The 72,089-nt window shown below is 35.5% G+C and overlaps 1 protein-coding gene across 1 annotated transcript; it reads right to left on the reverse strand.

Moving 5' to 3' along the window:
- Window positions 1-27,968: 27,968 nt before the first annotated feature.
- Window positions 27,969-43,984, reverse strand: LOC129895974 (signal recognition particle subunit SRP54 2). Its single transcript, XM_055971811.1, has 9 exons — window positions 43,492-43,984; window positions 38,675-38,774; window positions 38,315-38,468; window positions 37,391-37,541; window positions 37,169-37,317; window positions 36,324-36,424; window positions 36,011-36,168; window positions 28,639-28,753; window positions 27,969-28,547 (listed from the first exon to the last, which is right to left on the reverse strand). Exons 1-9 carry the CDS (start codon window positions 43,720-43,722, stop codon window positions 28,207-28,209), a joined length of 1,500 nt encoding a protein of 499 aa, XP_055827786.1. The 5' UTR covers window positions 43,723-43,984; the 3' UTR covers window positions 27,969-28,206.
- Between the last annotated feature and the right edge of the window lie 28,105 nt (window positions 43,985-72,089).

The raw sequence follows: 72,089 nt of genomic DNA on the forward strand, positions 1-72,089 counted from the left end.
GATCTTCAGTTTTGTAGAACTGCATAACAATATTATTTTTTTCAACATTGTCTCTCAAAAAGTAATGCCCAACATCAATATGCTTACTCCTCTTATGTTGCACTAGATTCTTTGTCATATTCAATGCACTAGTATTGTCACACATAAAAGGAATTGTGTGAGTGACAACTCCAAAATCCTCCAGTTGCTATTTAATTGACAATAATTTTGCACAACATGATGCTGTTTCCACATATTCAGCTTCATCCGTTGAGAGAGCAACATAATTTTACTTCTTAGTGCCCCAAGATATACGATATGACCCCAAGAAGTGAGCCATTCCAGAGATACTCTTCTTATCAACTTGGTACCCAGCATAATCTGCATATCCAACTAAGTCAAAAGAATCACCTGATGGATAGAATAGAACCAGGTCTCCTGTTTTCTTCAAATATCTTTAAATTATTTTTTTGGAAGCTTTCAAGTGTGACTCCTTTGGACGAGCTTGAAATCATGCACAAATACCAATACTGAAGACAATATAAGGACTTCTAGCAATTAGATACATTAGTGATCCAATAATTCCTCTGTACATTGTTTCATTTATTGTAGAATCATACCTATCTGCATCTAACTTTGAATTTGTCCCCATGAGAGTATCAATGGGCTTTGCATCCATCATATGAAGCTTCTTAAGCAACTCCTAGATTTACTTCTCTTGATAGATAGATGTCCCATTTGGTGTCTACTTGATTTTCAACCCCAAGAAGAAACTCAATTCTTCCATCATACTGATTTCAAACTCACTTTCCATCAGTTCAGCAAACTCTTCACGCAAGGATTCAAAGGTTGCTCCAAAGATTGTGTCATCAATATATACCTGAATAATGAGCAACTCCTTGCCTCTTGACTTCAAAAAGAGAGTGTTATCAATCCTTTCTCATTTGAAATCATTCTCCAGAAGAAATTTTGACAATCATTCATACCAAGCCCTAGGAGCCTGTTTCAGTCCATATAGAGCTTTGTCCAATTTGAGGACATGATTTATATAATCAATATCCTCAGGGTTTGTTTTACATGCACTTCTTAATTTAGATAGCCGTTGCAAAATGCACTTTTTACATCCATTTAAAATAATTTGAAATATATAAAGGCAACAAATGTAATGAGAATTCTGATAGCTTCCATTCTTGCCATAGGGATAAAGGTTTTATCGTAGTCTATGCCTTCCTCTTGGTTATACCCCTGCACCACCAGTCTTAACTTGTTCCTTGTAATAATACCATACTTATCCAGTTTGTTCCTGAACACCCATCTAGTCCCAGTTATAGTTTTGTTTGATGGCCTAGGGACTAGGTGCCACACTTTACTCCGCTCGAACTAATGAAACTCTTTTTGCATAGAGTTCACCCAATCAGCATCCTTCAAGGCTTCCTTGATATTTTTAGGCTCAATACTTGAAATGAAAGATGAAAATGCCACTAGATTTCTAGTCTTAGATCTAGTTTGCATTCCATAATTCAAAAGAGAGATCAGATTATCAAGTGGATGAGAAGTCTTATGTTTGCACCCTGATCTTGATGTCGAGGGTTGAGAGGGTTATTCTACTTCTTCATCCTCATTCTCAAGGCTTCCATTTTCAGGTTGAGCCATGTCTATTAGTGGAGAATTGTCAAAAAGACCAGGTCCCTCTTCAGGTTAGCATCTTCATTTACTTGTTCTACTAGTTCTGGTTCAGAAATATATGGCACTTTAGTTTGAGTTGTTTCATTCCGACTATCTCTCTAAATTTGCAGTAACTCTTTTAGTTCATCATCATATCTATTCTTTAGATTCTTGATATCACCATTTTCATCAAAAAACAAACGAACACTTTCTTCAATGCAAAGAGTCCTCTTATTGTAGACTCTATAAGCTTTACTTGAGGAAAAGTATCCCACAAAAACTCCTTCATCACTTCTAGGATCAAACTTTTCAAGATCATCTTTTCTATTGTTTAACACAAAGCATTTGCATCAAAATTCTCTTAAATAGCTCAACTTAGACTTCATATTTTTAAGAAGTTCGATGGGAGTTTTGTTTAGAATGGACCTTATAAAACATCTATTTGTCACATAACATGCTATGTTAACAACTTTTGCCTAGAAATTCTTTGAAAGATTTGAATCAATGAGCATAGTTCTAGGAATATCAACCAGAGTTCTATTCTTTCTTTATACAACACCATTTTTTTGAGGTGTCCTTAGTGTTGAGAAATTATGATGTATCCCATTTTCAACACAAAAGCTATTAAGTTTGGCATTTTCAAATTATGTACCATGACCAGACCTGATCCCAATAATTTTGCAGCTCAGCTTTGTCTTAATCATTTTGGAAAATATCATTAGTACTTCATATATTTCATCTTTGGACCTCAAGAACATGGGCCAAGTATATCGAGAGTAGTCATCCATAATTATCAAAATATATTTCTTTCCACCTCTTCTTTGAATCTTTACAGGACCACACAAATCAATATAAATCAGCTCAAGAGGTCTTGTTGTACTCACTTGCTTCTTTTCCTTGGAAGAAAGATCTGGTTTCCTTTCCTTTGACACAAGCATCATACACATTGTCATTAGAGAACTTCACTTTAGGCAATCTGCGGACCAGGTCCTTGGATACAAGCTTGTTCAGTAGAGATGAACTTACATGACCTAATCTCTTATGCCATAAGTCTGCATTCGCACTTTGAGCACTAAGACAGGTGAGATCATCCCCTTGAACAGTATCTAAATCAGTAACATATATGTTCTTGCATCTTTTAGCAGTTAGAATTACTTCTTTTGAAGTCAGATTTATCACAATGCATATTTTTGACAAAAATCTAACTTCATTCCCTTTGTCACATATTTGAGAGACACTAAAAAGATTGTACTTCAATCCATTCACATAATATACATTCTCGATGGAGTGTCTAAGAGATCTTCCAATTCTTTCTACTCCCAGAATGTATCCCTTCTTACCATTTCTAAATGAGACACCTCCACCTGAAAGTGCCTTGAGTGAGAGAAAGTTTTTAATATTTTCAGTCATGTGCTTTGAGAATCCACTGTCCATGAACCCGCATTGACTACTACTTCCTCCACTTTCGTACAACACAAATCAGTTGTTAGATTTGAGAACCCATTTCAATCTAAGTCCCTAATAATCAGACAAAGGCATGATAAGAGAGTTTTTGGTCCAAAATGGCAATGCAACTTTTCTCATATGGCAGTTGGATTTAGAACTAGGACCAGGTCCCTTCTTCTGTCTAGTTTTTTGTTTAACATAGTTTGAGAAGTTTTCTTCAGATCTTTTCCAAGCTTGACAGTCCTTCTTCAGATGACCATTTCGCCCACAATGAAGGAACAAGAGATTATCAGATACTGTTACATACTTGCTATGAGGATTATAAAGAGGATTGATATTCGAACTTCTTAGACCTCTTCCACCATTGTAGCCCTCACTTATTAGATTTTCAAGTTTTTTTTAGGAAGTGGTCCACTTTAGCGACTTGTTCAACTCCTTTTTTGCCTGGGCCAAGTCCTTTTCTATTTGAACATTTCTTTTAAGTGCCATAACCGATTTCATTTCAACATCATTCAATTTTCCTTCAAGCTCAAGTTTTAAGTTGCTAGCTTCAACCTTACCATTTGCACCAACTTTTATTTAACTTTTTAATCTCAATATTAACTTCTACATTATCAGCCACTAGAACCATTATTTGTTCTTCCAGTTCAGATATTTGAGAAGTTAAAACCTCTTTTTCATCTTGAAGAACCTTACAATTCTCACAGTTTCTATTTAAATTCTTAAGTTCGTGTTTAAGTTTTGCATTATCAGCTGCTAGAACCATCATTTGTTCTTTCATTTCAGATATTTGAGAAACCAAAGCTACGTTTTCATTTTGAAATATGTTTTATCTGTTGTTGATCAGATCCTTTTCATTAGTTAACTTAGTAATTGAGTCAATCAGAACAGCTGCTAGACTTCTCAACCTTTTAACAAAATAAACATGCAAGTTCTGTTTAAAGTCAAAAAGGGTTACCTCTTCTTGAATTTCTTCTTTGTATAACTCATCATCAGATTTTTCCATGAACGCAAACATTGAATCAAACACTTTATCATCATCCTTTACCTCCGAGCATGGAAGCATCTTTAGGGTGTATAGACTCTTAGGATGGCTTAGGAGTTATCCCACACAGAAAGAGCTTTCTTGACTATGTAGTCTGTAACAACTTTTCTTCCCTTTTTATCAAGGACCTGGTCCCTTCTTTTGTCTCCTCCAACTTTGACATAGTCTTTGTATTCTATCTTGTGTATAGGGCAGTATCTGATGAAGTGTCATAGTTTTCCACACTTGTGACACATATTAGTGGCATTAGAAGGTCGATTGATGTTTCCTTTTTTCTCAAACCCTTTGTGTTTTCTCTCAATCTTTTGAAATCACTTTATCAAATAGGCCATATCTTCATCTTCTACAGAAAGTTCACTTGGAGTCACTTTTAGATCAAGTGACTTCTCTTTCTTGATTTTATTCTTTGAGGAATCTTGATTTTTATTCATCTCATAACCCTGAAGATATTCAATGAGAGAATCCATAGTCAGAACCTTCAGGTCCTTAGTTTCAGTGATAACATCTACCTTACTTGCCCAGGACTTGGGCAAAACCCTCATAATCTTCCTAATCTTCTTGCTAATCTTGATAGGTTCACCCATGGATCTAAGTTCGTTAGTAATAGCTGAAAATCTCGTATTCATGTCATAGATTGATTCACCCTTTTTCATGGTGAAATTTTCATATTGAGATGTGAGCATATCCATCTTTGATTCCTTCACCTGCTATGTTCCTTCATGAGCATTTCGTAGACAGCCCTATATTTCCTTAGCTGACTCACACACAAATATTTTACTATATTTTTCAGCTCCTATACTACACATGAGCAACTTCTTCACCTTGTAGATCTTCTCAATATTCTTCCTATCAGCTTTAGTGTATTGTTGTCTAGTCTTTGGAATGATCATTGTGATGTCTCCATCTTTCACTTCAGTAATAGAACAAATGGACCATCCAACACTATATCCCATAGTTCACTGTCTTCAACCATTAGGTAATCATGCATTCAAGTTTTCCACCAACTATAGAACTTTCCACTAAAACGAGGTGGCCTAGTTGATGATTATCCTTCCTCCAAATTCAGTGGAGCAACCATTCTTTCACAAGATTCTCTTTTGGTGTTGGCCAAAATAGAGGTCCCTTGCTCTGATACCAATTGATGGAATATACACGTCCACTAAATATCAGGGACCAAGTCCCTTATCAGATTAACAGTGCGGAAAAAGTAAAGAAGAGAAAGTAAAATCAAACACAAGATTTTACATGAAAAACTCCTTGCTCAAGGGAGAAAAACCACAACTTGTCTTATAAGATTTCATCTCAAACTTCACTAATCAAAGAGCCAAGATTTAGATTACAAACTCTTGCAATCTAGGAATTGCACTCATAATCCCTTTCCCTCACTACAACAACTCTATTACAATCAGATTTAAAGCAATATGTCATGACCCACTACTTGATCATGAAGACGGGGGAAAGATCTAGAGTCTTGGAGAGATTAATAGAAGGCTCTAGAATGTCCAAGAGAATTCTAGAAGAAGGTAGAGGAATCTAGAGTCTTGGAGAGGTTAATAGAAGGCTCTAGAATGTTCAAGAGAAATCTTGAAGAAGGTAGAAGAACCTAGAGTCTGAGAGGTTAGTGGAAGACTCTAGATTCTTGTAGAAGCTTGTAGAGAAGTCTTGAAAGACTTGGAATTCTCTAGAGTGTAAAGAGAGTTCTAGAGTAGAGACTTCTTTGTAAATATAGGAGAACTTGTATAGTAATTTTTATTTACACTTAAGCCCCTTAGGAGTAGTATAAATAGAAGGGGCCATTCATTTGTAAACCATCCAGAAATCAAGCAATCAAGCATTCTTCCAAAGCAATACAAAAGCCTTCTTCATAAAAGCTCTCTTGTCTTTCTTACTATCTAGCATTCCCTTAGCGATCTAGTCTTAAAGGCTTACTTGAACTTACAAGATCGTGAAAGAGTCGTGATTAAGTTGTTAAGTGCCGAACGGAAGTCTTAGTTGAAGTCTAAGTTCATGACAAAGTGGTATTAGAGCGAGGTTCTACTAAGGGATATGGCAAGTGAGGGAGACATCAACGCCACTACGACCACCAACGTCAAGCAAGATGTTGGAAGGAAGCACCGTAAAAGAAAGAAAAACTCTAAGAGAAATGAGGAGGTGCCGCTTGAGACTACACCAAGTGAGGCCCTAACATCCTACTCATCCTCATCCACTGAGGTGAGTGACAATGAACGAGGCAAGGAGCCTGTGGACGTCACGCCCGGCATGGAGTAGATTGCAAGGGTGGATGCTGCCCGGCAAGCTATGGAGATATTAGGCAATCGCTTGAACAAGGTCGATGGCAAGTTCAAGTCTCTAGAGGAGTTCACCCTTGAGGAGAACGACAACATCCGGAAGGAGTTGGAGGTGCGCAAGGCTGCCGAGTACGAGGTGAAGGAGGTGATCACTTCCTTGGAGTGTCGGCTCATGGACGCGCTAAGCATGGTGGAGACCATGAAGGCCGAGATAGCAGCACTCAAAGGAGACATAGATGCAAGGAGATGCATGACGTCCAGTGCGGACCGGGAGACCAAGATTGAGGCTCCTAAGCCACCAATGTTCAAAGGTGCCCGTGATGCATAAGAGGTGGAGAATTTCCTTTTGCACTTGGAGAATTACTTCAAGTGTAACAAAGTGAAGAATGACGAGACAAGGATCAACACAGCCGTGCTATACCTCTCGGAGATGGCCATGTTATGGTGGAAGCGTAAGGAGTCCGAGATCGGGAAGGGTCTATGCACCATCAACACCTGGAAGCAGTTCCGAGACGAGTTCAAGAAGGCTTTCTTCCCCGACAATGTCATCTACGAGGCCAAACGCAAGTTCCGGGAATTGAAGTAAATGGGTAGCATACGGGCCTATGTGAAGGAGTTCACTACTCTCACGCTTCAGATTCCCACGGATGACGACATGTTGTTCCACTTCATGGATGGGCTACAAAATTAGGCCAAGACGGAGTTGGAACGCCGACAAGTCAGGACTATTGATGAAGCCATCATACAAGCCGAAGCTTTGACAAACTTCAGGCATGATAAGCATGACCGAGGAAGAGGAGACGAGACGATAGATAGTCATGACCAAGGTGGGGGAGGTTGTGAAGAGAAACAACCTCATCCCAAAAACCATGAAAATCTTAAGTCCGATAGTAAGAAGGCTGGACGACGAGGCGATGCCGATAGAAAGGCACAAAATGCGAAGGGAAATGGATGCTACATATGCGGAGGGCCGCATGGCTATGCAAGGTGTCCTGAACTGAAGAACCTTGGTGCCATCCTACGGGAATGGAAGGAGAAAGATGCACAAGGGCAAGAGCAAGGTTCAGACACAACGCAATTGGGCCTGATTGGACTATGCGGAGCTATCGTAAAGCAATCAGGAAAGCCGAAGGAGTATGGCGCACAATATGTAGACATCATGATCAATGGATGACTCGCTCGTGCAATGGTTGACACAGGTGCAGAGGCCAACATAATGACCAAGTCAGCAGCTATGAAATTGGGGCTAAGTTACAGTCCAAGTGACGCCTGCCTCAGGACGGTTAATGCACCCCTTACACCTGTGTGCAGAGTCGCTCAAAGAGTAGACATCATATTGGGCAAGTGGCGAGGTAAGACCAACTTTACTGTCGCTCCCTTAGATATCTTTGATATCATCCTTGGGCAGGAGTTCTTCCAGCGATGCCATACGGTGATCGACCCCTATGTCCAACAACTCGTGGTTATGGAGCAAAAGGGATCATGTATGGTGCCCCTAGTCAAGGTGCCGAAGATGAAAGGACCAACCCAACTTTCGGCCATGCAGCTTGAGAAGGGCCTAGAGGTGGGAGTACTGACGTTCATAGACACCATTGCGAGTTTGAGTGAAGACAATGGTGCTAGAGAGGCATTGCCACCTTACATGAAGAAGGGCGTGATGCCGAAGAAGTTGCCAAGATAGTTGCCTCTAAAGTGCCAAAAAGAACGGAGGCCACTATTGACTGAACCAAGCAGGAATAGGGACAACAGTCCGCTGCCATTTTCCTCGTCCACTAGAAGGGACAATCTCTGGAAGAGGCCATATAAGAATGGCATGAAGACTTGTGGCAATTTCAAGACTAAGTCCGGAGGCTTTTGTAGCAACAGTGCGCCGAGGTCGTCGCCATATCAGGTGGGGGAGAGTGTCATGACCCGCCACTTGATCATGAAGACAGGGGAAAGATCTAGAGTCTTGGAGAGGTTAATAGAAGGCTCTAGAATGTCCAAGAGAATTCTAGAAGAAGGTAGAGGAACCTAGAGTCTTGAAGAGGTTAATAGAAGGCTCTAGAATGTTCAAGAGAAATCTTGAAGAAGGTAGAATAACCTAGAGTCTTAGAGAGGTTAGTGGAAGACTCTAGATTCTTGTAGAAGCTTGTAGAGAAGTCTTGAAAGACTTGGAATTCTCTAGAGTGTAAAGAGAGTTCTAGAGTAGGGACTTCTTTGTAAATATAGGAGAACTTGTATAGTAATTTTTATTTACACTTAAGCCCCTTAGGAGTAGTATAAATAGAAGGGGCCATTCATTTGTAAACCATCCAGAAATCAAGCAATCAAGCATTCTTCCAAAGCAATACAAAAGCCTTCTTCATAAAAGCTCTCTTGTCTTTCTTACTATCTAGCATTCCCTTAGCGATCTAGTCTTAAAGGCTTACTTGAGCTTACAAGATCGTGAAAGATTCGTGAGTAAGTTGTCAAGTGCCGCACGGAAGTCTTAGTTGAAGTCTAAGTCCGTGACAAATAGCTCTATTTCTTACTAAACCAACAAACCCTAGTTGACTTAGATTTCAAGATGTCTGCACAACTAACTCTTGTTATTTTGACACTGATTCAACAACTAATAACTGACTGAATCCTTTATAGAATAGAAATATATCTACAGAATTAAGACTAAGAAAATAAGACTCTAAAACAAAATAAAGGACTGATAACTCTATCTAGTCCTTCTGTTCTTCGAGACTTAATTTCAGAGAGCAAAAAGCTTTCAATGTATTTCTTCACTCAGATTCCAAAAGCCACTACGAATAGTTGTAGAGAATGTATATATAAATGATATACATAGTGCTGGAAGTATTTTATTGGTTAGACAATTGTCCTTCTGCAAAAGGATTTCTTGGACACCCCAAACCTACAGACTTGGCAAAGTCTGTTTTATACGATTGTATGCTGTCACTTTCAGTGCTTTTGAGTTCTCTCAAGGGATAAGGTTCCATACCTATTCCTTTGATTTTTTAAATCATTAAAACATACAATATTAATCATTTTTGTCCCTCGTAAAAGGGCATGTTATTAGCAGTGCACCATCTAATATAAACTTTTGGGGCATACTAAATGATATAAAATTATTATGAAATGATATCATGCTATTTTACACATGAAATTCATTTTACACATATGAGATTTGAATTTTTTTAATTATATTTAAATTATAAGAAGGTAAGAAATCTCATTTCCTCGTCTCAATTTTGGGATCAGTAGCTGCGAATTCGGCAGCTTAACCATGGCTGTTAACTTATTAAGTATCGTGATTTATAATACTTTTTACATAATATTTTTATAAATAAATTCAATTTCAAAAAAAACTTAAAATTTCTATGTTCAAATTTTAAAATATAAATCTCAAAATTTAAACGGTGTCCAAAAAATTGAGATAAAGGATTACTGATTTCGAATAACATGTATTCTGATGCTTAAAATAGAATAATTCCACACGATATAGCTATTGTGAGTCAGTCAATACTTCCACATTAACTATTGGAAAAATTACTTGATTGAGTGCTTTTTAAAAATTAATTACTGATTTTAGCGATATTTTTTTTATTAATATTTATAGCAATACATAACAATACTATGATAAATCTACACTTGTATTAAAAGTGAATTATGCATACAATATAAATGTATTATAAGTGTTTTAAAATATATATTACGTTTGTGTAGTAAGAAACTGACATAATGTATTATAAGTCTATTAAAGTATGTGATAAATGTATTATCCATCTATAAAAATTGTATTATATATGTTTCATAAATAGTTCTCTGCAATATGTATTAAAACTGTATTATAAATGTATTATAAATATTCAGTAATTTTTTTTTATTGCTATAGATGGTAAATATTTTCTTAATATTGTATATTTATGTAAGTTTCCCTTAACTATTTGGGGGTTCCATTCCGGATGGTCTAGGTTTGTTATCATTCGTTAAGGAAAAGGGCTAAGAATATTTTTTAACATGTTGGAAATGAGTTAAAAATACTTTTGTTTCACCTTTTGATTTAAAAATATTCTTCACTTTTGTTTTTGGTTTAAAGACACCCTTTCTTTTATCTTTTGGTCTAAGAATATTATCAACCTAAATTTAATTTAATTGAATTTTTTTACTAATTATTTAATTCTTTAATTTACTCTAAAAAATAATTTTTCATTTATTCAAATAATATTTGCTCATCCCAAAATATTTTATTTAAATTTAACATAAAATAAAATAAAGAATTTATTGGGTGAAAATGCAGGGTAAAATTCTTATTCTTGTTATTAAAATAACAAAATAAAATTATTATTATTTATTTTTATACAATAAATTTTTTATTTTATTTTATATTTTCTACATCATTATTTTGTATTTTAATTTTTGAAATGATTTTTTAATTTATTTGGGTTATTTTTAATTATATTCAAATCATCATGTTAATATTTAATTATTTTTATATCAATATATACAATTTTCTTTAATTTATTTTTTAACAAAAAACATATAATCATATTAAGACAAGGAAAGAAGGGAGGCGAGACAACTTTAACTTGTTGGTTTTAAATTTCTACTTTGACTTCCGGTCGACATCATCCGCTATAATGTACTTTTGTTTTTTCACAATAAGAATAAACATTTTAAGATATTTTTCTTCATTTTTACACAATAATTTTTTAATTTTAGTTTACGTTAGACTTAATTATTTAGTCTTAAATATTTTAAATATTTTGACATGAGCTAACATTAATAACTTATAAATAAAAAATGATCTTTTAGAACAAATAAAAGAATTAATTAATTAGTAAAAGAATTCAATTCAATTAAATTTGGGTTGAGAGTAATTTTAGACCAAAAGACGGAAGGAGGGATATCTTTGAATAAAAAACAAAGGTATAGGATATATTTAGACCAAAAGGTGAAAAAAAGATATTTTTGAGTTAATTCAATAGGTTAGGGATATTCTTAGCCCCTTTTCCATTCATTATAATCTTCATACCTATTAATAAACTTCTTATATTGTCCAGAAAAAAGCCTAAAATATACTCGAACTATTAAAAATGATACAAAACTGTCCTTTATTCACCATTAGCTTCCAAATACCCATGACATCCACCTTTAGATTCAATATTAACCATTTTTTAATGGACACTCATTTAAACAAATTAAATTGATTCCTGAAATACGTGGGGACATTCTATTGGTCATACTTTAAATAACCTCAACTAATTTACAAACCACCCGTTCCTAACTAGACCCGTCCCCATTAACTTAACCCCATCAGATCCATCTTCGTTCTTTTTTACTCTTTTCTTTTTTGCTCTGCAACCCATCTTCATAAGCATCAAGAATTTCATGAATAAGTTGTCAATTTGATAAAGAATCCTATTTTACCCAATAACTCATATATCAACTGAAACAATAGAAGTTAAATAGTCAGCATCCCCGCCAATGCTATTGCTCATGGCAGCGATACATATACCTTTTGAATCACCACCATCGAAGTTTTCAGACTCGAGTTGGGTTTGCTTACTTGTGGTGGGTATTTCTCTAATTAACGAAAAAGTCTCTAGAAAGACTTGTGGGTTGTTCTCTGATTGACATAAAACATGCTGAAAGAGCCAGGATGATATAAGCTAAGACGAGTGAAAATAGCAACCAATAAAAATAAAAGATGGTTAGAAATTAAAGGAGAAGATGGATGAACTGTGCTTTTTCTATAAAGTTTTTAGTGAAAAATGAGTAGGAGGTGTCTAACATCTAATGATCTTGAGGGTCATTTTCGGAAATCAATGTAAAATTACAATATTACCCCTATCATTAATTTCCCGAGTATTTATTTGTTCATATTGGGTGGTTTAATGTGTTAAAGTCTTAATAATTAGGGAATTGAGCAAATTCTTGAGTTTTATAAAGTTAAGAGGTAAAAAAATAGTTTTCGGGACCAATCAGAGATACGAGTCTCGAAATGGAATTCTATCAGTTCCATCAGCTCTGAAGCGTGAAAATTAGTCTAGGGGAGTCATCGAAATCAGATTTGGGATTGATATTTGAATTTGAGGTCTCAAGTTGGAAAGTTAGTTTTAAATAAGTTAAGTTTGACTTTGGTCAACAAATTGAGTTCGGAGACTCAAATTGGATTTGTGATGGTTCCAATGGTCTCGGAGGGTAATTCTAATGCTAAGAATGCCTTGTTGTAATTTTTAGGGGTTCCGATGGTATTTTGGATATTTCACAGTGCTGAAACTAGTTTAGTTGCGACTTATCGGGTTTCGAGTTAAGAAGACCTCAAATTTGAATTCTAATGATTCCATTGAGTCCGGATCGTCGAATTTAGTAGGAGTGCATATAAGGTTTATGTACAAAAGGATTTTGAACTAATCTTGAGGGTGTGATCAAAGAATGTGAGTTTGAGATTTTGCTGGTTTCTGGTGCAGACATTCTTGTTCATCGCGATCGCGACCTTAGGCCACGTGATTGTGATGAGTCAGTTAAATGGTCTTCGTGATCGCGAGGGGTGGTTTGCAATTGCGATGGGTTATTTCATCCCGTGTCTTTCACGATCGTTAAAGTTAGTTGCTTGCGATCGCGATGCACAATTCTTGTCTAAACAGTGTTCAACTTCGGGAGAAACCTCATTTTCACCATTTTTGAGTTATTGAGCTTTTTGGGGCAATTATGAGAAGAGGTTTTTGGGTATAATCGTTGGTAAGTGATTTCTAACCTAAAATCTTCCTTTTCCATTAATTGTTGAATGATTTTAACTTCTAAATTTTAGTTTCAAACTCAAAAACCTCTTGTTCTTCCCTAATCCGAATTTATGGAAATTGGTGATTTCTAACTCATTTTGTACTCTATTTTTATGAGTTCTTCAATCATGAGTTCCTTATTATTAGTAGAATGTGATTTTTCAATAAAATTCCAGATTCGACCCTTTTTCGAAAATGATCAATTTTGGACTATTTTAACTCTAGTTCCAAAACCTATCAATATAGGTGTCATTGGACTTTTTATGAAGCGTATGTTTCATTCTTTATAGTGTCCTATCCTTTCGGATATTGAATTCAAGAGTTGATCGTCAAGTGGAGGTGTTCGAGTGCGGCTTCAGCTTTCGAGGTAGTCAAATCCTATGTTGTAGGCTTTGGGATCGGGTCATAGCGTAGTTTGGAACTGAGATACGACTACTCGTTCAATTTCTCTATTTTAAATAGGATAAAATACATAAGTAGTAGTTATCTATAGTAGTTATAAGCAATAGTTATCTACAACAATAATTGTTTCTATCTCTATCTATTAGGAGTTATCTTTATGTTTAGTATAAATATGTGTATTTAGTAAAATTCTGTAAGGAGAGAAGTATTATTGTTATCTTTGTATGTGGAGATTTGTCCACTCCATACGGACATAATTATTGGTTAATGCAGTATTTAAGATTCTTGCACTTTATTTAACCAGTAAAGTTTCATTCTCATCTCTTTTCATCATAGTTTCTATCATTTTGGTATCAGAGCAGATCGATCCAAAATGGTCAATATCAAATCTTCTACTTCTCAAGAAAATGCTCCCAACGTTGAATCTCTTGCCCAATAATTATCTATCATAGCATCATACTATTGGTTTGTTGGCAGCAGAAGTTGCTACATTGAAAGCCCAGAATGATTGCGCCGAAGAAAAGGAAACCAGTCAGTAGATCCATAATGGAGGAAAATTTGCTTGGCAAGAAGAGGAAGAAGACATTAATAGCCAAGTGTGGCCAAAAAATCCTCCTCGGAAGCCACACACAAAGATGAAATTTCCCAGATTTGAAAAAGGTGATCCCAGAGGATGGATTTTGAAGGCTCAAAAATATTTCTGCTACTATCAACTCTAGAGGAACACAAAGTTGGCATCGCAGTAATGTATCTAGAAGGTGATGCTCTTAATCTCTTCTCTTGCACAAATCGCGAGCGAACTTAAATTTATTGGGAAGATCTTGTTAAAGCATTGTAGGAAAATTATGGTCCTGCGGAGTTTCAAAATCTCGACGAGTATATTTGTAGCATTCAACAAAAAGGTTCTATACATGAGTATCATCAAGAATTTGCAAAACATTCATCTAGGGTAACAAACTGGCCAGATCACTTTCTTTTAGGAGTGTTCCTAAATGGGCTAAAAGAGGAACTTAAATCTGATGTTAGAATTCACAAGCCTAAAACAATTTATAGATCCATGAGTTTGGCACTCGAATTTGAAAATAAATTAGACCCAATTTGTAACGATAGAGGGTTTAATTGGACCCCAACCAGCAGATCTACTATACAAAATCCATTACACTCTTCTATAAAAATCCAAAACAATATTAACTCTTCACTTCAAAATCCACGCAATAATGATTCTCTCAATCTAGCCAATTCCCAACCTCTTCAAATGCAAATATGGGATACCTAAAGGAGAAATCTTATGGCACAAGGACTTTGTTATCGTTGTCATGAGAAATTTGCACCCAATCATAAATGCAAATCTGCGAAACTGTCTCTCATGGAACTTAGAGGAGGAGATCAATTGGAAGATGTTGACGAGGTTAATGCAACAATCACTGGCGACCCTTAAGAAACTGGTGTTGCTAAAATTTCGTTCCATGTCATTTTTGGGACAGTCAATTGGTTCTACAATGAAGCTTCAAGATAAAATCAACCATAGAAAGGTTTTAATACTTGTGGATAATGGTTCCACACATAATTTTGTGGCTAATCCATTGTAGAGAAGCATAAGCTTCCAGTAGAGATAGTTCCAACATTCGGCGTGCCAATAGGGAATGGGGACATCATTTGATGCAATAAAGTTTGCTGGAATCTTAAAATTCAATTGCCAGGTTTTACTATTACTCAGAATTATTATCCTTTTGCACTTGGAGGGGCTGATTTGGTTTTTGGTATCAAATGCTTAGCTTCTCTCCATACTATTCAAGCTAATTGGAAGGATACGTTCATAATTTTCAATTGGAAAGGGAAATGTTACAAACTGAAAGGGATGAAATCGGCAAATTTGGCCATGGCTTCCCTCCAATCTTTCAATGTGGGTGAATTGGAATTCTTTGTGGAACCTGAAAAAGTTTTATCACATCGATGGGTCAAAGAAGTTGGTGCTTCTTCCTTGGAACTACTAGTTCAATGGGTTGACCGTCCGCTTGAAAAAGCTAGTTGGGAGAACTATGATATGACTGGTACGACTATTTTTTTAGTTTCTTTATTTTAAATAGGATAAAATTCATAAGAAGTAGTTGTCTATAGTAGTTATAAGCAACAGTTATCTACATCAACAACTGTTTCTATCTCTATATATTAGAAGTTATCTTTATGTTTAGTATAAATATATGTGTTTAGTAGAATTCTGTAAGGAGAAAAGTATTATTGTTATTTTTGTATCTGGAGATTTGTCCACTCCATACAGACATAGTTATTGGTTAATGTAGTATTTAAGATTCTTGCACTTTATTTAACCAGTAAAGTTTCATTCTCATCTAGTTTGATCGTAGTTTCTATCAAACTGATAATTGATTTTGTGATGCCCGTATGGGAACTTATATGTGGTGTGTAGCCCGTGTGGGAGCCTTATGTTATATTTTATCTGTGATTGAGATTGGGTAATTTATGTTTTAACTAAGTAGAGATGTGAAGAGGTTATTTAATTTGTAATGCGTGTCTGAGGGGTTGAGTTGATGGTTTTGAGCATGCCTGAGTATTGAGATATTTTTTGAGAAGAGGGTGAAAATCATGCTTAAGTTAAGTTTTGAGAACTTTGAACCTTGTTGTCACGCCCCGAGAGGGTACCCTAGGCATGACCGGCACTCAGAAACCATTTCTGGCTTCTGAGAGAACCACTTGGTCTCATTTCTTATTTATTCATCAGCGGAAGACTTAAGAATACTAATGTGGGCTTGTCATAATCAAAGGAAAAATAGATAATTCTTATAAGAAGTAGTTTCTAAGGAGAACTACTCCGATTACATCATCAGACTCTGTCTATGAAGCCTCTAATACTCTTAGAAGGTGCCAATGACATGTCCATGGCTATCTCAAAAGAAACATCACACTCAACAATAATAAAAGGATAAGGAGTTCCTTCGAATACAAGAAGGACTCACCAAATAGTCGAAAAGAAATGATCTTCAACGATGCGCCTGTTGAGGATCTCTAATACCTGTATCTGCATCATAAACGATGCAGGTCGAATGACGTCAGTACGTAGAATGTACGAGTATGTAAAATGGCAGGAAGGTAAGGACAGATATCAAGAAACTCCTCTCAATAAAACTCAGCTCAGAACTCAACATCATCTCAACATCAATATGTAATGCAAGTTTAAAATATAATAATAAAAATAATAGTAATAAGCAATGCTTACTCAGTTGGGAGTTTCTCTAACCGACAACCATCACTTATGAGCTAGCGATGATACAACGAAGCGATGTCGTTGCCACATCCATCCAATACCTTGCCAGGGTAAAGGACATCACCATCTTGGATCCACTCATCAAAGTCCTCTTTTTGGAACTTAAGAGGCATAGCCTCCATCCTACGCTGGCTACGTAGTTCTGGGGTTTGAGTTAATTAAACTCTTACCCAACTCGGTGCTCAATACTACTCCCAAAATATGTGCTCATATTAAACTCATCATCTAGTCTCATTGGACTTTAATTTAAATCATCAAACTCATCTCATTTCATGTTCATCAATCATTATACTTCCAAAAACATCATTTACATCTCATCAACATCTTGCTCAAAATATCATTTGATCAAATTCATTCAAACTCAATTCTTTTGCTCTTTCAAAACTCAATAAAATACATATATAGTATTAATTCATATAACTTTCTTTTTATCAATGAAAATAATAAAAAGCCAACATCTTTACTCAAAACATGTATAAAAATATTCATGAACATCAAATTAATTAGAATTCATGGGAACGTAGCCATGAATAATAATTCCAATAATATGAGAGATAACAATAATAATATTAATGCATAAATATATCAAACTCAATAGAAGAGGAATTAATTTATTTAGAATTCAAGATTTGGATAAAACTCAACTATAACTCAATTATAATGAATTTAAATATTGGGCGCATGGACGAACTCAATCCAATGCTATGAAAGCCTTACATACCTTAAATCCGAAGGTTTACTCCGAATTGGAACACTCTTGGACCTCTAGCCTTTTTTTCTCGCCGGAGCGTTTTGTGTACTACCCGGAGTATAAGAATAATCGGAGTAGTATTTTTATACTACTAAAACTAAAACTATATTTGAGAAGAAGTATATATAGAGAATAAATGTTTAAGAAAGCTTGATGAATAAAATGAGGAAATAAGGTGGGTATTTATAGGTGGGAAAGAGTGACCTAACAATAAATAAAATAATTATAAAGAAAAATCTGAAAATTTAATGGAATATATTGATGTCATGGATAATGTTAAATGGAGGACAATTTATGTCATGAATGATGTCAAATGTATCTAGATCTTTCCATGGTAGGTAAGATGAGTTCTTTTTAACAGAATACTCTTTTTCGAAGCTGCGTTTGAATAAGATAAATTCCTTATTAGGATTTGGTGTCTTCATAAGAATTGTAGATATGGAAATCTAGTTTCATATCATTCAAGAATCAACCAATTTGGAGCAACCTACAGTGAGATATGAATTTTCTTCTATAAACACTCAATTCCGTCACATTACTATATCTTGCAAAGATTAATTTATTTGACCTACTTATACTCCGAATATTAAGATATGTTCTTCATGAAAGTTGTAGGTAAGGATGTTATGGTTACCCAGAAATTTGAATCACCTAATTTGGACCAACCTATGAAAAGTTATGCCCAAAATACAGAGGCTGTATTATTTTCATCGAGAATTGAAATACCGACATACAACATTTTAGGGGTTGTTACACTTGTATTACATGTTGAGTTGAATATTACCTCCATGCCTTATATGTTGTAAATGCATTCATCCTCATTCCTATTATCATTGATCATTGGAAAGTTGAGAATTGTGGAAACCCTTTTTGAGAAAGAAAATATGACACCTTTCATATGTCCTTGACCACGAGTAGGTGAAAAGCGGATGAGACATTAGTATCATGAGTCATTGGCCATGAGTTGGGTGGAGAGGTAGTTGATACATTGATATTGTGATAAGGTATATGGTCTGCAAGACCCCCATGGGTTCTGCTTGATAGCACAACTCGACAGGTGTATACAACAGGTTGTGTGACAGCATTGATCCAAGCGTACTATCATATTATTGCATCATCATAATGTATTGCATTGAATTGATATTTGTGATATTTGTTCTATCTGTTTAATTATGACATTGAACTGTAAGTACGTGTTTACTTTATTCACGTCATTCTATATAAATTGGCGCCAGCGTAGCCGAAGTAGGACTTTTCTGCATACAGGTGAAATTTTTTCTTAGTTTATTTTGTAGTTTTTGATTATTTCCTTATACTCAATCAGTTAAACCTACTAAGTATATGTGGATTGCACTCACCCCTACTTCTGTATCCCTTTTGATATAAATACTAGCCAGGGTGTTGATTCTAGTAGGATACATCGTCATCTGATCAATGGTGAGATCTTGGAATTTAGATCACCTCTAGTCCATTTTTTCTTTATAGTTTTTTCTATATTCGGAGACTTAAACTGTGTATTCAGACTCAGATTTATATTTAGATGCTCTTAAGCTTATGATAGCAGGATTTTGAAAAAACAATTCATTGTTGCCCTTTTATTTCATTTATTTGTGGCCTGACTTTTCTTTGAGAGTCTCGTATGGTTTTATTTTTAGGCTTACACATCGGGATGAGATTTGAGATGTGTGTCATCATGACCTCGGTTTTTGATTGTGACATAACAAGTGTTGAAATTAATAAAGGTGACAACTTTGACTAGCCAAAGTCAAATCTTCTACTAATTAGGGATTAAGTCAAGTAGGGAGTAAAATGTATATATTTTAAAAAATTTAAAAGTTTAAGAAGATACAAAAATAACCTACCCCTTCCCCATTTCAAATTTATTTTCTATTTCTTCCTTATGAAAATTGAAACTCTTCATCCCTTTCTCCCCTTCGAAAAAATTGAACTTTTAAACTTCTTCTCTGTCTCTTTTTCTTCTCCATTTGTTTCTTCTTCTTAGTACTCACGTAGTCGTTCTCGTTGTTTTTCTCCTTTCATTGTTAGGGTTTTAACAGTCTTCAAAGGTAAAGTTTTTTTTTCTTTCTCTCATAGTTAGGGTTTCAATTTTTCTTGTGAAAATGATGATTTAGGTTAAAGAAGATGAAAAAGTATATAGATTTCACAAATTTTATTGTTGCATGACCTAGTAAATATATTCTTGGTTTGTTTTTAAATATATTGTTGTTCTTTGATTTTGTTGTTGTATTCTTCGTGAGAACATATGTTGTTCTTGAAGTTGTTTTACTCTTTGAGAGAAAAGAATATGTTCTTGTAATTTTTGTTGGTGGTTGGTTACTCAGATCTTGCTATGAATAAATGAAACAATTTTTAAAGTACTTACAACAACTCCTAAATTACTTACTACAACTGCTTAATTTTCTGAAAGAGTTTAGAAAATCATTTGCTGAAGTTTCTATAGCAGCAGTTCTGTAGAAACTTTAGCAATTGTTTTACTCAACTGTAGTAAATTAAAGATGAAGAAGAACATGAATTTCTTGAGTTATCCATTTAGTGATATGTTCTTGAATATGCTTTTCTTGATTGTTGTTGCACTAATTCTGAGAAAATAAATATTCTCTTGTAGCTGGTGTTGATGCTTGGTTGGTATTCTGATATTGAGCTTGAAAAATGTGCATATGTTATAACAACCTCAGAACTTGATGTGAATAGATGAAGTAGTTGTTGAAGTTGTTATAGCATGTCTGCTTAATTGCTAAATTAGTTGCAACATCTGCTGAAATATATAACAATTGCTTAAATCTATGACACAATTGTTTAAGTATTTTACAGCAATTTTAGAATTTTCTACAACAGTTGCTTAATCAACTTCAATAATTAATTCATTTTCCTCTTTATTTAAAACGATTGATTAAACTAATAAATTATTTCTATTTTGTCTCAGGTGTACAGATTAAATGGCTCAAGCTAAAAAAAAATATTGTAGAGCTGATGTTCCTACTAGAAGTTCAAAAAAAAAGGAAAGTAGTACACAAAAAGAGGTTGAAGAACAACAAAATAAAGACATTGATAAAACACAATTGACTAATCTTGCTGAGATTGCTATTACTGATGATAAGGTAGTGTTAAGCCCTAGGCAACTAGATTAGAATTTGGAGCAGCTTAGAGAAGAAGAATTTGGAAAAAAAAAAACTCTTCCAAAGATGTACATGATTCTGATGCTGCTGATAATTCTAAAAAAGGTGAAGATAATGGTGAGGAAATAGAAGATGAGGATGATGTACATGATTCTGATGTTGCTGATAATTCAAAAAAAACTGAAGATAATAGTGAGGCTTCAAAGGATGAGGTTGAGGATAGAGAGAATGAAATTAGATAAAAAAAAGCTTCATGATAAACCTATACCGGAGTCTCTACCAGCCAGTCCTTATGCTGACAATCCTTCAGCCGTTAGTCCTTCAGTTTCTAGTCCTTCAATCAAACCTATCAATTATTTATTTTATGGCTTTTAGACACCTATGGATACCCATCCATATATAATATGTGATTTTGTGATAAAATCAGAATTAAATAAACCATTTAAAGATTTTAGAGAAATACTCCAAAATTAAAAATTACAGTGTTTGGAAAATATCTAGATCTGGATGAAAGTGTGAATGCTAGATTTTAAATGACGTTGGTATTTCAACTTCTTCGGTGGTGGATTAAAAGTGAGAGAAAACATGAATTTTGAATAAATTATTGCGGCATGCCTGTTTTCTTTGGCATTGAAGAGTTCACCATTATAACTGGTTTGAATTGCCATCTACTTTCTCACTATGCCGCCATGTCAACCAAGGTAAACAAAAGATATAAAAAAATTATTGATGCGATTAAAAAAAAGCATTGCAAATGAAAGGAGTTCCTTGAGTTTTTGAAGTCTCAGAAAATTAAAAGAAGTGTGAAAAAGTCATTGTGTTTAGTTTTTTTTGTTCACTATATTCTTTATGGTAAAGATCCGAATACAAATGCTCGTGCTTCTTGATTTAAACTCTTAGCTGATCGAAAAGCATTTTATGCCTATGCATGGGGTCGAGAAAGTTATACTCTCACATTAGAGTATCTAATGAAGACTGCGAATTTATCTACTAAAACCACCAATCTTTATGGCTATCTGTAGGCTTTTATGGTAAATATTATTTAGTATTTTTTTATCATTAATATATCTATATTTTATTTATTATTTTTCTGATCATTTATGATATTATTTTATTTAGGCTTGGATATTTAAAGCCATTCTTTACCTTTGGAAGAAATTCAAAGAGTTTGATGAAGAAGTGTCATCTCCAAGGATCCTTAGATGGCTAACAACGAGCAATAATGATAAAATTGAGACTCATGAATTATTTAATCCTCTGAAAGACTCGATAAGCCTCATTTTATTAAAACAACTGCTGAAACACATGCAACAATTGCTGCAAATTGATTTCTGAAACATAATATAGTTGCAGTTTGTTGTAGCAGTTGCTGTATTTTTTTCAAGAGTTGCTGCATATTTTTCAGTAATGGCTACATAATTTATAGCAATTGCTGAAAAATATGCAGCAACTATTGCACACAATTGCGATTATAATATGTTTTTCAGAAGTCAGTTGTTGATTGTATTTTTTTGGTATAATTTTATTATTATTTTTATATTTTATTATATTTATTAAAATAATTGATTCTGATGTAGATTGTGTATTAATGGATATTTCCTACTGAAAGTGAGAAGCAGATGAACTTTTTGACTGAATTTGTACCTTTGAAAGTAGAGAAACAAGATCCAAAAATTAAAAAATTAGTAAAAGATTTGATCAGAGTGACAATCATTAAAAGAGAGTTTGTTGTGGTTGATGATGAATTCAATGCTTCAAAAGTTATTGATGATGTTCTAACAGATGTTGCCGGTGGAAGAGGAGGATCATCTCCAATATAAATACTTATTTTGGTGATCTTTGTGGTAGAAGTGAAAGAGGAGGATCTTCTCAAGTTGTTGGTATTGATTTTGGTGATCGTGGTGTTGGCGGAGGAGATATTCAAATTCCATTTACAATAGATAAATCTTTTACTATTGATGTAGATACCTCTAAAGTACCTTGCTCTTGAGATATTCAAAATCCATTCATAGTAGGTAAATCTTTTACTATTGATGCAGATACCTCTAAAGTGCCTTGTTGCTCTCCTTGCGAATGTTTAAATTGAAGTGAGAGGAATTGATGAATCTTTTTCCTGGAGCTGGAACAACTTTTATTCCTGACCCAATTCAATGCCAAAAAATGAATTTTCTATCATAAAAATATTCATATTTCTTGAAGAAAGGCTCCTCTAAGGGTACACTTTCACCCAGAGTAAGCTGAGAAAATGGTGGTGAACAGGGCTCCGCCAGGAGTTGGAAAAATGCTCCCTCCATCCGCTTATATTATATCAAGCAAGACCCTTTTGCAGTTTACTTGCTAGTGTCATCACTCACTGGACGAGCCTTTCTATTTGTACCAAAAACTGTAAAATTTTACAGAACGATCTTGCTTTTTCCCGTTGCGGCCTCCACATTTAATGCTTAAAAATCTAGACTCTTTAGATCAAGCCATCAATACCATGATGCCTAAGAGATGTATCATTCCATCATCAAAGATTTCATCGTTATATACTCCAGATCGAGTATAAAAAAGGAAAAGAGAAATTTCAAAAGCATTGAAAAGTATCAAGAAAAAAAGTGGAGAATATAAAGGAGCAATAATCTGTAGATGATGCACTAGAGACGGGGGTTGATGGTAATGTTGAGAAGAATTTGGTGTCGTAGTTACATCAAAAACAATATATTTTAATTGTGCTTTGTTATTAGTTTATCAAATGTTTGAATTAGTTGAAATTATTAAATATTAGTTTTTATATTGAATATTAGAATCTGTTTCATGTTACAATTGGTGTTTTTGTATTTTTCAATTGTTAAATTATATTGTGGTAGCTGTTTAATTATTGCAATTGCTCAAAATCTTCTTTCAATTATTGTAATATACATCAGCAAATTAGGTTCTTGCTGAAATTGTTCTAGCAATTGTTATGAAATACAATAGCAAGTTAGTTGTTAAACTTAATTTTGTTTAACAGTTGTTGCAAAATACCTCAACAAGTTATGTACTTGTCGAAATATTCTAACAATTGTTGTAAAATACATTAGCAAGTGTGACATATTCTAATACCTCAACAAGTTACGTACTTGCCAAAATTTCTAATGATATGTGGGGTGGTGTTAGTCCAATTTAAGACTAAAAATTATATTTAGTAGAGATTTTAATTGAATACATCGTAGGAGTCTTCTAACCATTGTTGTAAAATAGCAACAGAAAATTAGCTAATTGCTGAAAGTGTTATAGCAATTGCTATAAAATGTATTAGCAAATTATCTACTTGTTGGGACTCATCTAGCAACTGTTGAAATTGCTCATAGCAAGTTAGTGAGTTGCTATGAATTATCCAGTAGTTGTTGAATGTTTCTATAACAAGTTAGTTAGTTGCTACAATAAATTGAGTATTAGTTGGATGGATAAATCATATCTAATGATAGATGGGGTGTGTTAGTCCAATTTAAGACTAAAAATAGATTCAATAGCGATCTTATACATTGAGATAGTAATTGAACAAGTAATATATGATCAACTGAGGAATAACACATATAAGTTGAAATTACTATAGTAAATTAATTAATAGTTTGACTAATCAATCATATATAATGATAAATGGAGCGGTATTACTTCAATTCAAGACTAAAAATTATTAGACAAGTAACCTTATACATTGAAATAGTTATTAGACAAGTAATGTGTGATCGATTGAGCAATTGCACATGTAAGTCGATTTTGATTGAGTAAATTGATTAATAGTTGATTGGTTAATCTATTTGTTGATAATTAGAGTAGTGTTAGTTCAATTTTAGATTAAAAGTTAGATTTAGTAGCTAGTTGTTGAAAGTGATATAACAATTGCTGTAAAATGTATTAGCAAGTTATCTACTTTTAGGGACTCACTAGCAATTATTGAAACTGCTCATTGAAAGTTAGTGAGTTGTTGTGAATTATCTAGCAGTTGTTTAATGTTTCTATAACAAGTTAGTTAGTTGCTACAGTAAATTGAGTATTAATTGGATGGATAAATCATATCTAATGATAGATGTAGTGGTGATAGTCCAATTTAACCTTATACATTTAGATTAAAAATTAAATTTAGTAAAGATTTAGTGGCTAGTTGCTGAAAGTGTTATAGAAATTGTTGTAAACTGTATCAGCAAGTTATGTACTTTTTGAAACTCATCTAGCAACTGTTGAAACTGTTCATAGCAAGTAGTGAGTTGTTGAATTTTATTTAGCAATTTAGCGAGTTGTCTAGCAGTTGCTATAATTTTGTTTGACAATTTAGCGCATTGTTGTTGTGAGTTATCTAATGGTATTAATTTATTTTAAATTAGATTCAGGATCTGACTTTTCTAGCAATTGCTATGATTTTTATAGCAATTGTTGTAAACTGTTGTAATAAATTAGTTCAACTGTTGCAATTGCTATAAACTACTGCAATAATTTAATATGCAAAATTTTGATAACAAAAGCATTCAAAAACAAGAGTATCCAAACAACAACAACAACGATAAGTTCAAAATAAAAAATAAAATAAATTTCACAAACATTAAGTAAAAGTGAGTGTTTTCATGGAGCATTTCTCTCTGAACATGTAGTTTTTTGTGTCCAACTCTTTTGCATATGGAATATTTTTGTTCTTTTTGCTTGAAAATCATTCTCCAATATTTTTTCGTCTTTTCTTTTCCTTCCTTCCCATCTTTCCTAGCTCAACATATGGAAGAAGTATTTCCCTCTCTAAAATTTCCATAGGAATTTTCCAACATTCTTCAGGTGGAACAGTTTTAATTTTCTCTAAGTATGCAAAAAGTATGTCTCTACCTTATAATATGGAGATGAATATTCATAAATACATCTCCCATAGTCTTCATCATATTGAGAGCGGAGAGCTTCCATAACATGTGGACAAGGAATCTTGTCAAGATCAAAGACTCTACAAGAACAAGATTTGCTATGCAAATCGACCGTTGCAACTTCATCATGACCGGAGATAACATATCTGTAGTTGATAATTTGATGAATCAATAAATTATTTTCTAAATGAATATTTTTTGTAATGACATCTTCTATCGAAGGAACAAAAATAGTTGGTGCATTGAGGAACTCCATGCGTCGTTGATGAAATGTTTCTGCAAACTTCTTGCTTATTTCATCAAATAAAGCATAAATGGGAAATTCTCTTTCATCAACAAACAATGCGTTTATCAACTCAACAATGTTTGATTTCATAATGTTAAATCTGTAAAAATAAACAACTCAATCAGTTGTTGCAACAGATGCAACTGTTGCTGCAAACTACTGCACCTTGAATATGTCAAGCTCTACAAATATATTAAAACAATGATAATAAAGTATACCTGTTTCCTGAAAAAAATGCCCTACTCCATCTGTGAAATCCAACATGTTCAAGATGTGCGGCGGCCTCTAGAACCATATCTTTGATTTGATTGAAGGGATCATTGAACTCATCTTCGTTATATGCTTGTACTGCTTTATAAAAGTGGTGGATGATTCTCCCATTGTGACAGTCTTTTCGGATATTTTCTCTGAGGTGCCACATGCAACAACCATAATGAGCCGAAGGGTAAACAATTAAAATTATTTTTTTAAAGCTTGGATGTCGATCAGAAATTATGCACAATTCAGGAGTATTATCTACGAAGCTGCTCATTTGCTCAAAAGAGTATTGATAGGAGGCTTCACACTCAAAATCTACTACACAAAAAGCCACTGAAAAAATATGATTTTCGACATCTTGTACAACAACAGATAACAACACTCCATTGTACTTGCCTTTTAAAAATATTTCATCCACAACTATGATCTTTCTCATATGCCTAAAACCAAGAATCCAAGCTCCTATTGCAACAAAAAAATATTGAAACTTACCATTTTCATCAAGCTTTAATGTTGTCTTAGTTTTCGAATTTAGAGTGCGAAGCATATAACGATATGCATCAAGGACTGCATATTCATGCTCACATGTTCCCCTTATCAAATACTTTGCAATCTCACTTCTCTTTCAAACTTTCCAATAACTGACTTTGCAGCCCAATTCCACACGGATTGAAGTCTTCATATCTATTGTAGACGGACCTTTACCCTCGAAAAACTTATCTTTGAAATATGCACCAATGACTTTTATTGTGGCGTGTGGATTGTTGCTCGTACGATGTTGAGAACCCTGTGTAAAACTTTTCATACTTTTTGATGTAAAATCTTTCAGAACTTTTAAGCTTTACAGCTCTTAGCCACCACTTACACTCGGATGTACACATTTGACACAATACACCAAACGCGAATTTATCACCTTTTTAAATCTAAAATCTTTCTTCACGCAAGCAATTATCAGTGCAATAGCTAGATCTTGCTTATTCTTGAATATCATACTGTTGTAAAAACCTGTCTCATCATTCAACATGTGACCAACATGGGTGAATTTGTAAATTAATTTAGATTATTCAACATGTGACCAATAGATTATCGCTGCGTATTTTAGAAATTAATTAAATTTGTTTAATAAGTGGCCGTTTGAAAAGTTGTTTATATTGGACCCAAAGATGGATGTACAGAGAATAGTTTTGTACAATTTTCAATAATTCGATGGTATTTTAGGCCCTTTTATGTATATTGTATTTTAAAAACAGGGATCTTTGTTTTTTTTTTAAAATAAAAAGGGTCTTGTCATTTTTCCATATAGGTGTTTGTATAGACTTCTTATTTTATCAAGGGACATTTTCAAAATTATACAATAACATGCAACATTATACCCGGAGAAAAGCATTATGCATAATATATAAACTTTGTATAAAAGTGAATGAAAGGTATTTATACATAAATATGGGTTAAACCGAATAACACACACAAAGTATATAATGTACACACTTTTTCCCAATATACATAGAGCGTAATTTCCCCTTTTATTATGTAATGGGGTCTTTCCGCAAGAGAAGTTTGCGCTTGTTCATTCTTTAATTTAGTCATGAAGACGGTATGTAACAAGTCAATTTCTTATATATATATATATATGCTCAACTGAAAGAGGCACATTATGTGTAAACTGTTTTTAATTTTCTATGTTAACCATGAAGGTCACTAGACCAACTAATCTGATTCGCATCTTGCAAGGGAGATTTCGTTAAAGGTGAAAGGATCACAACCATTCCACATTTACCATTTGGTGGTACTCTTCAAAGATCGACAGTTCTAATGCTATACTCAACAATTTCTGCTTATGAAACATCCCGGTACAAAAGTACAAGAAGAAAATCATGAAGCTACAGGAATCATAGCAAATTCTTCTATTGACATGATCTACTTCCTAAAATTCCAAAATCTATGACCAATAATACAAAGGGAAAGAGGAAACTCTGGGGTTAAGATGCTCTTTACCAGTTGAAAAAAAAAAAGGAAGAAGAGATTTGCCAGCATAATTGCGCTTTCATGTTACTTGTCCCCACCACCAAACATACCACCCATACCACCCATCATGTCCTTAGCAGAACCCATTTGCTTCATCAAGTTCTGCAAACCACCCATGCCGCCTATTTGTTTCAACATCTGGGGAGGCAAGACTTTGCTCATGTGTTGTGCATTCATGTTTCGAGACAAGGCACTCATCTCTCCCTTCTTTGGAATCTTAAGACCCTTCATCTTACTCCATATCTTGGCCAGTCGTTTGTATTCTTCCATCATTCCCATCACCTCATGCACTTGGTGGCCAGACCCCCTAGCTATCCGCATAATTCGGGAGTCGGTCATAAGCTTTGGGTTGGAACTATCCAATTCTGCAATTGTATTAGAATTTCAAATCGAAACATCAAAAACTAAATTCTAAAACCAATTAATGCACGGAAACTATAGAATTAGATCACTTGCCTTCATTAGTCATTGAATCCATCATTGTCATGTATCGTTTGATTTTTGCCTGGCTTTCATTTTCACGACCTTTTGGCATCAACTCTGCACTGAATCCTGGAAGCATGGAGAAGACCTACACCATATAGAAACATCAACGTGTAATTTGATACCAAGTCAACTTCTAGCAGGGGAATGAAGCATGCAGCTATGAATGAGGGGGAGAGAGAAAGAGAGAGAGAGGAGAGAGAGAGAGAGAGAGAGAGCCAAAGACTGAAAAGGGCGGGGGTTGGTTGAGCAAAAGATTTAGGGTTGACAAATTCCTTCCAGTTGTATTAAAGAAACTAGCAAATTATCGTGAGCTTGCTCTAAGTTATTTTATCAAAATATTTATGGTTTATGCGCAAATTGTACCAAAGAGAGGAAGCTTCAAGTATCTTAGGTCCATAATCTGAGGAGTCAGGGAGATTGATGATGACGTCACACATCATATTGGTGCGGAGAGGGTGAAATGGAGAATCGCATCTCGGGAAATGGGTGATAAAAATGTGTCGCCAAGGCTTAAAGGTAAGTTCTACAGAGTTATGGTTAGACCAACATTTTTGCATGAGACAGAGTGTTGGTCAGTCAAAAACACCTACGCTCAGAAGATAAACGTAGCGAAGATGAGGACACTCATATGAATGTGCGGACATACTAGGAGAGATATGATTAGGAATGAAGTTATATGGGGTAAAGGATTGGTCTCTATGACAGACAAGATGAGGAAAAGAGGCTAATATGATTTGGACATATGAAGAGAAGATGCCCGAATGCGCTAGTAAGGAGGTGTAGGTGTGATAACGGGTTATTTTGCTGTCATATTTTCTTGCAACCCTGCCGCGATAACTTCTCTATTGAGCCGCGAGTCTATCGAAAACAATCTTCCTACCCACAAAGGTAAGGGTGGTCTCCGTACATCATACCCTCGCCATATTCACTTGTGGGAGAAGAATAAATTAACAAACAAACCTAAGAAATATATACTGCAAGAATTATTATTAAGATTAGACTAGTTAATTATTGATATTAGTTGTTAGTTAGTTATCATTCAAGTTGTTATTAGTTAGTTATTCTGTTAATTAGAAGCCAGCTCACTGCCAGTTGTAGGGTAGTTAGTTAGTGATTAGATATTTTGCTTTCTTAGTGTATAAATACTTGCACACATGCAATGGGAATGAATCAATCAATTTTCCCCAATTACTTTTATTGTTCTTCTCTCTCGTCCTTATGGATTCCTTAAGGATTGTAGCTATGGAGATTGGTTTCTTCATCTATGCAGTGTTCTTCACATGGTATCAGAGCACAGCTCAAATTAATTGGTATCTACTATTTTTTCTTTTCCGTTCATACGCACTGTGTTTTCCTTTTCCTTCACCAAAATTCAGAGATGGTTTTTCAAATTGAAGCTTCGATTACTTGTTTCGATCACTTCGGTTACTTCGATTACTGTTAAGAACAAGTTAGGTTTCATTAATGGAGAATGTAGGACACCACAATATCGGCAATGGGAAAGGTGTGATAATATATTGACATCATGGATTCTAAATTCACTTGCCAAAGAGATTGCAGATAGCGTGGAGTATGTGACTGATTCATTTGAACCGTGGAAGGAGTTGGAAGATCGATATGGACAAAAAAAATGGAGCCAAAATCTATCAGGTCCAAAGGGAGATAAATGAATTATCACAAGGCACATTGGACATCACAACCTATTACACTAGAATGAAGAAATTGTGGGAAGAATTAAGCACTCTACATGTCAAGACTCAATGTAGTTGTAACTGCAGCTGTGGAGCTAAATAGAGCATCTTCAAGGTAGAACAAGATAGGGGACTAGTTCAGTTCCTTATGGGATTGAATGAGGTATATACTGTAGTTCGAGGAAATATTCTCATGATGAATCCGTTGCCATCACTGGCACAAACCTTTTCATTGTTGGTGCAAGATGAAAAACAGCGAGAAATCAAACCTAACAATCAGTTGTTCATGGAGTCAACATCTCTTAATGCAAGTAACTCACGAAAAATGATCATGGAGTCAGTTTCGTTTAATGTGAATGGTTCAGGAGGAGCAAGCACCTCCAGACAGCCTCGACAACATTAATCTTCTTCTGCAGGGAACAGCAATTTTAGAACCAACTACTCTCAGACCACTACTTACAATGGGAACAGGGCTCGTGTGGTGTGTGACTACTATAAGAAACCAGGACACACCAAAGATAAATGCTACAAACTCCATGGATACCCACAGACAAACCATCAGAACTCTTACAACAATTATCAACATTCAAACAACAATAATCAGAATTTTCAGAATGAATATCGCAACAATAATCAAAATTTCAGATTCAACAAAGGCAAAGGCCTTATGGCTGATGCACATGGCTTCTCATCCAATGTGATGTCAACAGGGGCTCAAGACATGGGGGTATGAAAGATGATCATAGTCCCAAATTAACCAGAGAACAATATGAGCAATTTGTGAATCTGCTGCAGCACTTTCAAATTGAGAATCATGGAGATAAAGCCAACACAATGGATCATGTCAATGGTAATATGAACTTTGCAGGTATGATAGTTTGTACTTCCTCTATTGACTTTGGTAACCAGCCCTGCAGATGTTTCGAAAACAAGATTGAGCTAGACTCAGGAGCCTCTAATCATATGACTTTTAATATGAAATCCCTAACTGACATCATTTATCTTCCTTACCCCTTATTGATCACCCTACCAAATGGTTATAAGGTGAAAATCACTCAAATTGGTAATGTGATACTTGCATCAAACATTGTCTTATATCAAGTACTGTATGTGCCCTCTTTTAAGTACAACCTTGTGTCTATTCATTGTCTTTCTAAGTCCATTCCTAAAAGTGTTGTATCTTTCACTGAAACTTCATGCATTATGCAGGCCCCTTCAATGAAGAGGCCTCTGGAGATTGGTGAAGCTAGAGATGAACTCTACTTTCTTTGTTCCAAGTGTCTGAAGACCAACAACCATTTCAAGTGTGCTGCTTTTACTTGTGTTGCATCAAGTGTTCCTGCTTCTTTTTCAAGTTCCAATGTCTCTACTCATGAACCTAAGTCTTTTCCTGTTTTCTCATGTAACCATAGAGCACAATGTAACCAACATTCCACTATAGATAACACTGTTAGCAAGAATAAGTGCTCACATAAATCCATTGTACAAAATTCTGTTTCAAGAAAAATAGATGAACCTCATATTCCTTTTTCTCTTATGTCTCTTGCTTGTGACGTGAATGTATTGTGGCACAACAGACTTGGACATGTACCCTTTGTGAAGATGAGGGAAATTAGATCCATACCTGAAAACTTTCCCATTAAACAACCCTTTTTATGCAGCATATGTCCAATGGCAAGGCAAGAAAGATTGTCATTTCCCCACAGCACCAACACCTCCACCAAAATATTTCAGCTACTGCATATTGATCTTTGGGGCCCCTACCATACATCAACACATGATAATTACAGATATATCATCACCCTTGTTGATGACTATAGCAGGAGTACATGGACTCAGCTATTAACCTGCAAAAGTAACACCTTAACAGCCATCAAAACCTTCATATCCATGGTTGAAAACCAGTTTGATACCAATGTTAAATCCATAAGAACAGATAATGGACTTGAGTTCATTAACACAGAAATATCATCTTTCTTAAAAGCAAAAGGAATCATCCATGAAAAAACCTGCCCCTACACACCACAACAAAATGGTGTGGTGGAAAGAAAACACAAATACTTGTTAGAAACTGCTAGAGCTCTTCTTTTCCAATCCAAACTACCTCTAATGTACTGGGGTGAGTGTGCGTTATGTGCCACATATATCATCAATAGACTCCCTACCTCTCATATCAAGGGAAAATGTCCACATGAATTGTTATACAACTCCAAGCCATCCTACTCTCACATGAGATCCTTTGGACGCTTATGCTAACCAACCATTCCAAAATGTCAAAGAGACAAATTCCAAGCTAGAACCACACCACATATCTTCATAGGATATCCTTTTGGATCAAAGGGATACAAGGTCCTCAGTCCGGCCACAAGGAAAGTACACATTTCTAGAGATGTAGTATTCAAAGAAAATATTTTCCCTTTTGTTGTTGTTCCTAATGTGTCATCCTTCCCATCTGTCCTACATTCTGTTCCTTTTATAGATACTGTTGATACTGAATTTGGACCACATACTATACCACATATTGAGAATGATGTAATTGATGCAAGTAACACCCCAGTTGACAACTCACCTGGCCACACTATTGACTTACAACCTACCACTCAACCAGTTAATGTCCAAACATCTCCTTCTGTCCCTCATAGAAGTGAGTCTATTGCAGCACCAAGCAGATCTTCTAGATCACACAAGTTACCTACATACTTACATGACTACATTTTACCCAAGGCCATAGTCAAACCATCCACCCAATTAAGAACTGAAAACATTTCCCTCAATGCAGCCTTTTCAAAACACCAACATATACCACCTGAACTTCTAGAACAAGAGAGTCAAGCACTTGTCAGAAACATCAGTAGTGACATTGAACCATCTTCATATGGGAAAGCTGCTATGAACCCTGCTTGGCAACTAGCGATGACACAAGAATTTGAAGCATTACATGCAAACCATACTTGGGACCTGGTGGAACTGCCTAGTGGGAAGAAGGCCATAGGATGCAAATGGGTATATAAGGTGAAACACAAGGCTGATGGAACCATTGAATGATTCAAAGCCAGACTGGTAGTAAAGGGATACACTCAACAAGCTGGGATTGATTACACAGAAACCTTCTCACCAGTGATTAAGATGACTACTTTGAGAGCTTTATTGGCCACAGCAGTGAAGAAAGGATGAAACATTTATCAGCTTGATGTGAATAATGCATTCCTCCATGGTGAGTTACATGAGGAGGTTTACATGGAAGTGCCTCCAGGCTTAGTGGTGAATAAACCAGGGATGGTGTGCAAGCTAAATAAATCTCTGTATGGGTTGAAACAAGCCAGCAGACAATGGTATGCCAAACTAGCTGAAGCCCTATACTCTAAAGGTTACAGTCACTCATTGAATGACTACTCTCTCTTCCACAAGAAAACTACAACTTCCACCATTTTTGTAGCAGTATATGTAGATGATGTTATCCTGACTGGCACAAGTGTATCTGAGATAGAACTCAAAACCTTCCTCCATGACAAATTCAAAATTAAAGATTTGGGAAGGTTGCATTACTTTCTTGGGATGGAAGAGTTGTACAAAGAAGATGGACTGATCATTTCACAGAGAAAATTTGTTCTTGAACTACTGAAGGCCTACAATATCTCAAACTTGAGCAGCTACACTTCTCCCCTAGATCCTGAAGTCAAGCTTCATGCCAAAGAAGGCACTCCACTGCCAGATCCAGTATTCTATAGAAAACTTATTGGGAAACTAAACTTTCTAACTAATACTAGGATGGATATATCCTATAGTGTGCAGTATCTTAGTCAGTTCATGCAAGACCCCAGAGAACCACACTTGAAGGCAGCATTCCATCTCTTAAGATATCTTAAGACAGATCCCACCTTAGGCATATTCATGTCACATGACCAATCTTACAATGTTAGAGCTTACTGCGACACTGATTGGGCTGCTTTCCCTGACTCTAGAAAGTCAGTAAGTGGGTATATTGTACTACTAGGCAATAGTCCACTCAGTTGGAAGTCAAAGAAACAACAAGAAACCATATCCCCATCTTCAGCTGAGGCAGAGTACAGGGCCTTGCGAAAAGATGCAGGTGAACTAGTTTGGCTCAGTAGATTACTTGAAGAGCTCACAGTGCCCTTATCAACTCCTATTGATGTATATTTTGATAGTTAATCAGCTCTCCACATTGCTAGAAATCCTGTATTTCATGAGAGAACTAAGCATATTGAAGTTGACTGTCATTTTGTAAGGAATTTACTACAAGCTTGCCTCATTTCACTACACCACATAGGCACTGACAATCAACTGGCAGACATTTTGACAAAGACTCTGGCTGGGATCAAGAACTCTGCTTCACTACACAAGTTGTCAGTGTTCTCCACACCTACAACTTGAGGGGGGGGGGGGGGGGTATTAAGATTAGACTAGTTAATTATTGATATTAGTTGTTAGTTAGTTATCATTCAAGTTGTTATTGGTTAGTTATTCTGTTAGTTAGAAGTCAGCTCACTGCTAGCTGTAGGGTAGTTACTTAGTGATTAGATATTCTGCTTTCTTAGTGTATAAATACTTGCAAACATACAATGGAAATGAATCAATCAATTTTCCCCAATTACTTTTATTCTTCTTCTCTTTCGTCCTTATGGATTGTAGCTATGGAGATTGGTTTCTTCATCTATGCAGTGTTCTTCACAATTATGAACATAATATATATAATGGCAAGTTCTACAAAGTGGTCGTTAGACCAGCTATGTTATATGGGGCAGAGTGTTGGCCAGTTAAGGTCTCCCACGTGCAAAAGATGAAGGTTGCCGAGATGAGAATGTTGAGATGGATGTGTGGGCATACCAGGAGTGACAGGATTAGAAATGAGGCTATTCGAGAAAAGGTAGGAGTGGCCTCGGTGGAAGACAAGATGCGGGAAACGCGACTGAGATGGTTTGGACATGTGAAGAGGAGAGTCCCAGAGGCACCAGTGCGGAGATGTGAGAGGCTGGCCATGGATGGTTTCAGAAGAGGTAGGGGTAGGCCGAAGAAATATTGGGGAGAGGTGATCAGACAGGACATGGCGCATTTACGACTTACCGAGGACATGACCCTAGATAGGAGGGTGTGGAGGACACACATTAGGGTAGAAGGCTAGTTCATAGTGGTTTTATTCTCCCTTATTCATAGGCGTATTAACGCACTATGATTTCTGGTACTCTGCTGTATGTTATTTATGGTATTTATGTTATTATCCAATAATAATATCTACTGTTTTTTGTGTTTTGATTATACTATTGTTTGGACCGTTTTCGTTATCTACTTATTTACTCTAATATTCTTGTCTAACCTTGTTCTATACTTTTATTGAGCCGAGGGTCTTTCGGAAACAGCTGTCCTACATTGGTAGGAGTCAGGTCTGCGTACACTCTACCCTCCCCAGACCCCACGATGTGGGATTTCACTGGGTTGTTGTTGTTGTTGTTGTAATATATATAATGGCACAAGCGCCGCAGTAGACTAGATTTAAATTGCTTCTTTCCAAATGAATTGGATACTGATGAAACTTTTCCAACTCAAATGTTAAGGAAGTTGACATCAAAAAGGCAAAAACTGCCGAAAAATAGAGTTTTCAGAAAACAGAAAATTTAAAGCAAGTAGCAAACCTGGCCAATGGGACCCATTTTAAGTATGTTTTGAAATTGCTCATACATTATCCTCAAGGTAAAATGTCCTTCCGATAGCTTCTGAAGAAGCTCAGGCTGTTGATCCATCGGAACAACTTCATGTATCTTGTCCATGAACCCAGACCAGTCACCCATGCCTAGTGGAGAGTGACACAATAGGACAATAGACATCAGTAACATCTAGTACCCCAAATAAGCAGAGATTGTTTGGGGAGGGGGGGTGGGGACAAATTGCAGTAGAGAGATAAAAATGTATCCAAGCAGAGGGAGGAAAGACAAAAGAGATGCAAACCTAAAAGACGGCTGACAAATGGTTTAACATCGAAAACTTCAAATTCGTCCATGTGTTCACCAGTTCCGATAAAAATGACGGGACTTTTTGTTGCAGCAACTCTGCACAGAAGAGTATCATATAAATATAACTTGTTCACTCACAAAATTAGGTTATAAATTTCATTGCATAAAACTATTTGGATAAACTATATCCAATTTAAAAATCCAAAATATGAAAAAGAAGTGCTTGGTAGCAAATGATGGACATATCAAGACAAGGAAGTAGAATTTGTGGGTTAATCAAGGATTAAGAAAAAATGTATATATCCTAGACAGAAAACCGTAGAAGTTGTGGCTTTAGTGCTGTCGGAACCAATTCGAAACCTTGAAATTTCAACCCTTAACCTGCATCTAATTTTTGTCCATACAAATTGCATTACTTGTATGGATCCACTTATCAAACTTGTCAGATAAAGAATAATAATCTTCTTCTTTTTTTATGCGTAAAAGGATAATAATATTCAACAGGAACATGTTCTATAGCTCAGATGAGGGATTATGTACCTGAACGAGGTTATAGAAAGAAATGTTACCTAACAAAAGAACTAGTTAAATTAAATGACTGCAACTGACATGTCAAATATTTTGATCCTTGAAGTTGCCCAAACGTGCTCGAAGGCATATTTAATTTAGCTGCACAAGAGTGCTCATTATCAATAGAAGGGATACTTTATAAATGCTACATCAGCAGGTTGCTAGAGGGAGGTGGCAGGTATCCAGTGGAATTAGTGGAGGTGTGCGCATCCTGGCCCGGATACCACGGTTATAAAGAAAAAGTGGTACAACAGCAACAAGGAAACTTACGCACTGAGGGCACCACCTCCTTTTGCATGGCCATCCATCTTAGTAACAATTACAGCTCCAACTGCAACACTTTGCTTAAATGCTTGAGCTTGATCAAAGGCAGCTTGACCAATACTACTATCCATAACAAATATCACAAGATCTGGTTTCTAGAAAACCAAATAGGAAGATTAGCATTTCTTATTCAAGCTAACCATACACCTGGAGCATAGTAAAACATACCGTTGCTTCAGCAACTTGTCGCATCTCTTCAAAAAGAGCAGCTTCTTGTTTGTGGCGCCCACTGGTATCAACAATTATTAGATCACAATTTTCCTTCTTAAATGTTTCAACACCATCAACTGCTATTTTCACAGGGTCTGACTCAGTGTAGCTGTTGCAAAAACATTCATTAAATCAAAATACAACATTATCTATAGTTTTGCTTAGAACAGAAATGCAGTTCAACATAACCTAAATGATTAATTACTAATAGAAGACTACTCAATCCATTCAGAAACAGATGAGGATATTCTTTTTCTTTTTTCACTAGAGTTGAAGCAATTCGGAAAAACGAGTTCTAAAAAATGTCCATTTCCATTTCAAGAGAGAGAGAGAGAGAGAGAGAGAGAGAGAGAGAGAGAAATCACTGGTTTCTCACTGGTGACAGCTCTTGAGCAAACTAGCTTAAAGATCCCCCACCCTCGCCCACCCATACACAGACACAAAAAAAAAGGTAGCTTAGGGACTTCTGTCCAAAATTGAAAATAAAAATTGAATCAGAATAAATATGCAACCCTAAGCCAAATTAGAAGGAACTATTTCATTTTTTTTACACATTGCATACTGATTGTCGGTCAGCTGACAGCTATTGACTTTAATATCTTTTTGAAAAGTTTTCTTTTTAATATAAGTAATCTCTTTGACAAGTCTTGGCAAAGAAAAAATGCAGCTCACACTTTGTCCTCCAATTCTTTATATAAATTAACTTGAAAATATGTGATCCCTATACCTATGACATTGTTTATCAATTGAAATAACTAGCCAGTATATAGAATGTCTTCAGAAACTACGACGGGGAACATTCATGATCAGCAGATTGTAGCCTCTCAAGCTTCTAAGAATGCAAAGAGACGGTAACACTAATAGATTGAGAAGAGGAGATACCTCCCATAAAAGGGTATCTTGGCTTTTGTGGCATTCTGCTTCAATTGATCGAAAGCACCAGCTCTAAATGTATCAGCACACACTAAAGCTGGTTTCCAACCTTTTTTCTGGTGGTAATACGCATACTTTGTACATGTTGTCGTTTTTCCAGACCCTACAATAAATTATGAATAAATAAGGGTATCCATTTTAAACAGAGAAAAAGAAGAAAGAGCAAAATGGAAGGGGATTCAACATATGTATTCAGTCAAATTCTTATAGCCACTTTGAAAGTGCCATAGTTAAGTGATAGTCACCAACTTGCTAAGGTATCATATGATATAAATATAGAGTACAAAGTTGTATCACTAATCAACGCACCTTGCAGACCAACAAACATGACAACACTGGGCTTCCCTTTTTTCGGTGTAAAAGAAGGCTTCCCAGGATCCAATATTTTGCAGAGCTCATTAAACACCGCCTATAAATGAGAAGAAATTTTTCTTAGGTCAATAAAAGAATATGACAGGGTTGTAAAAAGCAAGTGAGTGGGTATTTGCTGGCAGTTATTTTTTTCCCATTCTTTATTCTTCAAGTCCAAGCTATTGAGACCATTTTTTCTTCAGCTTTTTTTCCCTTTTTTCTCTTATTTCTTGTTCAGCTTTATTCTTTCTTTCTTCACTAGAATAAACATGGGATTTCTTTACCTAGTCTTGAAGATTGTCAGATGATGAACTTCATGCATCATTAGAGCACTTTAAACTTTTATAAATCTACTGTAAATTTTGTTTGAAGTAATGTACTGGGGTTGCATTTGAAAGAGTATCATATATGCTAAACAAGCAGGGGTGGATGGAACTTTAAAGTACAAAATTCATTGGTTATCAATAATTTGCGGAGCATAAATTTATGTTTGAGCATGCACTGAAATTGCAATAAATAGTATATATGAACCTATAACTTTAAGAATAGAATATGTTCAAGGCTGAAAATTTTAAAGTTTGAATCCATAAACCTTAAAATTTGTATTCCTCGTAAGCTTAAATTTTACAATTAGTACATTCTACAAGTCATATCTCCATTGCTAATATTAAAAACAACTTCGTTATTAATCTGCTGAGCTTCTGGTTTATATATCTTTTTCGCATCTCAATGAGAAAGCATTGATTATGAAATATGACTGAAGTTGATCAATTATTCTCAATCTATTTCTAAAACAACTAATAATATAAGTTGGATTCAATGTTAGTACAGATTATTTTGCTTTTAAAGCAAATATTGCTCTTTATCTTTTCTTCCACTCTTCATTTTATATGACAAATTTGCTATCAATCATCTGGAGTCAATCCTACAATTTTTTTTTTCTTAAAGTATTTGCATTTGGTATGTCTCTTTTATATTTTTTTACTGTATAATTTTCTTTAACAACATTATTCTACTGTGAATCTTGGTGTTTTAGTTATATTTTGAATATATAAAGTTTGTTTGTATTCCATATCTTATCACAAACCTCTTATCTCATTGATAGATTGATAATTATAATGAAATTAGTTTTTTCCCAAAATACTCAGAACATGTGAATTGCGAACAACTTTGCCAAGGAAGCTGGAGAGAAAGAAGTTGCAAACAATAAGGAAGGTAGAATAATGTTGTTCATGTTCTTAAATGGGTGATCCTTTTATTAACGTATTTCATTTAGAGATGCACAATAGAAACCACACTATAAATAAATCTAACGAGCAAGACCGTCTCAATATAATGTAAAACAAAATTTTATTAAGAAGTTTTAAGTATATATAAAGAGAATAGCCAAATGGCCCCTTAACCTATATTCGGATTTCCAACTACACACTTTAACTTCACGGGGGTCCTATCACCCCCCCCCCCCTAAACTATTTAAAACTGAAAATATTACACCCTTAAAAAGTCACAACCACAGCTATGCTGACCGGTGAAACTCACGCGTTTGACACATGGAAATCTTATTAATTATTTATTTATTTATTATTCTTTCCTCTTTTGGGTTTATTATTTCAAAACTCGAAGGTTAAAGTATTGAGCTTCAAACTTTGCAAAACCAAAAATAGAAAATAATAAACCATTGACAGATCTTGGATCTTTGAAAATTTCTATGGAGCTTTACAAATCTTATGTCAATAGTTTATTCTTTCCTCTTTTTGGTTTTGCATCAAATTTTCAAAGAAGGAGAATGAAGAACATGGCTGTATTTTCAGATTTTCAGAGAAATCATCAATTATTAAAATCCATTGAGAAATATTATTTGGAGCTGAAATTAAGTTTCTCTTCTAAATTGGTTGCCTAAAACTTGAAATAAGATCTGTAAAACTCCATTGATGGAGCTTGAGCTTCAAACTTGAGAGAAATTAATTTACAACAGTTACAAGTGATTAGAAAAAATTTCGTGGATTTGTTGGATACTGAATATAGGATCGAAATTTTTTCTAGTATTGAGAGTTTATTGAAGAATAAGTTGGGTGTCACTATATTAAGTTTATTCGAGCTCAAATTTTCTTTTTGATTTGAAAGATTTGGGTTCATAGTGTTCTTGATTGTGGAATTGCTCTTTACAATTTGTGGTGTATAGATTAACATAGTGATAGCACTGATTTCAAGATGGTGAATGATAGTGAAATTTGGTGGTTGCCATGGATATTCAATTAGGTTGCTATGAAGGAGAAGACAAACCAAAAAATGAGATAGAAACAAATAAGAAAAATAAATAAAAATACATATACTTGTGAAAAAAAAATTTAAAATAAATTTTTTATATTTGTTATTGGTCTTCACTCCCTCTGAGAGAATGAAATACAGTCACTTTGCCACATAAGCATATAAGGAGGTAATAATTTTAGTTTTAAATAGTTTAGGGGGGTGATACGACCCCTGTGAAGTTAAAGTGTGTAGTTAGAAATCCAAATATAGGTTAGAAGGGCATTTGGCTATTTTCTTTCTATATAAATACACATAAAATATAACAATTTAGAGTTGTTTTTTTTCATTTTTACATACTTATTTTTTTTTTGAACTTGGTAACTTTATATTATATCACAACAGTATATGGGTAGTACTAAACCTTATATACAGATAAACTCCAAACTCCACTGTTTTAAATCTATATTGAGTCTAAAACATCAATTATAGAGACAGTTTCATTTGAGTATAATTGATTATACCAAAAATATAACAACAAAATGCAGTTAAGTTTAACTTTCTAAGCTATTCTCTATGCTCTCAAAACACCTCGAATTCTTTTCTTTCCAGGTTGCCCACCATATTGTTCCAGGTTGCCCATTATATTGAAGCAGGGATAATTCTCCATCTAGTTCTGTGTTTAGCTAGCACAGCTACCTCCTCCCAACTTTTTAGAGCTTTAGTAATTCTCCTAGGATATGCCTTTGAGAATCAAGAATATCCTCCATAACTGTTGAGTAAATTTGCAGCTTAGCAAAACATGGTTAACAGTTTCTAATGCTTCTCCACATAGAAAACACCTAGAACATAAGATTATCCCCTTAAACATACTTATTGTTAGGTACTTTCACCGTCAACTCAGCTTACAGAAAACTGAATACATCAAATCATAGGGAGGAAAAATGGCCATGGAAGATGATGTGGAAGACCAAGATTCCATACAAAGTAAACTGCTTCATATGGTTGCTGGCTAAGGAATCAGTACTGACACATGACAATCTGAGAAAAAAAGGAATTTTCAACTATGTTCAAGATGTTTCTTATGTGGGGAACAAGTGGAGACAATTAGCCATCTTTTCTTGCATTGCAAATGGACATAACAACTTTGGAGGATGTTCATCAGCTTGAGAAAAATAAATTGGGTAAAGTCAGGGAACATCAGAGGAGTCCTTAACAATTGGAATAGTGATGGTAATGCAGCAACAAAGGAGGAGAGATGGAAGATTGTCCCAGTATACATATGCATATGGTGGACAGTATGGAAAGAGAGAAACCAGAGGGCCTTTGAAGACAAGTAGAATGGAGTTCAGAATTTCAAGATGAATTGTCTAGCATTATATTATTTTTGGTGTAAACAGAAAATTTTAGTCCAAGCAAAAGATATTTTGGATGTTTTAGATTATTTGTAAGAAATAGAGGTGTTAGGGGGCAGTGTGATTAGGTTGTAAGACTTTTTGAGGGGAACTACATACTTTGGATGTAGTATACCTGTGAATATAGAGAATATTGTTACTATCCTTAAAAAAAACATACTTATTGTTATTAGTGTAGTATTCTCAAATGATACAAAACCTCACATAATAATATTATTATTTATATAACTGAGCATTAATTCTAATTAATAAGATGTTAGCCGTGTGTTTGCAATACATTACCTTGGATGTTATAAGAATTTTCTTTGACTATGAAGATTTGAGTTGTTTAATTCAAAGTTTTAAAATATTTCTGATAAAGTTAGATAACTTTTCTTTCTTTTTTCCTTTGGGCTCTCAACAATTTGGGTTCTAAAACGAACATTTTATTAGCTTCACCTTAGAGCCACCTTTACCAACGAGCCTATCAAGGAGTCATTTAATGGCAACAAGCAGAAATATAAAAAGTCAGATTATTGATAGTAGGTAGTCGAATCAACTTCATCAACCTTTGCATGCAACTAAGAAAATCTTGAACCCGAAACTCTTGTATGATAACCTTGAGAAGGACTTACTAGATTCAGAAGTGTGAAACAGATTCTATGAATGTGCTGCTAAGTTGGTGAGCAACTTAACTTACACGGATTTTTCAGAATTTTGCAACGGCCATTGGACAAAGAAAGATGAGGTCACTAGGTGAATGAGTATCTATCTTAATAATTTTAACTTTTATGTTAATTCTTGATACATATTAACTTTTGAATATTTGTTCTACTTCCAAGTTGAATGGTGAAAGCAATATGGTTCTTTCATTCCATACTTACAACATTATTGTCATCAAAGTTTTAAGTCTAACTTGTAGATCATTCGAGTGTTAGAGGAATTGGGAGCATGTTTGAACATGTAAGAACAAATATTTAGTATATATACTTATTAAGCAAGGTTCCATTTTTTGGCTAGAACAATGAATCCAAAATAAGCAAAGAGTTTTAAATTACTAGAAACATGGTCTAAGCAAAAAAATTCAACAATGGTTTGCAAAACTTCAACTTAAAAGTAAACGAACCAACCAACCTGTTGGATGATCCTACGCTTGTTATGTCCAGCAGCAAGATCATCAAGATTGACAATTTTCTTGATATTTGTGGTCATATCACGGACAAGCTTAAACTGAACATCAGCTTGAAGAAGGGCACGGGTGATTTCATTGAGACATTCGTTGAGAACTTTCTCATCAATGATTGTAGCATTGCTCATCTGCTGGAGAGCACGTGATATGCTCCCTCCTAATTGTGCTAACACCATCTTGAATTAACAACTTCAAGATCGATTATGAATCAACAATTGGAACAGGGGATCGCTAATTAGGGCAAAGATAACAATTTTATGAGATAATTTTAGGGTTTCGAATGAAGAATTCTCAAGTGATGAAGGGGGATATATGATGCGGAGGATAATCTTGGTGCAGTAGGAGAGGATGGAGAGGTTTGGGACTGGACCACAAAACCCGGCCCCTTTCAACTTGTTTCTGCTCCGTTTAGGCTGTTTAGGCTGCTGCTACACAAACAGCTAATATTTTACTATTGGCAAAATATATCAAAATACCCTTTTAACTTGATCTTAATGAATATTTATGTCCTCCAATTTTAATCGTGCGTAGGAATGAGCTTCGATTATTCAGTTCGATTTTAGTTTTTATATTTCGATTTTCAATTTGTATAATTGTTGTACCGAATACAAAACTGAACCGATTCAGTTCAATTTTTTATAATTTGATTCAATTCGGTTCAGTTAATTATTGCACAACTCCTCCATGAAAATTGAAAAATGAAAAGAGCCAACTCACACCAATTTTTTCACCACATACCAATGAGGAGATCTGAAGCAGACGAGCGGACCGTCGCTGGAGCGGGCGAGCTGGAGCAGAAGAGCAGACTCATCTCACGTCAGGTCGAGTTCGACCGTCGCTGGTCACTGGTCGGTAGTCACTGGTTGAAATCGATGAAGGCTAAGGAGAACTGCAGAACTGGAGAAGTGTCGATGAAGGCTAAGGAGACTGAAAATTAAAAATGAACTGAAAATTGAAAAAGGAAAATAGAAAATAATTATAAAAAGTATTTAACAATTAAATATCTAATGCATATTAATAATTTCATATAGTATGTATTAATTTCGGTGAACCGAAATACAACAAAATGTGTTACCAAAAATCGAATCGAAAAAATAAATTTATACAAAATATGGATCGAAAATCGAACCAAAAATCAAAAAATCAAAATCGAAAAACCAAAAAAATTTGGTTTGGTCTGGTATTTTGATTTTCGGTATATATGCCCACCCCTAATCATGCATAATTCGTATATAAGTGAACATGAAGACACACACTCCTACATCACATCCTACATGACAATTTATAGTCTTACATACGTAAGAAGCGTCCTACGTGTATTATGACACATAAGATTTATGTGTCTACTTATGCATATCTAAAGTTGGAGGAAAAATATGTCAATTGAGGCCAAGTTAAAGGATATTTTTATGCATTATGCCTAGGCATGTTAAAGGGTACTTTTATGTATTATGCCTTTATTATTAGGCCCTTTAGATACAATTTCATTAGTTATGATTTGTAGCTATAATTTGAGTTTGAAATAATATGTATCAATTATATTTTTTAAGTGAATATGACTAAAAATACAAAAACAAATATTTGAAATTCAGTAAATTGCACAACACAATCTTTTTAAATATGATAATTGAGCTAACATCACTTCCTAAAATATCCAAATCTTTCGGTTTGAAACGAGATTCTCAAATATTAGTGTTGTAACGTTTATTCTGAAGATTCAAAATATAAAGACGAATTTTCATATACAAAAACAGAAAATCAAATAGAATTGCCTAGTTGTTCTTCATCCACAGTCATACAGGTTTGTTAGGATTTCATGAAACACGTTTTTTCTCTTCGAATTATGCTAATACATTCTTAAATTGATTGAGATCATGGTTGAATTTTGTATTTACCGACGATGTTCATCATAATTATTAATTTTCAACCTTACCGAGGACATGACCTTAGATAGGAGGGTGTGCAGGACACATATCAGGGTAGAAGGCTAGTACATAGTGACATTATTCCCCCTTATCCGTAGGCGTATTAACGCACTATGATTTCTTGTACTCTGATTTAGGTTATTTATGTTATGTATGCTATGTTATCTTATGTTATTTATGGTATTTATGCTATTATTTGACGATATCTACTGTTTTTTGATGCTTTGATTATACTATTGTTTGGAACTCTTCCGTTATCTACTTTTCTACTTTTCTACTTTTAATATTCTTGTCTGACCTTTTTTCCTATGCTTCTATTGAGCCGAGGGTCTTTCGGAAACAGCCGTCCTACATTGGTAGGAGTCAGGTCTGCGTACACTTTATCCTCCCCAGACCCCACGATGTGGGATTTCACTGGGTTGTTGTTGTTGTTGTTGTTGTTAACCTTTGCATCGACATTGGTTGTCATATTTTTTATCATGACTTATTAACTTTCGTTCGACATTCATACAAATTTATTTTAGTGATGCAATCCTTTTTCGTTATATTTTTTGTTTCAATCAGAACTTTGAGAGAGAATTGATTCACTGTATTTTTTGAATTTTGCAAGATTATATAACAATGACAAGCAATACTATTCTAATTAGATATTCAGGGAGATGGAATGAAAAAGATTGTTACGTTGAATACACGATAAAAGCAATTATGTTAAAGGAGTATGCATCATACAGGGAATTGGTTGAGGTAATTACAAACAACTTGGTATCGATTTGAGATAATTTATCAAACTAAAACACCAGATTGAAGGTAGTGATGCACATCTGAAATACACAAAGAGATGGGTGACAAAGTGTATGTCTAATTAAATAAGGAAACGAAGGAGTTTGATAAGTATCCATTATGTATAAATGTATTCGATAAGGATAACGAATATACTGTATCCGGTGGAACAATGCTTCAAGGAGAAATGATTGAAATTTGTGGTATTTATACAATAGATACATTTGATACATAAGCACCGGTGATTGCAGTTGTCGGTGAGCCAACCTATGTATTCAAAGTGGTCAAGAGCGAGATTATTTCTGATACTAATAAAAAGGAAATAATGATTAACCAAATATACAAAGATAAAACAACATTAAAGATTGTGATGGCACAATAAGCAATTGTCCATAGATTTTAATTTCAAATAGAGAGGTCCATTTCTAGTAGATAATTATATTTGTATGTATCACGATTCAAATAATCGTGGCTAACATCTACACTAATCTTCGGTAGGCGAAATAAATCTGACCAAGTTAAACGTGTTATATTTCAATCACTAGCCATATTAAAATAGAAATAAATAAAAGATATGAAAGTTCTAAATTATTATATCCCAGAATTCTATAGTCATCATACTAGAACTCTAGCTATCAACTATCGAAGAATAGTAAAATAAATAAAATGTATCAGTGTCTAGAAAGAAATACATCTATCATCAAAAGTTGTATGGCAACTTGAACGAAAGTAGCTCACACTCAGATTTGAAAGTAAATAAGGTAAATGTGGAGTCGCATAGACGTCTCTGCATCACAGTCTGTACTAAAAAAATGCTAGAGTAGTATTAGTACAAAGACTATTTATTAATAAATATCATAGACTGACTAATATTAGTGACAAATATATACTCACAAGCCATAAAACAAGAAGAGAGATTCACTTCAAATAGTCAACAAAAATCTCACAATCAACGATTCATCCTCAGTCATGTCCATATGGACTTATTTCTAAATATCAATGTTGTTTGTCACTGAACAAATAAATCATCAAACAAATACAATCATTACCAAAAACTCTACCAAATATAAGCAAAACACATAGAGATCATGAAAATCCTATCCACACTAACGTGCAACTGTATAGCCTCTGCATCTGATCAATCACATATGACACTCGCTCAATAAATCACTAATCTATACATACATGTTAAAGAGTCTTTAACCTTGTCAATCTAGTTATGACCTGCAAGGGACCCTAGGTGTCCATCGACATGATATCCGATCCATATCTCATATCGGCATAGTATCTAATTCAACGCAATATACATAACCACTCGTTCATAAGCTCACATCAAACTCGAGTCACTCATTATCATAATAGTGAATGTATCTCTCAGGACAACACAACAAACACAAAATAAATCACAAGTACATATTATAAACATAGGTCACAATAAACAATTTAATAGTTCACATGCTTATTCATAAAAACATCATTAACTGAACAATAACAAAGCACATACTATGTTTGACGATAAATCAACATGTTTTATACACCTAAATCACATACATGGGACTAATCAATGCCTGCTTCTAAGTAAACCATAATCATCTCAATCGAAAAACTTGAATACCTCGAGCTAATTCATAAGAGCCTTTCTTTTTCTCACAGCCTCAGAATATTCAAAGTCTAAGACAACAAATATAAGAGTATTTAATCATCTTCTGTTCAAACAAAAGTTTTGGGTATTTTAAAGCTACTTAATTGTAATGGCCCAATTCTAGTGATATTATCTGCTTTGGGCCTAGGCCAGCACAACTTTAAAATGCGCCAATAGTTGGTCAGACCTGGTTACTTATATATCCAACATTTCTTCAGTGTTTTTATCGATGTGAGACTTCTTATCTTAAGTTGGGGTGTATGGACTCAACATCCTTGCTGAGATTTGCCCCATTGCATGGAATTTTCCTAGACTTAGCATCGAGGTTTGTGCCACCTTATTGATATTTGTCTAAACTTAGTTGAACTCTGACCCACATCGACTAGGCTGATACATGAATGGCTTTGATACCATTTATAATGTCTCATCATGCTAGTGATATTATTCGTTTTGGGTCTAGGCCTGCACAACTTTAAAACTTATCACTAGTGGGTAAAGTTTTCTTACTTATATACCCAATATCTCTCCTATGTTTTTGGTGATGTGAGATTCTTATCTTAAGCTGGGTGTCACATAATTCTACCCTTTATCAAGGTCTAATAAGTTATTCAAATGTTATTCCATCATACAAAAGGTTTCCATGATCACATCAATCTCATTCATGGAGTTTTAACTCCATTAACTCCCTTTAAGTAGTTCATATGCTTAAATGACCCACTTTAATAGGGTTTCTATACTCTCTAATCATCATAAATAATAAATAAAACATCAATTTTCATCATAAGAAGCATAATTAATCAACCTAGAGTAAAAGAATATGCTAATTACTTCAACTCAAATGCTTTTCCACAAATTTTATGAATTTCAGGATTCTAATCATAATTCACCATTAATCTCTCTCTCCTCAATTCTAAGATAATATCGAATTACTAGATGGAGAGATTGATGAAGAAGATTTATCTCAAGGGAGAAAGTAGCCATAGTCTTTGAAAATTTGCATATGGAATTTTGTAGTTCGATTATTCTACATTATGAGGGAAGAATTTAAAATAATTGACTTAAAGAACATTCTGCCTCGCGTTATCTACTACAACAGACCAGCGGCCCATACTTTGCTACGACAAATCTTTGTACTTGGTCCGTCTTTGATATGGCCAACTTACTACGATATTCACTGCGTTGAACACCCTCTTAAATAAATAGCTAGTGTAAAATAAAGCATACCCTCATTTTATAATGCACGTTTTCATCACAAGACATCAATACATAAAAACATATGCGACAAACATCACAACCACTTGTTTTGACCTCTTTATATAGTCTTAGAGTGTTCTACGAAGACCTAGATCACTAGTTAACCTTCTAATGAAACATAAAACAACATAACTCATCATAATTATCAAGAGACAACCGCTTTAAAACTTCTCTATTTCGTATTTTTTCTAACTTAATGTACTAGAGAAACTCAAATAAGGGTACTATGGCCCTAACCATTTATTATATTTTGAAATATTTGAAATATTCTTTGTGAGAGTGAGAGAACTTGATTTTCTCATGCCCTATTTGATTTTACATATGTTTAGTGCAAAAGGGCATTTCTTTGATAGTGAGAATAATTGATAATTAGAACTGGTAATTGACCTTTGTGGTTGGGCCCTTCTCCGGACCCTACGCATAGCGGAAGTTTTAGTGCATCGGGATGCCCTTTTTTAGGACTGTTAACTGAATGACTATAGTAGTTGCATCTTATCATGTTGGGACCTATATATGCAATAAAGATTTAGTCTATAAGTTGCGATGTTTGCATGAAAAGTCTTGAAATTAATAGAGTGTGTTTGAATGAGCAAATTCTTGATTATGATTAAATTGTCTATGAAAGACGGATTTGTAAGCAACAAGTTTTAAGTACAATCTAATGAATATCCATATGTTTATTGAATATTTGCCGTTATGAGCTAATAGATTTGATTACATTGATTTTAGACCAAGTACAATAAGGAAATACCCAAAATATGGATTGAAACATAAATTAAAGTATTTTGAACTAAAATACACCCAAAGAGACTACACAAATAGAGTCCGGAGTGCAAGGGGGACTTTCATATGTTGGTCCCCGTGCTGCACATATTCCAAAATTGATATTCAGAGATCAATAATTCTTGCAATGAGCTTATGACATAAGAAGAAGGAAGTAGGAGTTCGAGATAGACCTTGCATCATGACCCACTTGTTTGATGGACTAATGTTGACCAAGTCAAAATATAATTCAATCAAAATTAGCATTTCAACCCTACTATTTAAATATGTCAGTAAGACGGTGTTTAAGGGTTTCACATTATTCTAAAGGATTACAAATTCTTCTTAGGGTTAGGAATTACTCATAACATATACTATTCATTATTTTTAGCTTTTTAGGGTTTAATTATTGCTTTCTTAGATATTGTGAAACGAACAAGATTCTCTTGCTAGAGATAGATTGATCAAAGATTTTATTTACTTTCTTTGACATTCATGGTCTCTAGTAGTTTAAATTATATTAGTTATTATTTGTAACTAGTTATGAGTGGCTAAATTCATAACTAGGATTATGAAACTTAGTGTAAGGATGATAATAGATCATTTACATTAAATCTTCTTTTGAAGGATTGATGATTGTGTATTAAGATTCTATTGTAAAGACTGTTTTTTTATGGCAAACATTAAGAACTCGCTTATATTGTGACTTGCTTGAAAAAAAAGATTAAAATTAGGAAAAAGAATCATTAACAGGATTTGGAGTTACCGACATCCATATAATAGCTTGGGATAAAGATAGGATAGCTAAGCTGAGGTATTTGATGAATGAACAAATTAAGTTTGACATCAAGTGCCGGCAAAGACTTATGATGTTATTCTTTTAATTGGGACGAGAGGGTTTAGGAGACATATAGATTCGCCAGTTTTGTACAATGAATGCACTTGAATTAGATGATAGTGAATTATCTATTTGAGTTTCGATATGTGAGAACTGTAATTCTAGTTCGTCTCATATTGTAATTCTAGTTCGTCTCTTATTCTTGATTAAAATCTAAGTAGTTTAAAGTAGTTAATAATTCTTCATTTAAATTCCTATCTCCAATAGTAGTTACTAATTTGAATTTCAATAGCAAATTATAAAGATTTGTATCCACGCTTTCTGTGGAAACTCCAACCTTGTCTGGGTACTATATTTTGACATCAACTACTTTAACCCCATTTAAGGATATAGTTTGGGCAACATCACCAACACTCCACTAGATTATAACACTTAAAGCCTCATAATAATATTAGCCAGAGTCTGAACCTCTGCCTCTAAACACGTGAGGCAACCCATTGCTCTTAAATTTCTTACTTAGGGCATCAACCACCAATTGGACTTTCCCAAATGATATAACATGGTCAAATAATAATCCTTGAGTAACTCCATCTATCTTTGCTATCTAAAATTGAGATAACTCTGAGTGAACACATTGTTGAAGGCTATGGTGAATAGTGAATACCTTATAAAAGACACCATAAAGATAACGTCTCTTAAATTTTAGAACAAACACCACATCTGCTAGATCCAAATCACGTATGATATATTTCTTCTCATACATATTCAATAGCCTATAAGCATACATAATGACATGCTTATCCTACATTAAAATAACACACAAACTAGAATGTGAATCATAGTAATAAACAACAAAATCTTTACATTCGACGAGAAAATTTAGGATGGGTGTCGTGGTCAATAGAGTCTTGAGATTTTGAAATAACTTTTATTATTAATTGGACAACCAAAATGGAACCTCTTTATGAGTCAAATGATTAACTTAGAAGCACTGAAAACAAACTCTTTTATAAACCAACAATAACTAGCCAATCCTATGAAACTGTGGATGTTTGTTAGAAAAGTGGGCCTAACCCAATTCTTAACTACTTCTACCTTCTATGGGTCAACCATAACCATTTTTTCTCAAAACTACATGTCCCAAAAAGGACATACATGGCAACCAAATTTCTCACTTAGAAAATTTTAAATACAATTTCTTTTCCTTAGCAAACCCAAGACAATCGCATTTGTGGCGGAAATGGGTAGTAAACCAAAAGCCCTAATTAATTTGAACCCGAGTCAAAGCCAGGTTAACTAAATATAATTTAGCCAACTAGGCTTCACGACCTATGGTGAGTACTCGTAAAGAGGACCACAGATCGTATTCCTCTTTCTTGATATGAGAGATGGACAAAATAAAGGTCTTCTTACCTGGGTTGCACAGAGAGAAAAATGATTCGTGAAGTTCATCACGGACCGTAATGCCTACCGTATTGATGGACTTAGATAATAAGTAAGGGATCTTACCTTGGATTCACCGAAGGAAAAATGGTCCGTGAAGTCCTTCACGGGTTGTAATCCCTACCATAATCCAAAAGGTCCTGGAGACTGTGCTCATTACGCCACTCCACCATAGGAAGTGATGCTTTATATGGTCCATATAGGTCCCGTAGTGGGCAGCTTATGCCATTTGTTTTATGTTTTTCTCCTCCTTTGAGACCCTGCACTCACTAAACACACTTTGACACTATAAAATATCAAATAACAGAATTAAATCTATCTAATGCTAATAAAATCCTTGGGTTACCTCCCAAGCAATGCTTGATTTAATGTCGCAGTATGACGCAGGTCCCTTGACTACTTAGACTTCATCAAGTTGGACTTTTTCAACCACTTTTACTTTGTTCGGAGATCCCCAAGTGCCGCTTCACTCGCTGTCCATTCACTTTGAATCTATGACCATGTTGAGCTTTAAGTTTCACTACTCCATGAGCAAATATTGTGTGATGGTGAAAGGTCTAGACCACTTTGACCTCAGCTTGCCTGAAAATAACTTCAGCCTTGAATTAAACAACAATACTTTATCCCCACTGTTGAATTGGCGCTGCTCAATATGCCTATCATGGTATAGTTTCATCCTCTCTTTGTAAAAAGCAACACTCTCATACGCATACAAACGAAACTCATCCATTTCATTAATTTGATTCAGCCTCATATGCGCAGCTTCACTCTAATTTAAGTTCAACTTTTTTAAGGCCCACACCACTATATGTTCCAGCTCCATAGGCAAATGACAAGCCTTTCCAAATACTAACTGGTAAGGAAACATACCAATGGGTGTTTTGAAAGCTGTCTGATATGCCCATAGAGCATCATCAAGCTTCATTGCCTAATTAGTTCTGTTGGCATTTACATACTTTGCTAGAATTTCCTTGATTTCTCGGTTCGACACCTCAACCTGCCCACTAGATTGGGGATGCTATGGAGTAGCTACCGTTTGTTGTTACACACTTTATTTCGCCAGTAGAGTTTGAAAGATATTATTGCAGAAATGGGAGCCCCCATCACTGATGATAGACCTAGGAGTCCCAAATCTAGAAAAGATGTTTCTTCATAGAAAACCAACAACACTTCTGATCTCATTATCTGGTAAGGCATCAACTTCCACCCATTTGGAGACATAATCAACTGCTAAAAGAATGTACTTCAACCCATATGAACTCATGAATGGCCCAATGAAATCGATACCCCATACATCAAAGAACTCCACTTCCCGGATTGGTGCCATATGTAGCTCTTGATGCCTAGATATGTGTCCCTGCCTTTGATACTGGTCACAGCTTTTCACCAAGTCATGTGCATCTTTATAAATAGTAGGCTAGTAGTATCCATATTACAGTATCTTTTGCACTGTTCGACTCCCATTGTGGTATCCACCTACCTGTGATGAGTGATAAGCCTCCAAAATGCTCAACATCTCTGCTTCTGGGATACATCTCCTGATGACATTATCAGCACACATCCTGAATAGGTATGGCTCATTCCAGAAGTACTTGTGAATATCATGCAAAAACTTCTTTTGCTGGTGGAAAGTAAGATCTTCAGGCATAAGATCACTACCAAGATAGTTAGCATAATCAGCAAACCAAGGAATGAGATAAAGAGTGGCAACTAAAACCTGTTCATCTGGGCAAGAATCATCAATGTCGAGCTCAACCTTACCTCTATTTTTATTTTCCAGCCTCGACAAGTGGTCAGCTACCTGATTTTCACTCCCTTTATGGTCCTTCACCTCAAAATCAAATTCCTGGAGCAACAGGACCCATCCGATCAACCTTGTCTTAACATCCTTCTTGGTCATCAAATACCGTAAGGCTGCATAGTTATTGTGTACAATCACTTTGATACCCAAAAGGTATGCTCTGAATTTTCAAATGCATACATTACTGCCAACAATTCTTATTCAGTGATAGTGCAATTCTTTTGGGTTGTATTTAACGCTTTGCTAGCATAGTATATGGGATAAAAAAGCTTGTTGTGCTTCTATAATAGAACAACCCCTAAAGTGACACCGCTAGCATCACACATGATCTCAAATAGGGTAGACCAATTAGGAGCAACAATCATTGGGGATAAGATCAACTTCTCCTTCAAGCACTCAAATGCTTTGATGCATGCCTCATCAAAACTTTATCTCCTTCTCCAATAACTTTCACAAAGGGTGTACAATTTTAGAGAAATCCTTGATAAAATGCCTATAAAAACCCGCATGGCCTAGGAATCTATGGACACCTTTTACAGAGATAGGAGGAGGCAATTTTTTAATCACCTCTATCTTCGCCTTATTGACCTCCAACCCTTTTTCTGAAATATTATGACCTAGCACAATACCCTCTTTGACCATGAAGTGGTATTTTTCCCAATTTAAAACTAGGTTAGCCTTTTCACATCTCTGCAAAGCCCTGCTAAGATTTAATAAATAGTCATTGAAAGTATCACCTACCATTGAAGAATTATCTATAAATACCTCAATAGGGTCCTCCACCATATTAGAGAATATAGATATCATGCAGCGCTGGAATGTGGAAGGAGTATTAAATTGTCTAAATGACATGCGCTTAAACACAAAGGTGCCATAAGGACATGTGAAGATGGTCTTTTCTTGGTCCTCTAGTGCTATGGAGATCTGTTTGTAGCCAGACTACCAATCAAGAAAATAGTACCAACCTCTGCCTACCAATCTATCTAACATTTGATCCATGAAGGGCATTGGAAAATGATCCTTCAATATTCATTTGTTAAGCTTTCCATAGTCCATGCAAACTCGTCATTCAATGACTGTCCTAAGTGAGACTAGCTCATTCTTATCATTTGCGATAACTGTCATACCTCCCTTCTTAGGGACACATTAAACAGGACTCACCTAGTTGCTGTCGGATATGGGATAGACCATACCTGCATCTAACCACTTAATGATTTTTTTCTTTACCACCTCTTGCATAGGTGGGTTTAATCTCCTATGGTGTTTAATATTGGGAATAAAATCCTTCTTTAATTGAATTTTATGAGTGCAAATGTCAGGAGGAATATCTATGAAATCAGGAATAGTCCACCCAATAGCCTTCTTATACCTCGGTAATACCTCCACCAGTGTTGTTACCTATTCTTCACTCAAATCTGCAGCACTAATGACTGGCAAAGTGTTATGCTCACCAAGAAATACGTACTTCAAATATCTTGGTAATTTTTTAAGCTCAAGTACAAGTGTCTCCTCTATGGATGGTTTAGCAGGTGGAGTCGACCCATTCTTTAAGTCAAGGTCAAGCTTCTTGGGAGCATATAAGTGTGAACCTACACCCTGCAAAGCATTTACAAATTCATCATACCCCTCAATACTATCACCATCGAAATTCATAATTACAGCTACTAAAGACTCAACAACAAGACTTTTCTCAATGGGTACATCAACAATACTTTCTACCTCAATATCGAGCACAAACATCACGGTCATATCCATTGGTTGCTTCATGAAGGCATATACATTGAACTTGACCTCTTTATCATTGAGTCTGAATGTGAGTTCTCTATGTTCCACATCTACCAATGCTCTGCCAGTCTCCAAAAATGGTCTCCCTAGGATGATAGGAACCTCAAAATCAACCTGGCAATCTAATATGACAAAATTAGCAAGAAAAATAAACCTGCCCACTTGCACCAACATATCACACAAAATTCCAACTGGGTATTTCACAAATCTATCCTCCATCAACAGTCGCATAGAAGTTGGTTTGGGGGCTCTCAAGCCTAGCTGTCTGTAGAAGGCTAGCGGTATTAAATTTATGCTAGCGCCCAAGTCACATAGAGCCCTTGCAAAATTAAAATCACCAATGGTACAAGATATGGTGAATGTGCGTGAATCTTTCTTCTTTTCCACCAATGACCTTGTAACAATGGCACTACAGTGATGTAAGTTGTCGGCTGGCTCAAAAGAAATCATCTTCTTCTTTGTAACCAAATTCTTCATAAATTTAGCATAACCTAGCATTTTCTCTAGTGCTTCTACCAATGGGATATTGACTGATATTTACTTAAGCATCAAAATAAATTTTAGAAACTTGCCATACTTGGCCTTTTTGTTCAATCTATGTGGGAAATGAGGTGGTGGATTACGAACATGTGGCAAAATGTGAGGTCTCTCTGCTTTTGTTTATTGCGTACCACTGTTCTCTTCGGTATTTTTCTGCTCTAATACTATCTCATCATCGTCATCATCTTTATTGAATAAAACTGTCTTATGTTCTTGATGCCTGGCCTGCCCATCAGTTTCAAAAGCTGCATCCTTAGTCTGCTCAGTGTCTGCAATAATAGATTTAGAAAGTACCTTACCACTCCTCATTGCCACGTCCATGCATTGCCTATATTTCCTAGGATTTTGCACCATGACACTAGGCAATATACCAGTCTTCCTCTAATTAAATATTGCTGACAATTGGCCTATCTGATGCTTCAATTGCTTTGATAGAGGTAGAGTGTGAATCCACCAACTGGCTGATATTAGACATGTTGCCTTGCATATTTATTACTCCAGACTCAATTACCTCAACTTTTTGTAGGACCTTTTCCATCATCTCTTCCAGCTTAAAGCCACCATTATTGTTACCGGCTCGCTCTCGATTCATAAGCGGCACATATACCCCATTTTTGTCATTCTTGAAGTTGTCTTTGTTCTACCACCCTCCTTGATCATAATTTTTGGCTCAGTTATAGTAGTTTTCTCTTCAAAAGTTTCGACCTTGGTTCCTAGAGTTATATGTCTAGAAACCCCTCTGGCTATTTAGAAACTTGTCTTCCTCCTCATAATCAAAGTCTGGCTTATCTTATCGACTTCCAGTATCCATAGCTTTCACTTTCTCTAGTCTTCCACCTAACAAACGTTTGGTCAATAAATCCATTTGCATTCTCATGTGAGTCATGTATTGATCACACTCATCCTTTGTTCGCTTTTGCTCTATTGACATCTCAAAAATGAATCCCAAATAATCTATATCTCTAGTATACTAGGCCCTATTATTCTTTGCAAGCTGATCTAGAATTGTTGTGGCTTCTTGAAATGTCTTAGCAGTAAAGGAACCCCCACAAGCAGCATCTATCACTGACTTGGTCACAAAGTTGCAAGACGTGTAAAATATCTCTTTTTTGTGCTCGTCCATCAAATTGTGATTCTTCCTGAATCTTTCCTAAGTCTCATGCACTGCTTCATTAGGTCGCTTTTTATGAGCATTAATATCATCCTTGATCTGCAGCTTCTTTGATAGTAGGAAGAACCTTTCCAAAAATGCCTCTCTCAACTCTCTCCAAGTTGTGATAGAGTCTTGTGGAAGTTTATTCAGCCATTTTATTGCTTCCCCAGATAGAGACAATGGAAATAAGCGCAGACGCATATCTGATTGGCAAACCCCAAGGATTTTGATGACTTGCAAGTGGGGATAAAGTTCGTCAAGTGTTGGCTGGCATCATCGCTAGCTGTTCTACTAAATATTCCCTTCAAATTCAATATTTGTAGCATAGTACTAGTGATAGTGAACTTCACACCATGAGTAAGTGGTGGGAGGACTATAGCTCCAGTATTTCCTGCACTATCCATATCAACATCATCATCAACCAGAGCAAAGTTCATAGGTCTCTGATATCTTCCCCACAAAGCTCTATTGACTTCATCCCTATTGTCAACACTATCCCTGACTAGATTTTCAGCCAGATCTCAATCTTAGCGCCTTACGCTCTTGCGCATTCATCTTTCAAATTGACCTTTGTAGTTTAGGATCATATGGAAGTAGTGGTTCACCCTTACTTAGGGTGGTTGGCATGCACTATCTATTTCCTTCAAAAGCACAAATAAGGAACGACAAGTAAAATTAGCAAATAGAACTACAAATTAAAGTAGCAAATAATAGAATATTTAAAAAACCATATTCCCTAGCAATGGTGTCATTTTGATAATGCTCAATTACACTTCTCAAAAGAGATATAGATGATCGTAAGCAATATATTTTACCTAACTAAGAGTCGGGGTCGAACCTATAGGGAGTAGGTTGAAACAAGTTCTACTAGCTATTACTATTCAGTCCTAGTTGCTACTTTCCAAAAATAAAGATGCATAAAGTAAAATGGGGGGTTTGGTTGTGTTTCAGAAATAAAATAGTAATGCGGTGATAAGTAAACAAGATTGAAGTTGTAAACTATATGAAGACTAGACTAGGATTGTGCTCTCGTAACTTGTAAGTTAATAGGCTAATCGTATTCATGATATCGTTCATTGTATTGCATGGAACATCTAGCTAGTTAGCTAACATCTAATTCACCTCCCGGTACTTCTTAGACATATCTTATCCATCTCCTCCTAGTCTCAGAATATATATTTTACTAACCTTGCCCTAGATAACAGAGTGTTATCTCCTCCCGATCTCAAATAACTTAGACGAAGTTTATCCCTTCTTTCAAAGCCAGACTCTTTGAATTTCTATTGTGAAATTCTTTTCCTAATCACTACCTTCCTCCTGGACAAGCAATGAATATGGGAAAGTTCTTATTGCGTGCACTCACTAAGAAAGACTTTTAAATGAAGAAATCACAATACATGTAAAAAAAATCACAAGTATCAATCCTACGTTTGCCTATTCTAGTTAAGTCATCATGGTTCCATAACCCTAGTTGTGGGTTTAGCTACTCATACTTGTAAGTAAAAAAACAAAAATTTGTGAAAAATTCATGAATTAATACCTACGCAGTTGAAAAAGTCAATCTTGAATCAGTCACACAAATCACAAATCAAGGATGAAAATTGGAATGATATATCAAAAATCAATCTCCAAAAGTAACTAAGTGTAGCCTTACTATGTTAACAAAGTACTCAAAAACTAGTAAAAATGGTGAACCCTAAAAATAAAAATGCCCAATTACACCTCTCAAAAGAGATATAAATGATCGTTAGTATTATATTTGTTACACCCCACACTTTTGAGTTTGGAATATCCCTTAAGTTTCTTAGAAGTTATCATGTGAGCCACATAAGCTACGACACTATCAAACAACTCTAAGAAAGGGGGAATGTGACACCCTATGATAAGGAAGGTTGGAGATAGGGTCAAGAAAAGTCGGAAGAAGTTGGAGGCCAAGTAATGAGTTGTAGGACTCAAATTACCTACGTAAGCTATTAATTTAGAAGTCTTACATACTTAAGCTACTTAAGTACATACCAAGCTTACGTAGCCCTTATTATATAGGTTCTTGAGATAAGACAAGATTACGAACCCACGAGGAGGAGGAGAAAATGACATGTGGCAGCAAAGAGGGAGTGACATGTGGCAAGTAGCTGAAGCAGGCAGCTGACCCATCTGCCTTCTTGGAGGGAGGGTGGACCCCACTGCCATGTAGCAGCCCCTAATTGGCAGCATGTATACAGTGGCCCAATAGGGGCTGGATACATGTCACCCTTAGGGGATGACATATATCACCTCCTAAGGGCACCTATATATATATATATATGTATTATGTGACAAAGAGGCTGGTTATTATCCACAAAAGTTCAGCCAAAGAAAGAAACAAGAACCCTAATATAAGAGAGAAAAAGGTGACAGCCAATGAGAAAAAAAAAGGTAAGTCTCGATTTTGTTCCATGAATTAATTATTTAAGGTATACTATAGTGATATAGCAGTGTTTGATAACATAAAATTCTACTTTGGGTTAGCAAAAAAGTGACACAAACAGCCCGCACAATTTCAGCATGTTTAGAGAAGTTCCGAGGCGCAATTTTGGTAAGTTTTGACCAATTTTGGGTAAGGTAAGGTTTCTCCTTTCAATTTGGACTTTATGGTATAGTTATGGAGTATATTATAGGTCTTGTATCATAGAAATGCTCAACATTTGAAGAAAACTAAATTGGAGTCGCTATAGTTAAATTATAGTCCAAATAAGGTGTAGGTGTGTGGTGGTGTGTTGCAGAGATGGAGCATGGTTTAAATGGGGCATGGGTGCTTCTGGTTGGATCCACACGACCCCCCACTTCGTACAGTTAAAGGTTTTATGAAATAAATATTAAAAGTCCTCTTTTGGTATTATAGTTTTGGGCGAATTGTTTGGAACTTATATTGCATCGTACTGTGATATTCTTGCATTGTATAGTTGCTGGTTGTTGTGGTTGTTGTGGCTGCTAAAGTTTGGGGGTAAAATGGAATTGTTGATAGGGCAAGTTATAGGGGAGGTGCTGCCCGATTTCCGTTAACCCCTTAACTAATTAAAGAACTAGTCGAGAAGGCGAGCGAGGAAACGAGTTCTATGAATACTCGTAGGTAATCTAAGATGCTGGAAAAGTATAAGGTGGTTGATATTCGTATTTCTTCTATGTTAAATAGTTTTGGAGGACGATGACTTGAATGCGATTAAGAGAAGTCCATAAAAGGTATGTAAAGCCTATTCCTTCTCTTCTTTTGGCATGTCGTAGAGGTAAGTAAAAAGTGATACGATCTTTGAAGTGATTGTATTCCTAAGTGTCTCTTATTCAATTCTGGATGTTGAACTTTTATGATAGTTAAGCCACTTTCCTTGAACCTTTTATATGCTAAGAACTTAATGAATATACGAGTTCCTAGTTGTAGGACTATATGAAAGCAAGTGCTCTGGAGTCCTTACGTGGTTAGCATTACTTTAGTACACGTCTAGGGACCCCGAGATGCTAAGTAATATAGCCCCTAATGGCATTTAGAGGGCAGCTAAGATGACTATACTACTACTCGGGTCCTCAGACAATAGCTTAATCCTCTTATACTATCGGGTCTTTGATAATGATTTAAATTGCATATAGTTACTCACTACTCTACTCGTGAATGTTGTAACCCTTCTATCACTGAGTCCCAAGCCAGGTTATGTTCTCATTCATAGTTCACTGCATTATCCATCGAGTCCCTCACAAAATGGTTGGGTATACTATACGAGGATATGCTAATACAATGACATAAAAAACTCACCGAGTCCCTCACTAGAGGGCAGGGTACGCATATATATATATATGACAATGTGATATAATAAGGTGGTGATGGCGCCGAGCCTATGATGGTCCTATAGGTATGATTCACCGAATTCCTAAAGGGGCCGGTTATATTGTATAATTTGAGCATGCATGTTTTGACAACTCATAGGGTACAAGTACAAGTTTCTTATATGATGTTTTATCCCCTGCTTCTGTTTAGATATGCTTCTAGTTATGCTATGTTATGTTTTACATACTCAGTACATATGTCGTACTGACCCCCTTTCTTCGGGGGCCTGCATTCATATCCGCAGGTACATGTACACAGTTTGGGGATCCGCTAGCATATGAGTCCCACTCAGCGGTCCAGAAGTGATCCATTGTGGAGCTTAATTTTGGTACTAAACCTTGATGTATATATTTTTGTACACGAGTACAGCGGGGCCCTGTCCCACCTTATGTTACTGTTCTTACTCTTAGAGGTCTGTGGATATGTACGTGGGTTGTATATGTATGTATGTACAGTTTTGATTATCTGACTTGTGATTTGGGCATTCCTAGTGTTGTGACAGCCTTGTCGGCTCACTGTATGCATGTTATGGAACGACCCTATATGTTATGACAGCCTTGTTGGCTTATATGGTTTCTTATCTGTTAGTACATCATGGGTCGAATAGGAAACGGATTTACTTATATTTGGTAGGGGTACACGTGTGTGTCCAGTTTGGGCACCCGTCATGGCCTATGAGATTGGGTCGTGACAATATTTTACCCAACTAAGAGTCGGGGTTGAACCCACAGGGAATAGGTTAAAACAAGTTCTATTTGCTATCACTATTCAGTCATAGTTGCTACTTCCAAAAATAAAGATTCATAAAGTAAAATGGGGGATTTGGTTGTGTTTCAGAAACAAAATAGTAATGCAGTGACAAATAAACAAGATTGAAGTTATAAACTATATGAAGACTAGACTAGGATTGTGTTCTCCATGACTTGTAAGTTAATAGCTAATCGTATTCATGATATCATTCATTGTATTGTATGCCACATATAGCTAGTTAGCTAATATCTAATTCACCTCCCGGTCCTTCTTAGACATATTTTATTCATCTCCTCCCAGTCTCAGAATGTATATTTTACTAACCCTCGCTCTGGATAATAGAGTACTATCTCCTCCCGGTCTCAAGTAACTTAGATGAAGTTTATCCCTTCTTTCAAAGACAGACTTTTCGAATTTCTATTAAGAAGTTTTTTTCCTAATCACTACCTCCCTCCCGGGCAAGCAATGAATATGAGAAAGTTCTTAATGCGTGCACTCACTAAGAAAGACTTTTGAATGAAGAAATCACAATACATGCAAAAACAAATCACGAATATTAATCCTACGTTTACCTATTCTAGTTAAGTCATGATGGTTCCATATCCCTATTATGGGTTGAGCTACTCATACTTGTAAGTAAAAGAATAAGAATTTGTGAAGAATTCATTAATTAATACCTATGCAGGTGAATAAGTTAATCTTGAATCAATAACATGAATCACAAATCAAGGATGAAAATCGAAATGATATATCAAAAAATAACTAAGTGTAGCCTCACTATGTTCACAAAGTCCTCAAAAACTAGTAAAAATGCTGAACCCTAAAAATAAAATAAATTCGGGTATTTATAGAAATACAAAACCAAATCCTAAACCAATTAGGAAAAATGAATTCAGTAAGTTTCACACTCGACCACTACGGACCGTACTGGAGTTAACGGCCCATGGTCCTTCTCCCATAGTGTTTAACTTGGGCTTCAATATTGTATTGCTCTTCACTTTTTCATGGGCAATCCTCATGGCCTTTGGTGATGAATATAGTCCGTATTGACCTCCGTGTTGATAGACTTTGCCAAATCTCCCACATCTCCCCTTAGCTTTCACGATCATCTAACATAATCCGTTGTGGATTCCACAGCCCGTGATAGGTTCCATAACATAGGCAAAATTTATACCATCAGCACCTTCACAAGATCAGCAGTACGACACACACCATGGCCCCGTATAAGGCATTACGGTCCATGTTGGCTTACGTGGAGTTTACTTAGTACCTACAACATAACTTCCTTCTGTCATCATCTCTATGCCTACCACCATGACCCGTGCAAGGCACTACAGTCCGTGGTGTGGTTCGTACTCCTCAATACTCAGCAAAATAGTACTAAGACCCACCGAATCATCAAAACTTGTGTGCGACTTAGTTTTACTGCAAAAATAAACAAAAACTACATCATATCTACAGAAACATGCTTGCAATGTACACTAATTCACCATTTTGAGTGTAAAATATTTGGTAAATACGTGACACATCAATGACCACGATTGCCATCATGGTCTTATTAAGCACCACGATTCGTGGTATGCCATTATGGTAGAGTTTTAGAAACTGAACCCTATAGGGAAGGGTCTATGACAGGGGGCACAGGTCGTGGTGTCTTCTGTGTTAACCCCTCCCTTGAAGCCCTCAGAAATTCTCCAAGAAAAGGACCACGCTTGACCTCCACAGATCGTGCTACCCTTTATGGATCATTTTGGGTTCCATGGTGAGCACTGCTGCAGACCCTTATGTCAAGTTCCTCAGCACGACCCTCACCATAGGCCGTAGTGACCTTCACAAACTGTCATGGTCTCCATGAAGGAGGTTCTAAAGATTTTACTTTTTTCCCAAGTACAAGGTAGTTACCACGATCACCACCACGGGCTATGGTGATGTTCACAGACTGTGGTGGGTCCTCCGTGAACCTCAGTTTCAAAATTTAATGGGGTTAATTTAGTCATTCCCTATACTTTCATTAATGAATATGGATGTTTTTGGGACCAAATTCATTATGTAATTGTCCTAAATACTCCTAAGTTTATTCTTTTCCCTCACTAACTCCCAAACAACTTTAAGACTTCTCTCTCAAGGTTTCTTTAAGAATTCATCTTCTTCATCAAGGTTTTGGCTAGGGTTTCTTCAAGAACAAATCTTTACCTCTAAATTTCAAGGTCAATTCACCAAGGTATGTGGAAATTTATCTATGGGTTCCTTTCACCCATGGAGTCCCAATGTTTTCTTCAAAGATCACATTAAATTTCATTGGTGTCTAACTCTAGTTTTGATGAATTACATTGGGCTGTTTAAATTATGTTTTTAGTTATTATCAATGTTCAATATAAGCACAATTCTACATTAATTGCGTAATTTCAAGTTGAACTAAGAATGCCCATGCATGAAGCTACTTTCAATTATGATTATGAGGTTAAATGATGATTTACATGAGTTTCAATTATGAGTTCAATGATTTTCAAAAGAAAGGTTTTATAAATAAAGTTGAGATTGATAATTGAATGATGAAAGTTATGATGATTTCAATTATGATCCAAGAAAGTTATTATGGTATGATAAGTACAGTTATCACACAATAATGTTTAGATGGTGATAAGGACAATTCTCACCAAAGTTTATGCATTCTTATGAACACTAAAGTTAATGAGCGACTCTAATGATTACTTTCATGATTAAGTAAATGATGATGTTTCTAATGAATTTTGTTGGGACATTGACTAAGCACCGAGAGGAATTATAGGTGAGGTTTGATCTGGTTCATAGGTAGTTACCCAAGGAAATCTTAGTAGCAACCTAAATTTTCAAACTACGTGCCCCCATAGGTTGACTTTATGGCCTATCTAGGGATTCATATATAGATCAAAGTTAAAGTTGTTCTCACGGAGTCTACCTTGGCATGTAGCCTCTCTTTTCTCAATGTGGGAGTTACATCAGATTCCATGTTATAGCTTGCATGATCTTAAGATATAGGTTAAAGGTCTTATTCCACATAGTTTTAGTTGAGTTGTGAGTTCTTATGATGAATATGAGATTATTTTGACGCATTTACTAATGAGATGTATGTTTTTAATGTTTTCATGATCTTATGCATGTTTTAAAAGATATTGATCTAGCATCATATGATTTATAATAATTACGCCCTATGTTTATTATTCATGCATATCTCACATACTTAGTATCTTCTATGTACCAACACATATTTTATATACATTGTCTCATAATATAGGGGTGAACGACGTTCATCCTATTCGTGTCTAGAGTTGACATAACATTCACAAGTTTTCATTGGTGAGTCCTCATTTACCGAGGATGGGACTTATTTTATGTTGATCACTTTTACTCTTCTCTTATGATTCGGGTGAGCTCGGAGCTTGTCCTAAAGCCTCCATCTAGTTAGATTTAGCATTATGTTTAGATGTTGCAAGTGATGTAGTCCATTTTGGAGATTGATTTGAGTATTACTCTTTCCTTAGACTTTCATTACTAAGTTGTTTCTTCTGCTTCATTTCATTATGTTTAATTGTCTTATGTATGCTATGCATGCTAAGATGGCTTGATTGGAATCTTTCAGGTTTTCAATCACCATTTTACGGCTAAGACCTAGGTCGAGTTGTTATAAACTTGGTATCAGAGCACAAGGTTCAAGTATTCTAGGGAGTCTAAAATACCGCATCGAGTGGAGTCTTATTCATTGGTGTGAAGTGCTCCACATCTATGAATAAGAGGCTATAAGGTGTCTTAGGAAATACTTCACTTCTTTCATGATCTTATCGTGCTATAGAGTTAACTCTAAGGTTTCCCCCTTCTAATACTTTATCTTTGCGATTACAGAACCATGCCTCCATGAAGAACTTCCATTTGAAGAAATGTTGAAGAGGATCCATAATCTCTAAATGATCCCTTGAATAACCAAGTGACTAATGCTGAATTCCTAGAATCTTTTCAAGTACTTGCTCAAGCCATGACGGCCCAAGTGAATTGTGCGGTGGTATCTCTTATAAACCCAAATATAGGTACAATGGCAACCAGGGTTTGTGACTTTATGAGGATAAATCCTCTGGGATTTTGGGGTTCTAAAGTGGAAGATGATCCACAAGAATTTGTTAAAAGCATTCATAAGATTGTGGAAATAATAGGGATTATCCCAGTGGAGAGGGAAGAGTTGGCTACTTATCAATTAAAGGGTGTTTCCCAAATTTGGTTTGATTAATGGAAGAGTGAGAAGCCTAGAGAGATGGATCCTATGACTTGGGAAGAGTTCAAAAGAGTGTTTATTGATCGCTTCTTTTGATTGGAGTTGAGGGAGGCCAAGATAAAACAGTTTATCAATCTTAAGAAAGGAAGTATGAGTGTAAGGGATTATGCCTTCAATTTCATCCAATTGTCAAAGTATGCTCCATTCATAGTGGCCTATCCAAGAGCTCATATGAGAAAGCTCGTGTAGGGTGTGTCAGATTTAGTTTCTAAGAAATGTAAGATGGCCATGTTGATTCGGAAATGGACATCTCTAGACTTATAACCTATGCAGAAAAAATAGAGAATGAGAAGCTAAGAGAAAAAACTAGGGAGTCCAAAAGGGCAAGGACCGATGATGGTGATTCCTCTCATGCTAGGTATGAAAGTGGTGGGCATTCTTATTTTCTTCAAAGGTATTCCAGTCAAGGTTCTTCAAATGCTACTACTCTAATGTTTGATAAGGATAGGATGTCCAACCCTAAGCCTCAAGAAGGTGCCCCAATTAGCCAAGTTACCCCCGCATGCAAGAAATGTGGGAAGAACCACAAGGGAGAATGTCTAGAGGGTTTGAATGTGTGCTACCAATGAGGAAAGCCGGGTCATCATGCTAAGGAGTGTAGGGTTAAGTATGGTCTTCCTCTAGGCCAAGTTGCTCATGAAGGCCAAGTTCAACAAGGTGCCCAAGCTCAACTAAAGGGTGGTCAATGCAATAACTGGTTTTATGCTCTTCATAGTGGGTAATGGGTGGAGGAGACTCCCAATGTTGTTAACAGTGAATCGATTATGGCTAAAAGAATCAATAGAAATTTTCCAGTTTCAGTTTTCCATAAAGTCCCCTCCATTAATCTAGTAGAGCTTGATATGACTGATTTTGTAATTATTCGCCGTATGGATTGCCTTTATGCATGTTATGCCTATATATGTTGTAGAACCTACGTGGTTAAGTTTCAGTTTTCGAATGAGCCAATATCTAGAATGGAAATGTAGTAGTTTTGTATTTAAGGGTCAATTCATCTCATGTCTTAAAGCTCAAAAAATAATTTCCAAAGATTGCATCTACCATCTAGTTCAGGTTAGATATACTAACTTTGAGATTCCTACTATGGAGTTAGTTTCAGTTGTAAATGAGTTTTCGGAAGTTTTTGTCATGACCCAACCCTGTAGGCCATGACGGGTGCCCGAACTGGACACTCGCGTATACCCCTGCTAACTATAAGTAAACATGTCTCCTATTTGAGTCATAGTGTACCAACAGGCAAGACAATATCTAAGCCGACAAGGCTATCGTAACATATAGGCACAACCTTACACACATATATATACAACCCACATACATGTTTACAGACCTCTAAGAGTAAGAACAGTAACATAAGGTGGGACAGGCCCCCCACCGTACCCATGAACAAATAAATATATACATCGAGGGTTAATATCAAAACTAGGCTCCGGCATATTAGAGCGCTTCTAGACTGCTGAGTGGAACTCCCATGCTGATGGATTCCCCGAAGGTATATCTGTACCTGCGAGCATGAACACATCCCCCCCAAAGAAAAGGGGGTCAGTACGACATATGTACTGAGTAGGTAAAACATAACATAGCATAACTAGAAGTATATCCAAAACAGAGAAATAGGGGAATAAAATATCTTATAAGAAACCTCTGTACCTGTACCTCGTGAAACATAAGAACATGCATGCTTATACTATACAATATAGCCGGCCCTTTCAGGGGCTCGCTGAATCATAACTGTAGGACCATCATAGGGTCCGGCGCCATCATCACCTTATCACATCATATCATCATCATATATATATATATACGTACCCGGCCCTTTAGTGAGGGACTCGGTGAGTCATTCATGTCATTACATTATCATTTCCTCATATAGCGTACCCGACCCTATAGTGAGGGACTCAGTGGATAATTCAGTGAACTGCGCACGATTACATACCTAGCTCGGGACTCGGTGATAGAAGAGTTACAGTATACACGAGTAGAGTAGTGAGTAACCATATGCAATTTAAAACATTGTCCAAGACTCAATGAAGTAGTAACAACGAATTGTCATTTGAAAATCAAGACAATAGTCATATCACTCATTCCTCAAATATTACTATTGATCATATCAAAAGAGCCTTAGAAACCATAGGCATGAATCAAGACGATACAAAATAACTTATAAAGTCAAGGACATTAACTACCGGAGAATCTCTTAGAAGAGAAATCATGAATCACCCTCAAGGCTCATATTAATCCTTACTTAATACTAAGCCATGCCGAAAGAACGAAGGGATGGCTTTACATACTCTCTTATTTTCCCTTATGGAGTCATCATATACATATGTGCCGTGGAACGTACGGCCTGATCCTTAGATAATAACATATATCATACTTGGCCTATCACGGGACTCGATACCATAAATATTTCATCATAACATCATAACTTATGTTAAAGACATATCAAGAGAAAAGAAGGGTAGCTTTACTTACTTATGCCCAAAAACATGCCAAGAGAAGAAAGGGCTTCACATACTTACTACTCTCCGTCGTATAGAAGCCTTGAGAGGCAATAACTCAACTAGTATAGGAATTCTACCATTGAGAAGTGAATAAGACTTATAAGTCATACTTGGAGTTCTATGAATGGAATTATCCCCACATTTAGTATATCAATCACTTAAGGCTAAGACATGCCAAAAGAAATGAAGATAGCTTTACATACCTTTTTTGGGATTAATAGAAATTCGGCTTGCCTTGATACCTCCTTAACCTATTGACATGAAAGTAATACTAAGATTAATATCCTTTCACTTTCCAATAGACCACTCCACAAGCAAATACTAATAGGATTCATTTCCTTATCCATTACCCCCGACTAGTTTGTTACTAGTTTCGATGCTACGGAAAATCGGGCAGCATTTCCCCTATAACTTCAACATTCCTGAGATTCCAACTCGGCCACAATATCAACAACCATACCAAAAACAAAAACTATCAGCATATTTACAATTAAATCACTTCAACCTTACACAATACAAGCTCCAAACAACTAGCTCCAAACTATGATACAAAAATAGAGTTTCTAGTTTCCGTTTTGCAAAACCTTTAATCGTACGAAGAGGGGGTAATGTGTCTGCAACCAGAAGCTCCCCCACCTCTTTTATAACACATTTAGGCCCTTAAATACCCCACCCGCACAATGCCTCATTTCGACAACAATTTAACTATAACGATTTCAATTTAGGTTGTTTCTTTTGCTGAGCATATCCACGATTTTTTTATACTTTCAGCAGTATAAAAGGTACCTAATACACTTCAAAACAACCCCATAAATTCCAAATTTAAAGGAGGGATGCTCCAAACCATAAATATTCATTAATAACACCTTCATAACATCGTGGTACACCCTAGATAATTAATTCACGGAACAAAATCGGAGACTCACCTTTGTTTCTCCCAAATCCGAGCTCCCTCTCTCAAGCTTCAAGTTTCTCCTCTTTCTTTTCTCTAGAATTTTCTTGTAGCTTCTTTTTGATTAAGAGACTTAATGGATAAAGATGACTTAAAATTTATCAACATATATATGTATATAAAGGCTACTTAACTAATGGGCTAACTTTACAAGACTTGTGTCATGACCCGCCACTTGATCATGAAGATAGGGGAAAGATCTAGAGTCTTGGAGAGGTTAATAGAAGGCTCTAGAATGTCCAAGAGAATTCTAGAAGAAGGTAGAAGAACCTAGAGTCTTGGAGAGTTTAGTGGAAGACTCTAGATTCTTGTAGAAGCTTGTAGAGAAGTCTTGAAAGACTTAGAATTCTCTAGAGTGTGTGGAGAGTTCTAGACTAGGGACTTCTTTGTAAATATGGAAGGACTTGTATAGTAAATTTTATTTACACTTAGGCCCCTTAGGAGTAGTATAAATAGAGGGGGCATTCATTTGTAGCAAACCATCAAGCAAACAAGTATTGTTCCAAGCAATACAAAAGCCTTCTTCATAAAAGCTCTCTTGTCTTTCTTACAATCTAGCGTTCCCTTAGCGATCTAGTCTTAAAGGCTTACTTGAGCTTACAAGATCGTGAAAGATTCGTGAGTAAGTTGTCAAGTGCCGCACGGAAGTCTTAGTGGAAGTCTAAGTCCGTGACACTTGGGCCTTTTTCTTGTGTTGGGCCTCTCTTGTTTTCCTTTTTTTTCCCAAGCCCAATCACTTAGTTCCTATTTTTTTTGTAATTCATGAAACATTTTTTTCTTAAAATTCCAATTTTGCCCTTAGCCTCTTCTAATATTTCCAAATTCCAAAAATTTCATAACCAAATTATGTGTAAAACAAGGTCAAGACATAGCATGGTCCTTAACTCATTACAATTATTTGAAAATGTCCAAATGCACAAAATAGGAGTTATAACAGTTTTTCCCGAAGATCTCCCAGGTATTTTTCCCGAAAAGATCTCCTACTAGAAACAGAACCTATCTCTATTCTTCTTTACCACATGGCTCTGGTAGAATTGAAAGAGTTAAAGAATTAGTTGAAGGATTTGCTAGATAAGGGTTTCATTAGACCAAGTATCTCTCTATGGGATGCTCTAGTTCTCTTTATCAGAAAGAAAGATGGTTCTGTTCGAATATGTATTTTTTATCGGCAGTTGACCAAGGTCGCAATTAAGAATAAGTATCTTATTCTAAGGATTGATGAATTATTCGATCAACTTCAAAGAGCAAGCTACTTTTCAAAGATTGATGTCCGATCGGGTTATCATCAACTCCGAGTGAGGAAATATGACATTCCAAAAATGGCCTTTAGAACTCAGTATGGTCACTTTAAATTTTTGGTTATGTCTTTTGGACTAATGAATGCCTCTACAACTTTAATGGGTTTGATGAACAAGGTGTTCAAATAATATTTGGATATATTTGTGATCGTCTTCATTGATGATATTTTAATTTACTCATGGAGTGAGGAAGAGTATGCCGATCATTTGAGGATTCTGTTGCAAATTCTTAAGGAATGTCAGTTGTGTGCAAAGTTTAGTAAGTGCGAATTTTGGTTAAGGTCAATTACGTTCCTTAGTCACATTATTTTCGGAGAAAGAATTATGGTTGATCCAAAGAAGACCGAGGCAGTTAAGAATTGACCTAGACCATTGACTCTTTATAATATTTAGAGTTTCTTAGGCTTAGACGGTTATTATAGATGGTTTGTGAAAGGTTTTTCTTCCATTGCATTGCTCTTGACTACTTTGACCCAAAAGAACAAAAGCTTCCAAGAGTTAAAAAATAGGCTTACCTCCGCTCCGATGTTGACTTTACTAGAAGGTTCTGATGGGTTTATTGTATATTGTGATGCTTCATGAGTTGGTCTTGGTTTTATTCTAATGCAAAATGATAAGGTGATAACTTATTCTTTAAGGCAACTCAAGGCACATGAGAAAAATTAGTTGTCTTATGACTTGAAGTTGGCGGCGATAGTATTTGCTATGAAATTATGGAGACACTACTTGTATGGCATCCATGTGGATGTTTTCACTGATCACAAGAGTTTGCAATATCTGTTTTCTCAAAAGGACTTGAACCTTTGACAAATGAGATGGCTTGAAATATTGAAGGACTATGACATGTGTGTGCTATACCATCCGGGTAAGGCAAATATGGTTGCCGACGTTCTTAGTAGATTTTTTATGAATAGTGTTGCTTATGTTGGGGATGAGAAGAAAGATCTAGTTTGGCATATA

Source organism: Solanum dulcamara, chromosome 1, assembly GCF_947179165.1.
Source record: "Solanum dulcamara chromosome 1, daSolDulc1.2, whole genome shotgun sequence".
NCBI lineage: Eukaryota > Viridiplantae > Streptophyta > Magnoliopsida > Solanales > Solanaceae > Solanum > Solanum dulcamara.

What these genes read in the sequence shown, in the direction of transcription:
- LOC129895974 (XM_055971811.1), bottom strand. Translation starts at nt 43,722, where the DNA reads ATGGTGTTAGCACAATTAGGAGGGAGCATATCACGTGCTCTCCAGCAG. An exon ending in GACAAGTTGCTGAAGCAACG is followed by an intron (nt 37,318 to 37,390) that starts GTATGTTTTACT and finishes TTGGTTTTCTAG; the next exon opens with AAACCAGATCTTGTGATATT. An exon ending in GGATTCAATGACTAATGAAG is followed by an intron (nt 28,548 to 28,638) that starts GCAAGTGATCTA and finishes ATACAATTGCAG; the next exon opens with AATTGGATAGTTCCAACCCA.